Genomic DNA, 71350 nt, shown 5'->3' with positions numbered 1-71350 from the left:
TAGTCTAAGTGCCATATTTCTCATTAAAAAATCCAATGTTTCATGAGAGATCAAAGTACATAGCTATCAAGTTCCATTTTATCAGAGAAGTTGTAGCGTCTGGTAAGATTAAAGTGGAGAAGATAGCCACTGAAGAGAATTCTGCAGATGCTTTGACTAAAGCATTGCCAATTACTAAGTTTCAACATTGTTTGAACTTAGTGCAAGTTCAAGACTTGGATGAGGAGAACTAAATCAGGAATTTATCCTGGTTGCATGCTTTCAAGAGCATGGTGGAGTAGTACAAGGTGTTGTAGATTGAACCAAGGTGGAGATTTGTTAAATTATGGTTTCAATCTACTGTTGACACCTAATCCACTTGAGATTATGCATGTGAGTTGCACATGCTCTTGGTCACGTGAGCTGCACATGAAGATGGTAGGTGGAGCTGATTCTTGGAGGAAAAGAAAGAGCTCCCATTGGCTGATATAAGAGGAAGGCACATGGGATTAGACACGGCCACGGGCCGGTTTTGGGCCCGGAACCGGCCCGTTGACGGCCCAAACCGGCCCGTTGACCGAGTGAACCGGCCCGTCCTACCCGGGACGGGCCCGGTTCTGAGAAATGGTGAACCGTGAACCGTCGGGCCGGCCCGGCGGTTCACCCGGATTAAAAAAAAAAAAAAAAAAAAAAATCAAAAAAATTCAAAAAAAAAAAAGCAAATAACGGCTAGTGAACCGGCCCGGGTGAACCGGCCGTTATTTACTTTTTTTTGAATTTTTTCCCCCCCAAGTTTTCCTATAAATACCCTCACACCCCAAATTTGCTTTTTTTGAATTTTTTTTGCCCCCCCCCCCCCAATTTTCCCTATAAATAATTAAATACCCTCACACCCCAATTTTTCCTATAATTTACTTATTCATCAAATATTTCAAACTTGTGCTTCTAAATTGACTTTTCATTTATTTCCTTTTAATTTTTCCATTTAAAAGTACTTCTTTTAATTTACTTATTCATCAAATATTTCAAAAAAAAAAAAATTCAAAATTTTCAGGCCGACCCGGAACCGGCCCGGATAGGCCCGGAACCGGCCCGAACCGGCGGGCCGACCCGGCCCGCTGAACCGTCCATACTACGGGCTGGTTCCGGTTCCAGAAAATGTGAACCGTGAACCGGTTTGAACCGGCCCGTGGCCGTGTCTACATGGGATCATGTGCCTCGGTTTGTCTATATATAGCATCATATCTGTTGTGTACGTGTAATTGTGTAATCTCTGGATATAGTGTGAGCAACACTAGAGAGAGAGAGAGAGAGAGAGAGAGAGCAATACACTGGAAAACACGAGAGTAAGAGAGAGAGTGAAACTTCTTCGGGTTTGGGTAGAGTTTCTGTTAGATATGAGCTGGTTTGAGCTCACGATCTGATCTTATTGATGTGTACGTGTAATTGTGTAATCTCTGGATATAGTGGATTGGAGTGTGCTGCTCCCGGGGATGTAGAACTCACACCAAGTTCGAACCTCGTAAAATTGCTTGTGTTCATCTTTCTTCTTTGATTACTGTGTGTGTGTGATCTGTGTACATGAGTGTGTGTGTGTGTGTGTTGATAGTATAACTACAAAATCACTCATTTGATCACCTTATATTCATAACAGAAAACTCGTCTAGTGACTTGCAATTCACATGGAATTACTCTGTAAAATGCTCCGGAATCAGCTCTCACGAACTGCTATTTTTCGTCAATCATGTTTAAAATAAATGTTTTCCTAAGGTCTACTACAGGAAATGCACAATAAAAATAAAAAAATTAAAAATCAGACAACATTTGAACAGTGTTCAGGGTTGCCGTAGTTGACGTAGCCATAACCAAGCGAGCGTTGAGTAGGTAATCGGTGAAAATTCAAAACGATACCACATTGCCCACCACCTGGCTGAACAAATCGTGCAGCTCGAAAACGGTGACGCTTGCCTCGAGATCGCCGATATATATCGAAGGAATCACTAACTGCCGACGAACTGATGACGTGGTCTGCTCCTGCGGCGGCGTCTCCATCGGCACATGCCTCACCACCTGCTCGTGATGCGGCACCTCCGTGTGCACACACCATCTTCAATTCAAAGAACTGTAAAACAGTAGACGTATAGGAGAAATAGAGTTGGAGAAAGAGAGAATTATGTCTCTCACGTATATTAATCATATATGTAGTTACATGTAGGAAACCCTAACCTATTACACAAGGTAACCTATTATACAAGGTAACTATAATAAAAAAAAAATAATAATAATAATAATAATAATAATAATAATAATAATAATAATAATAATAATAATAATAATAATAATAATAATAATAATAATAATAATAATAATAATAATAATAATAATAATAATAATAATAATAATAATAATAATAATAATAATAATAATAATAATAATAATAATAATAATAATAATAATAAATAATAATAATAATAATAATAATAATAATAATAATAATAATAATAATAATAATAATAATAATAATAATAATAATAATAATAATAATAATAATAATAATAATAATAATAATAATAATAATAATTATAATAATAATGATAATAATAATAATAATAATAATAATAATAATAATAATAATAATAATAATAATAATAATAATAATAATAATAATAATAATAATAATAATAATAATAATAATAATAATAATAATAATAATAATAATAATAATAATAATAATAATAATAATAATAATAATAATAATAATAATAATAATAATAATAATAATAATAATAATAATAATAATAATAATAATAATAATAATAATAATAATAATAATAATAATAATAATAATAATAATAATAATAATAATAATAATAATAATAATAATAATAATAATAATAATAATAATAATAATAATAATAATAATAATAATAATAATAATAATAATAATAATAATATATACGTAATATATACGCTAATACACCCCCGCAGTCGAAACGGGAAAGGACAGGACGTGGAGACTAGAGACAAATTGTTGAAACAGTTGAGTAGGGAGTCCTTTCGTAAAGATATCGGCAAACTGGTAGGCGGATGGGACGTGAAGAACTCGAACGTGTCCCAAAGCAACCTTGTCTCGGACAAAATGGATATCAATCTCCACATGTTTCGTACGAGAGTGTTGAATAGGATTGCTGGATAGGTAAACGGCACTGACGTTGTTGCAGTAGACAATGGTGGCTTTCGAAAGTGGGCAGAGCAACTCAGAAAGTAGGTTGCTTAACCAAGTCGATTCGGCGACGGCGTTTGCGATAGCCCGATATTCAGCCTCCGCACTAGATCGAGAAGTAGTGACCTGTCGTTTGGAGGACCAAGAGATGAGGTTGTTGCCGAGAAAAATGCAATAGCCCAATGTCGAACGACGAGTGTCAGGACAGCCACCCCAATCGGCGTCGGAATAAGCGATAAGAGAGAGATCCGGATTGGGGGAGAGGAGAAGGTCGTGGTCTAGAGTGCCACGAATGTAGCGAAGGATACGCTTGAGAACAGCCATATGAGGTTCCCTCGGATCATGCATGAACAAACATATTTGTTGCACAACATAGCAAATGTCGGGACGAGTAAATGTGAGGTATTGCAGTGCACCGGCAATGCTGCGATAGAGAGTAGAGTCAGCAACGGGGGGTCCAGTGGTCGAAGACAACTTACAGAAAGCCATGTGTGCACGCTCTAGTATCTCGTCGGCGTACTTGCGTTGAGAGAGAAATAGCCCATTTGACGAGCGAGTAACAGAGATGCCGAGAAAGTAGTGAAAATCGCCAAGATCCTTCATTGCGAACTCCTGATTAAGTGCAGCGATGATAGAGCGGAGCAATTCAGGTGTAGAGGTCGTAAGTACACTGTCATCGACATACAATAGAAGGTAGGCGCATGAACTGTTGCGACAGTCGCGTGAACCGTTGCGACAATCGCGTGAACTGTTGCGACAGTACACAAAGAGTGAAGTGTCGGACTTTCATTCTCTGAACCCCATGGTAGTAATGTGAGAGTCAAAATGCTTATACCAAGCATGAGGTGCCTACTTGAGACCGTAGAGTGCTTTGTTGAGACGACACACGTGAGTGGGACGAGATGGATCGACAAATCCGAGAGATTGCTCGCAGTAGACAGTTTCAGAGAGATTGCCATGTAAGAAAGCATTTTTCACATCAAGTTGGTGGATTGGCCATGATCGTAAGAGAGCAATACTGAGAACTGTTCGAACAGTGGCTGGTTTGACTACTGGGCTAAAAGTTTCATCAAAATCGATGTCGGGATGCTGGTGAAAACCGCGAACAACCCACCGTGCTTTGCATTGCTCAAGGGAGCCATCAGACTTGAGTTTCTGTTTGTATATTCACTTACCACAAATAACATTCGTGAACAGGGGGGGAGGGGGCGCAGAACATTCCAAGTATTATTTTTAATTAAAGCAGTATATTCCTCAATCATGGCGTTGCGCCAATTTTGGTCAAGAAGAGTTTGGCGATAGTTGGTGGGAATGGAAGAGGTAGAGGACGCAACTAGAGAGAAGGGGACTTTGGGTTTGTGGATGCCCGCTTTACTGCGAGTCACCATAGGATGAGCAGGGGGAGGTGGGGGATGTGTGGGAGTATGAGAAGGAGATGTGGGAAGAGGAGAAGGAGATGTGGGAGTAGGAGAAAGGGTTGTGAGTTGGTCGTGGTTGAGAGGTGGTGCTGCAGGTGAAACAGGTGTTGGTTGTGTTGTAGGACTGTTGGACGAACTGTTGGAACATGGTGGTTCACTGTTGGAACAGTTAGATGAACAGTTGCAACAGTTAGACAAAGTCTGAGGGAGGAGGACCATGGAGGGTGTGTTTTCGTCCAAGGCAGAGGTAAGAAGTGTGTTTGTGGGGGAGTTGACTCATCAAAAGGAAAGTGAGTTTCGTCGAAGGTAACATGACGAGAAATTATGATTCGGCTAGTGGATCTATCAAGGCAACGATAACCTTTGTGAGAGGAATGGTGACCTAGATATACACAAGGAGTGGAACGGGAGGCGAGTTTATGTAGTGTGGTGGCGGTGAGGTTGGGATAACAGAGACAGCCGAATACTCGAAGATGAGAGTATGTAGGTTTGGTGAGGTAAAGAGCTTCGTGAGGGGTCTGATTTTGTGTGGTTTTGGTAGGTAAGATATTGAGTAAGTGGGTGGCCATATGAAGAGCTTCGACCCAATAAGTAGGAGGAAGATGAGCTTGAAAGATGATAGATCGAATCATGTTGGTTATAGTGCGGATCATTCGTTCTACGTGTCCGTTTTGAGAGGAGGTGTGGGGACACGAAAAACGATTTAGGATGTCGTGTTTAGTAAAATAGTTTTGAAAATCCGCATTTTTTAATTCACGGTCACTATCACTTTGTAAGGCTTTGAGGGGATGTTGGAATTGAGTTTTTAGAAGTGTATGAAAATTGACAAATGTTGTAAAAACATCAGATTTATTGCGAAGAGGAAAAGTCCATAAATAATGGGTAAAATCATCAACTAATACAAGATAGTATTTGAAACCCGTAAGACTAGAGACAGGAGAAGTCCATAAATCAGCATGAATAATTTAAAATGGAGCAACAGTAGTAGATTTTTGAGAATAAAATGGTAGACGAAAATGTTTACCTAATTGACAGGCATTACAAATAGACTCCCTAGGGTCTTTATTATGAGAAAGAAAAGTGTTAGAAAATAAACGGGACATGACGTGTTTGCCGGGATGGCCTAGACGCCGATGCCAAAGAGTTTGAGACGAAGGTGTTGAGACAGTGAAGAAATCAGCGGGAGGTGAGGTGGGAGGAGGGACGCCAAATGGATATAGGTCACCAGAGCTATTGCCCCTGAAAATCTCGACTCGACTCTGAAGATCCTTCACAGGAAAACCAAAAGGGTCAAATTCAACCAAACATGAGTTATCGCGGGTGAACTATCAAACAGAGATAAGGTGTTTGATGGCATTGGGTGTGACATAGACATTTGTGAGGCGAAAATGAGTGGTGGGAAGAATTGTGTGGCCTATGTGGGTGATGGGAATGGTGGAACCATTACCGACGACGACATGTTTGGGGAAATTACTACTAGAATTAAAAACAAAATTGAAATTACCTGAGTGTGGTGCCATATGAGAGGTCGCCCCGCTGTCCATGAACCACTGTGACTCGGTAGGCTGCTGAAGTGTCACCGTATTCAAATAATTTGCTAGATCCACCACGTTGGCACTGTTGCATGAACTGTTGCAACAGTTGATGGAACTGTTAGAGCTGTGGCATGACTGCTGGTGCGGATGAACCTTAGTAGGGGCCGAGTGGCTGGTGTAGGTTTCAGGTAGTCCAGTAAAGTAGGCTTGAGCCGCTGGAGTGGATGGGTGGCCCGATGTATTTGGAGCGGGTCCTAGAATTGACGGGAACGACTGTTGTCGGTAAGGTGCGCGCCAGAGTTTAGATGCGCTATGAGCACTATGGTTGAGCACTATGGTAGCTGTTACAGGGGTTAATTTATCACCGAAATTTTCCCTTGTACGGCCTGATTTGCCCACCAAACCAGTCAGCCTTCCTCACGATTTTCTTCGCACAAACACGCACAAACACAAGTCTTTTCAGCCACGTAAACGAAAACAAGAGTATGCAGCGGAAATCAAACACACAAGCACGTTTACGGGCAATGCCCAACCTTTATATTAATAACGAATACAAAGGAGACTAAGGTGCACACACAAAATCCTCACTCAGAATTGCCCAACAATTGCAATCTGAACTCTCATATGCTAGATGATACTAGATGCCTCGGATTTGTGCACTCATAGCCAAATAAATACAAGGAAATGGTAGTTTTCACACAAAACTACCTAAGGACACATGGCAGCATACAAACATGACACTTGGCTAACTATTACAAGTAATAAGGGGCAGTTTTCTTGCATTTTCAGGCCTCAACCGCTCCGTAACTTCCTCAAATCCGCCCACAAGGCTGATTTCCGAAGCCCAACTTGAACGAGCCCGCGAACGCGCGCCAAACGGCCCAAACAGCCCGGCCGGTTGCTAGGCAGCCCATCTGCCTTGCCTTTTCCGCACTTTTGCTTCCATTTACCGATTACTTGCCAGTTCTTTGCCCACACGGTCATCGGCACGCCCGCTCATCGGACTGCCTTGCTTGCCTTGCCAATTTTGCCCACACTTGTCAAGTCGTGGTCGATTTCCCTCGAACGTTCGTTTGCCCACGTTATCGGCCGCATGCCGATTACTGCCCACGCTTGTCCGACTTTGCTGCCGAGCAACGCCCGTGCCAGCCACAAGTAATATCGATCACCGTTCCCACTTGAATCAAGTCGATCCTTGCTTTCTCGGTCAAACACCCCGAATGCTTGCCGATCACTCGACCACTCATTGGCCGAACGCCCGACCACTCATTGGCCGGTTGTGTGGCTGCCTTGTGCCAATCCCCACTTGGCACCATTTATCGGTCATGACTCGGCCACACTCGAGTCATTACCGATATCACCGATTATGGGGGTAACAGTAGCCGTAGTGCTGCATGGGGTGACGGCTAGTGCCGCGATCTCCGCGACGGTTGGATCGGCCACCCCCGCGCTGATAGAGCTAAGAACCACCTCCGCGGGAACTGTTGCAACTGTTGGATGGACAGTTCGCGTTGGAGGCGTAGAAAACATCAGCAGTCTGCTTAGGTTCAGCATGTCTTGTTTCTTCCATCTGAAGAAGCGATCGTCTGTAGAAAAGTAGGAAGGGAATTCTGAAAGGAGATGAGATTGGCGACGGTCCCGTAATTTTTCGGAAGGCCGTGTAGGGTTTGTAGGACGAGTTGTTTGTCGGAAATTGGATTTCCAACATCGACCAAACTGTCCGCCGTGGTTTTGATTATTTGGCAATTATCGTGAATGGAGAGAGTGCCTTTCTTGAGGGACTTGAATTTTTCTTCAAGTAGAATGGCCCGATAATCTATTATCGGGTGAAGAGAGAAGAGATGGCGGTCCAGAGATCATTGGCGGTGGATGTTTTGGAGAGAACCATGCTGGACAAATCATCGGAGATGGTGTCGTAGATCCAAGATTGGAGGAGATAGTCGGCGCGTTGCCATTCATCGGCGGAAATTGAGTCGGGTCGGGGTTTTCCATGGAGAAGATCTGAGAGGCAGAAACGACCGACGGTAATTGTGAAAAAATGGCTCCATTTTTTATAGTTGGGATTTTTCAGATCTAGGATGACGGGATGAGAGATTTGATATTGGAGATGACTTGAGCAAGGTGGAAAGGATTGAGAGGGGCGGTGGAGGGAGAAGATGCGTCGCCGGCCATGGAGAAGGAGAGAGGCGACGACTAGGTTAACCTAGTGTCTCATACCATATAGGAGAAATAGAGTTGGAGAAAGAGAAAATTATGTCCCTCACGTATATTTTAATCATATATATATATATAGTTACATATAGGAAACCCTAACCTATTAGACAAGGTAACCTATTATACAAGTAACTATAATAATAATAATAATAATAATAATAATAATAATAATAATAATAATAATAATAATAATAATAATAATAATAATAATAATAATAATAATAATAATAATAATAATAATAATAATAATAATAATAATAATAATAATAATAATAATAATAATAATAATAATAATAATAATAATAATAATAATAATAATAATAATAATAATAATAATAATAATATATACGTAATATGTACGCTAATTAGACGAAACCAAACCCTAAGTTTTGTTTTTTTGGGGGTAATTTTGTAATTACTTCAGGGATTGAAATCGATTCAGAAATTCCCGACGGAAAAGGGCGAAGGAATTTTGTTGATTTGGGGTTTTAATTGTTTCTATTATTAAATTGTTCAGTGGGTAAAAAAAAAAAACCAAAAAAGAAAAAAAAAATGAGCAAATTGCTTGTATAGGAGCTCTACTCTTTGTGATATTTCGAAATTTTCAAACTTGTTATTTTCATGATCCTCCGTCGCCATTTCTCTATAGGTTGCAAAAAGTTACGGAGTGTTTTATTTGGTGCGGTGGGGTACAGATTAAGTTGGGCCCACTACAACCGTAGATAATATTTAGATTAAACATCCACCGTCCCTATACATTTTCTTTCCTTGTAAAATAATAGGCCGCCGATTATTTTATAAGATGTTTCTTGTGAAATTTTAATTTTTTTCTCTCCCTGTTATACATCAGTTTTTTTCTTCTTATTTTAAATTTTTTTATCTTTTTATCTTTTTCGATTTATTTAAAAAGAAATTTCGAATTTTGTTTTCTTCAGTGTTTCCGATTTTTTTTAATCTTTTTCGGTTTTTGTTAATAACTTTTGTTAAACAAGTCATAAATAAAAGAAAATATCTGAAATTGTGTAAAGTCTATTCCTCCGAATAAATACAAAAAATCCGTGAAAAGTCTATTCCCCGGAATAAATAAATAAAAAATCCATGTAAATCTATTACACTGTAAGGGGTTGGTGTAAGACGGAAACAAACTTCTGAGATTTTTTGGTAATTACGAGTGAGTCAAAAGACGGGACGAGCATCCAACCCGAATAACGTCTGCATCATCAGCAACCCGTCCGAACCGGAGCAGCTATTCCTCTTCATCAACCCGAACAACCCGAATAATGTCTGCATCATCTCCAAACCGGTTCTTCCAGCGACCATCAAGTTCACACCGCGGGGGTCACAACCCCCCTTCTCCAAACAACTCCTCATCAACCCAAAAAACGCATGCATCGTCAGCAAGCTATCGGAGCCTGCCTGGTGTCTTTTTCCGACGACCCTCTTCACGTTCAAACTCCGAGCTACCTTTTCCAAACCCCCGTGAAGTCCGACGAACGGAATCATGCTCTTCAAATCGTACACATTCCCTTTGAAATACTTCCACACGTGCCTCATAAACTCATCTAAATCATCCGGCAACAATTCCCCGCCATTCAGAATCTTTGTCAAGTACGCGAAATCGTACAGCCCGTGGAAGGTGATCCAAACCACCCTGCCATAATACGACCGCCGCCCTAGCTCCGAGCACTTGAACTGCATGGCGAACTCGCGAGGGTCGATCCCGTATTTCTTGTTCCGTGACAAATCGATCCCTTGTTTTTCGAGTAGGGATACGGATTCCTTGTTATGGGGGTCGACGGCGGAATCAAACTGAAAGTTGAATTCCCAAATTTGCTCCAGACCGGTTTCCGCCGAACGGGGTAGATTCCCGTACCTGTCAAATATTGTGAGGCCCAACTGGATGAGCTTCAGCGCGTCCACATTTTGCTTGATGTTGGAATAGAACTCCTCTGGGGCGCGCATGTATGGTGGCACCCCTTCGGGATTGTAAATTGTCCCCGGAAATTCGGTGTCCATCGAAACGAAGGTGAACTGGCGGCAATTGGGATGCAGACACTTGTCGATGTGACGAAACTCCTCCTCCAGGTTTGCAGCCCAAACATGGCATACATGTACGTGAGACGAAGAAGAAGACGACATTGTTTTTTTCTTTTCTTTTTTTGTTATTGTTTTGGGTTGTATTGTTTTAGATTTGTAGAACGTAAGTAGGGTATATATAAAGTATATATAGGTAACTTGGAAGGCAAATATTTGCGTTTTGATGCCAAATATTATGGTAACAAAATCCTGCTAAGAGTTTAACTCATTCAATTTGATTAATAACCAATCAGTATCGAATAAGGATTTTCCTTTTTGGTATTTGCATCAAATTGATTAAGAGCCAATCACTATTAAATAAGGATATCTTCTCGTATTGATTTTTATTTGGGTAAATTACGGTCAACACCTTGAGATAAGATCAAATTACGAAACCCCTCTCATGTTTTGGTAATTACAATCACCCCTCATCAATATATATATGGGTTAATCTAAAAAAGGCCAATGACAAAGGCACATAACTAAAAGAAGGACATCCAACTTTTTTTGTCTTTCAAATAAATCCAGTTCATTCAAACTTATTTGCAAATAAGGAAAATTCTTTTATATATACCAAAATTACCCTCAATTCATTGAAACCTAATTCAACTCCAATTTCATTATATACACCCAAATTTAGCTCAATTTCACCAATTAACCAATTTTAACCATAATTTCAATTTTAACCCCAATTTTGACCCGCCACCACCGGAGACCGCTGGTCATTGAGCGCCGATCTCCGGCGTTGACTTTTATTTCTTTTTTTTTCTTTTTTTTTGAAAACTTTTTTTTTCTAAAATTTTGTTTGGTAGGTCGACCGTTGTTGACAGCCGGGTTTCCGGCGTTGACTTTTTTTTTATAATTTTTTTTTTCATAAAAAAATATTTTAATTAATATTACTGTCTTGGCTGCTAAATTACTGTTTCCAGCAGTTATTTAACTGTCGGAGACAGTAATTTAACTGTTAATTGACTTTTTTTTTTCTTAAAAAAATATTTTAATTAATATTACTGTCTTGGCTGCTAAATTACTGTCTACAACAGTTATTTAACTGTCGGAGACAGTAATTTAACTGTTAATTGACTTTTTTTTCTTAAAAAAACATTTTAATTAACATTATTGTCTTGACTGCTAAATTACTGTCTCTAACAGTTATTTAACTGTCGGAGACAGTAATTTAACCGTTAATTGATATTTTTTTTTTAAAGTTATTTTAATTAATATTATTGTATTCGTTGCTAAATTACTGTCTTCAGCAGTTATTTAACTGTTGGAGACAGTAATTTAACTGTTAATTGACTTTTTTTTTGAAATTTTATTTTTTTCTTAAAAAAAATTATTTTAATTAATATTACTGTCTTAGCTGCTAAATTACTGTCTCAGACAGTAATATTACTGTTTGGGACAATAATATTAGTAATATTACTGTTCAGAAAAAGTCAATGCTGGAGACCAGCGGTTGACCGGCCGGAAAAAAAATTTAGAAAAAAAAGTTTTCAAAAAAAAAAAAAGTCTACGCCGGAATCTGGCCGGGAAAAAAAAGAATTTCAGAAAAAAAATTATTATTTGGAAGTTAATGTGATATATTTGTTTAAATCAGGGGTCAATGTGTAATATTAAGGAAGTTAGAGCATAATGGATGGAATTGATAAGAATTATATTATGGAGGGTATTTTAGACTAAAGACATGGGGATGGGTTTATTTGGAGACTATTTTTTTTTGTGGACCAATGTGCATTTCAGTCCCTTGTGATGGACCTTTTTGCCATTCGCCATATATATATATATATATATATATATATATATATATATATATATATATATATATATATATCAAGGTTCTAAATATCGGTTATCGGATCCGAGGCGGTTAGGGACCGCCACACGATAAATCGGCGCGACGGTGATTAATCGGAGATATATCGTAAATCGGTCTTTATACTTAGTGTAATATATTTCTAAATTTTATTTGTAAATACTTAAAACATGTAAAACAATTTGAACATGATTCTCTCCTCATCGTTTATATATTCTAATCACATAACAAAAGTTTAACAATAGTGTGATAGAGAATACGGCCGCGGTGTGTAGATTGTTGTGTATTTTCTTTCTTTTTAGGACAAGTTCTTCTTACGGGGTCGAGTTTAACTCATTCAATTTGATTAAGAACCAATCACTATCGAATAAGGATTTTCCTTTTTGATATTTGCATCAAAGTGATTAAAAGCCAATCACAATTGAATAAGGATTTCTTCTCTTCTTGATTTTATTTTGGTAAATTACGTCAACACCCTGAGGTAAGGTCAAATTGCGAAACCTCCCTCATGTTTTGGTAATTACAATCACCCCTCATCAATATATATATATATATATATATATATATATATATATATATATATATATATATATATATATATATATGGGTTTAATCCCACTTTGCACACACCCTCAAAAGACAATAAATCATTCAGAATGCACCCGTAATTGAATAATAAAGTATAATTCATTTTTTATTGGTTTTTTTTCCTGAGTGCAAAATAACAAATTAAATTATTATTTTTTTCAACCGCCAACTTAATTGCAAGCGCAAAAAGTGCGAAATAATAATAATCACATTGGACAATTGTGAAAAAATATATATACTTACAAAATAAAATCAAATAAACGGATATCATGAAATTATTTGATTGATAGATATTTTACTGTAATTGGTGGAATTTTAGGAAGAAAATTTGATTTTAAAATAACTTGACAACGAAATAGATGAAGGATTTTTTTTCGTAAAATATTTTTTTGTGATAAAAAACATAATTTTTAAATACCACTAAAAATATTAAATTACTTTTATTAGCTTTAAAAACTCACGTGGGGTGCACTATGCATCATATATTGTGTTTCAATGGTGCAAAATGCCAAAGTGGTATATTTCAGGGGTGCAAAGTGGGATTAAGTCATATATATATATATATATATATATATATATATATATATATATATATATATATATATATATATATATATATATATATATATATATATAAAATAGCCTCACATTGTCATAAAAGATAACAAGAAAAACGAATGCACCAACTAAACCTTGATCAACAAACACATCCATAGCACCACACTCATAAACGGAATATACTCGGTCTCCGTAAATTCAGCAATCACCTCGTTACTTACTATATATAGACAAAAGGGTGTTTAGTTATACGCTAAGGCACTCGAATTTAAAACGAGTCCCGAGTAATAAAAATCCCTCGGTAGCTAGATTTCAAGGCTCTGACAGCTAAGCAGCTCTACAGATCCACCGCTCCTCGACCCAACAACTTGCCAAACACTCTCCGAAGAAGAAACCGGAATATTCCCAAAATATTCCTTCAAAGATTCACCCAAATCAGCCAATGATTGAGTCGGAATCGAAGAATCACATCCACTTTCCTTATTTGCCCTCATAACAGATATCTTCTTACTATCCACATCTTTCGCAACCACATGCAAATTTCCAAGAAAACCCGCGAGCAAATACTTACACTCCGGATCCGCCACATCACCAATCGGCACATCTTCTTTTACCACTTTCCAAGAATCGTTTCCACAGTCGTACATCTTGATCCGACCGCTGTCGGGAGAGCTCGAAGAAGGATCCAACGCGTACAAATCACCGTCAACAACCACACTCATCTTATTCCCCGCCTGCCTCGCGGGCCACCCCTCGCCCATGCCAGCTGGCATCTCCGCCCAAGAATTCGTTTCGGGGTCGTACACCTCCCCCCCAACATCGACGTAAAACGGCCAGCAGTACAAGCTCTGCGGCACGTAAATCTTCCCTCTGTACGAAACCATTCCAGTAGCAATTGGCTTGAGCATTTCGGCAAGAAAAGCCGTAGGCAAAACCCGACCTTTCGAGAAGGGCATGTTCGGTAATTCCGACCATTTCCCCGTAAGAGGATCGAAAGCCTCGGCCGATTGAAGAGGTGTAAGTCCTCCGTTCGCCCGCGTGACGCCTCCAACAACGTAGAGTTTGTCGTCTAGGACAGCTGTCTTGGAATATGCTCTGGAGTTAGCCATGGGAGTTGCTTCAGACCAGGCGTTTAAAATCGGATCGTACCGAAAAACGGTGCTCGTCGCCCGGGCCCACGAGAACCCGCCAATGACGTACAGAGAGCTGCCGATTGCTCCGATCGAGCATCCGCAAAACGGGATTTGTTCGAGCGGCTTCTTCTTCTTACAGAGCCAGTTTCTTACAGCAGCACCCGTAATAACGGTCGAACGAGCGATACTACTCCAGATTCTTCTCATTCCATCTTCGGTGGAGGCAATGTTTGGCATTGGAGGCAATCTTTGCCACATACCGGATATTGGATCGAGGGCGTACCAAACGAGCTTATCAGTTTCGGTTTTCTTGGTTAAAACGTAGAGCCACTCCTCTGTTTTGTTGAGTTCTTTTCTTAATTTGAAGAGTTGATCGCTAGTTAGAGCGGATTTCCAGGTCGTGGAGACGCGTTTCGCGTTGAGGTGATAGATTCTCGGGAGTCTGGCGAGAATCTGGATCGAGATTTCATCGGGGAGGTCAGGAAACAGCCGCTCATTTTCGTCGCTAAAGTTGGTAGTCGACGTTCTTTGTCTCTTACTTGCCTCCGTTTGAGAGGCATCGGAAAGTTCGTCGCTGTTCGGTTGGTGATTGCTCGAACTCAATTTAGCTCCCATCGAACGAGTTCTTCACCGTTTTGCAAGTAAAAAACGAAGAGGGTTATCCGCCGACTTTACTTTCGATCGGCTATCTCGTGTGTCGAACACCCATTTCTTGATAGTTCAACAAACCAAACAAGAAGTCAATTACCATAGGATACAACAAAACAAGATAATTACAAAAATAAATTAATTACGTAAATAGAAATTAGCTTCTTCTCGATAAACCCTAACATAAAACATCACACATAATTTAGAATTCTCACTCCAATTCAAAGGAAAAAACAGAAGATCATAACCCTAAAATTCCCACTCAAATTCTAAATTAAAACACACACACACACACACACACACACACACACACACACACACACACAAAAACAAGGAGAACCCAGATAAATTAATGGAATTAAAAAGTGACCCAGCAGAACAAATCAAAATTATTAGTGCTAAAACAAGAAACCCAATCGAATTTAGAATTACAAATTACCAGAAAGAAAAAAGAATTATTGAGGAAATTGTTTACCAGTGGAGAGAAGAAAGTGAAGAGGGGAGTTGAGAAGTAGAGGGCAAGTCTGCAGATCAACGTGATTTTCAACTGGGCAAATTAGCTGACTTTTGCTTCTATTTAATTATTATTATATTTTTATTTATATGTATATTTGTTTTAAAGGAAAAAAATTAATTCATTTATTAAATGAGCTACAGTAAAATCTCAATAGATTAATTATTCGCTAAATTAATAATTTTGTAGAAATAATACTTTATTTCGGTCCCAATTGGGTAAGAATATGCTAAATTAATAGTTTGATAATTTAATACTTTTCTAAATTACTATAATTTTGTTAGTGTCGACTGTATTGATTTATAGAGATTTATCTGTACAACTATATATAAATGGGTTCTACCCTTTGCCGATATAAAGTTATGAAATAGTTGTTGAAATAGATAGTATTTAATTTTAACTATATTAAAAATCAACAAAAAAAAAAAGATCGTAGATAAGTTAAAATTTTAAAATTAAAGATAATAACTTTAAAGAAACGAAAAAAAATGTAAGGGTCGAGATTGTTTATTACAAGTTTGTTTGATCTTCAATTTATTAAAATAACGATTCTAACTTGATCACATGTTTTCATTCGATAAGTTAGGATATTCATCTCGAACTTGAGTAAAAAAGATAAAGATAAAATATGTAAACAAAATCAAACGACTTGAACTCGATTCGTGAACGACTCGATTAATGGAGATGATTACAAGAATAAAACTTAGCCTATAATTTTTAAGAAAACAAATAAAATTGTTTGACCACTTATCGTTACACTAAACAAAGATGTTCCGTCGATCACATGAAGAACAGCAAATTACACAAAAACAACTGAATTAAAGAACGAAAAATATGATTTAATTTTACATATAATAAATTAATAACAAAAAATTTGCAGCCCTCATAATTCATATATTTACAAAATGGATAATGATATACGCAGGCCAAATTAAACATTCAGACATTTTTTTACCATGATTTTTTACCTTTTTACCATAACTATTTACCTTTTGTACTATTCTTACCCAATAAAAAAAAAAAAAATTAAATTGTTGTGCTCGTGCAAAAACATGCGAGCATTTCAACAGTGCTCATCTGATTTCACACGAGCACTGTTGAAATGCTCGCATGTTTTTGCACGAGCATCTTATAAATCAAAAAAAAATAAAAAAAAATTAATCTGCTCGTGTAAAAACACACGAGCGCTTGAAAAGCGTTCGTGTGAAATCACACGAGCACTTTGCAACCGCTCGTGTGTTTTTACACGAGCAATTAAAAAAAATAATAATAAAAATGCCTGCTCGTGTGGATTTACACGAGCACAGTGGATGCGCTCGTGTAAATTCACACGAGCAGGCCAATGTGTGATTTTTTTCGTTTTTTTTTCCAGATTCGTAATCTACATAACAAGAGGATCGTAAAAACGTAAAAATTACCTCCGATCTGTTGACGATTTGCACGGGCTTTGCGAAAGAAAATCGAAAGTTTGAGAGAGTTTTGAGTTTTTTTACTTTTTGTTTTTTGAAGAATGGTAAAAAATGTGCCTGAATGTTTAATTTTGGCCTGCACAAATCATTTCAAGTTACAAAAGGTAATACATATCGAGTAACAACAAAATCAGAAGTCCCACTAAATAATTCTTCTACTCCTAAAATACATGCCACGTCATATATTTTTATTGGAATTTCTTGTTATGATTTACTTTTAAGAGAAAAAAAATATGTTTTTCTATAAAATAAAACCAAAACAATAGTTAATAGAAATTATAAAAAAAAAGTATGTAAAAATAATGGAAGTTGAATAAAATTATTGTTGAAAATAAAAGTGGGGATATATATTTGATTCGGTAAAATCAGTATCTTGGCCCGTTCAAAAGAGGATGGCCCAACAAGGGCCCAATAGGAAGACTCCCGCAGGGCCCAGCATGGAGGCGAGAGGAGGACGGCCCCTCGCTAGCTGAGGAGGAAGGGATTGTCTTTTCGCAGGCTAGAGGTCCGACATAGCCGCCTCACATTTAATGCATGTCTCCTCATGTGTCATGAATATGAGGGAATATGCAGTTTTGGGAATATGTAGCACACAACACTTTTCCTTGAAGAGACAAGTTAAGCTCAACTGAATCTTTATTTGGAGTCCGGAATAATTTGATTAGACGGGTTAAATTGGAGTAAAATCCAGATTGATATCCAAATTTTTCTATAAATAGTAAAATGTCAGATAAGCACACACACGCCTCTATAATTCAAAAATAACTCATTAGTTAGCGAGAGCATCCTATATTAAAGGAACCTACTAATTTCGTCGTCGGAGTGCTAACTCCGGCATCAGCCCGGTTTTTCTTTTTCTGGTCTTATTCTGCAGAACCCGGTATGAAGGAAGAATTCGGTGTAAACAACATCAACGGATTCGGCTAAATCAATATTTACCTTAAAGAAGGGTATAATACGTAAAATATATAATTCAGAGGGGGTAAGTGAAAATTTTGATTGTATAAGGGAGGTAAATGAAAGCAGCCCTTAAATTAACTAAAACTTATAGATTAATGTTTAATTAAAAATCTCATTAGTTATACTTGAATTAAAATCTGACGGAAACAAACAAATTAATAAGAAAAACTTATACTTTAAATGTATTTGAAAACAATTGTATGTATTCGAATGAAACGGCACTACTAAATAATAATCATATACAATTAGGACTAGGAATCCTAGTACTTCAAAGATATTAATAATGTTATATATACAGCAAACGAAGAGAGAACTCTACGTGTTCCTTCTTAATATAACTGACTTTCTTGTCAAAAAAAAAAAAGAAAAAAAAAGAAAACAAAGACGAACGATGTTGTCGCCGGAGATAATTAATGTCTGGCCCCACAATCTCATGTCGGAATTTATTCGCATCAACAACTGTGCATCACTGTTTCCGTACGTCTCCATTGACACGGAATTTCCAGGGACCGTATACCACCAGACCAATATACCCAGACACTCGCTAGAGACTCTCTCCCCGACGGAATTCTACGCCGTGATGAAGAGGAATGTGGATGCGTTGAAGCTCATCCAACTCGGCCTCACCCTCTCCAGTTCCGACGGCAGGTCCCACTGCTCGTGGGAATTCAACTTCCGAGATTTCGATTCCGATCGCGATCTCCAAAACCCCGAATCTGTATCCTTCCTGAAGCGTCAGGGGATCGATTTCTTGAAGAACAAGCAACAAGGAATCGAATCATGGGTATTTGCTTTACTGTTCAGGCGATACATCGCCGGGAAAGAGTTGAAGTGGGCCACGTTTCACGGGCCGTACGATTTACGGTTCCTGATCAAGATTCTGATGCGATCTCTTGGTAAGATCAATAGTTTCTCACGGAAGCGTAAGATTTATTGAAAGAGAAATTAACTTTATTCTGCATAACGATAGAAAAGACTCTACTGACTCTTATATAGACTCTCCTAACTAGACTCATCCTACCACACAACTCTTCTTCCACAAGAAAAGAGATAACTATTACGAATAATTAATACCTAGGACTCCTAAATACTTATAAATAATAATATTCAAATAATATAATAAAATAAGACTCCTAGCAACTTAAACATCTGGGTTGGGTGTTTATCCGATCGTATCATTCCCGTCCTCTTCGAGACAAACCTTGTCCTCAAGGTTTAGTTTTGGAGAATTCTTCACCTGAACCTTGCCTCTCTCACCCCAGCGCTCGATTTTTAGTGCAGCCACTAAATTGATTTCCCTCGTTCTTCCCCGAATTTGGTATTCTCGACCTCCGACATTGAATTTCATTGTTCTCGCTCGGTAATCAATCCACATCGGTCCAAGACTCTCAAGCCAAGGCATACCGAGTACCACATCCACCCCGTTTATTGGTAATGCAAATAGATCGGTTTGGAATTCATATCCTTGCAACATCATCACATTCAACCCAAATTTTCCCCGACACTCTATTTTGTCCCCGTTCGCCACCCGAACCGAGAATGGTTTAATTGGAGTAGCGTGCATGTGCAGTTGACAAGCCAAGCCAGGGTTAATAAAATTTAGACTCGACCCACTGTCGATTAATACCTCGATTGGTTCATTCTTAAGTGTGCCCGTCAAACGCATAGTCGACACTCCGTCCTCGCCTCCCACTGCATTTAGAGATATATGGGGCTCTTCGTCAAAGTTCTCATCATCTCGAACCCTCCCTTCGATCTCAATTAGCAAAGCTTGAGCCCTTTTACATTGATGGCCTCGGACAAACTTTTCATCACAATTAAAACATAAATTTTTTTCACGCCTTTGTTGCATCTCTTCCCATGTCAGCTTTCGTGCCTCCTTTGGGGGTGATCGCTCGACCGGTCCCAAGTTATCGATAGGTAATGTCATGTGCCCTGGCATCACTCCTTTTCCATAGTGTAGTTGTTCCTCTTTTCTCTTGGCCAACTCAATCGCAGTTTGAAGATTCTTCGGTTTGAACAACCTTACAGCGCTTGCGATTTCCTCTTTAAGTCCCGCCATGAAAGCTCCCATTAAAGCCACCTCTGGCCACTCTGGTAAGCAATTCATAAGCCTTTCAAATTCTCCTAAATATTCACTGAACCCTCTCTTTTGACGTAGACGACACATGGATTCATTGGCATCTTCGTAATCCCCATGGCCAAAGCGAAGAAGTAGCCCCCTTTCGAATTGATTCCACGAAATTCGGCGATCTCGATTTGTGCGTTCAAACCATTGCCACCATTGGTTCGCGTCCCCCTCCAGATTGTATGATGCTAACATGATTTTTTTATGCCCGTGAATGTCGTTGGCAAGAAAAAACTGTTTCGCTCTGTTGAGCCATACTCTCGGCTCTTCACCAGTGAATTTCGGAAAATCCATCCGAAACTGGTGGCGTCGCCTTTCCCGTTCACCGTGAGCTGACGCCCGACTCCGAATCGAAGCGTTGGACCCTCGGCTTCCATCGCTATCACCACCAGAAGATTCGTCTGTTGGCGTCTGCGATCCGTTCCTTCTTCGGCGATCCTGACCACGTGCGAGGAGCTGTTGCATTGACGCCTGGATTTCTTGCACCGAATCTTCCAGCCGCTCAAATCGCTCTCGATTTGTAGCCATCGAATCAACGGAGCTTTGATATTATCTCAGCCTCGCTCTGATACCAATTGATGCGATCTCTTGGTAAGATCAATAGTTTCTCACGGAAGCGTAAGATTTATTGAAAGAGAAATTAACTTTATTCTGCATAACGATAGAAAAGACTCTACTGACTCTTATATAGACTCTCCTAACTAGACTCATCCTACCACACAACTCTTCTTCCACAAGAAAAGAGATAACTATTACGAATAATTAATACCTAGGACTCCTAAATACTTATAAATAATAATATTCAAATAATATAATAAAATAAGACTCCTAGCAACTTAAACATCTGGGTTGGGTGTTTATCCGATCGTATCAGATTCTAACCGGGATGGAACTGCCGGAGAGTTTGGATGGATTTATGATGCTCGTGAGGGGTTTCCTCGGTTACGAGGTCTATGATTTGAAGAACGTGGTTCGAGTTTTTGGGCTAGGTGGGGGGCTTGAGGGGGTGGCTAGAAGTTTGAATTTGGAGAGGGTGACGGGGAAAAGGCATCAAGCAGGTTCGGATAGTTTAATGATCATCAGGGTGTTTTTCGAGCTGAAGGGAAAGTGTTCCGAAGAAGAGATGAATCGAGTTTTGCAGAGGTTCAAGTATAAGTTGTATGGTTTGTCTTGAGTTGGTTTTATGCATGCATGCATACAAAACCCTTGCTAGTTGATGAATGGTTTTTGTTGTTAAATTGTGTTCTTCGTTAATTTGTTATCTATGTTTATTTTTGTACTTATGTTTTTTCCCCTCTGCTGTTGGAGCGTAGAAATAGTTGAGTGGGAGATTTATATTATTGATTAATTTAAATTGAATTTCGTATTTGGCTTACAGGGGAAATGAATTTGTAGTTAATTTTTTTTTTTTAATCAGAATTTGTAGTTAATTATGAAGGTTCATGTTTTATTTTTTTTGTTTTTTTGGGGGTCAAAATTTAAATATTCAAAGTAGGATTATAAAGTCTGAAGGGCCAGTTGAAACAATTTACCTTTTCAGGGGGCATGTTTTTTAATTACAAGATTAACTTATGGGGTAATGGCAAATAGGCCCATGACAAGGGCACTTAATTAAAAGAGGGACATCCAACTTTTTTGTCTTTCAAATAAATCGACCACATTCAAACTTATTTGCAAATTAGGAAAATCTCTTTATATATACCAAAATTACCCCCAATTCAATGAAACTCAGTTCAACTTCAATTTCATAATTTACCACCAATTTAGCTCAATTTCATCAATTAACCAATTTTAACCCTAATTTCAATTTTGACCCACCACCACCGAAGACCGCCGGTCGCCGCCGTTGACCGCCGACGATCTGGCGGTCTCCGGCGTTGACTTTTTTTTTTATTTTTTTTTTTGAAAAACATTTTTTTTCCGGCCGGTCAACTGCCGTTGACCGCCGGGTCTCCGGCGTTGACTTTTTTTTTTTTTTTTTTTTGTTGTTTCTTAAAAAATATTTTAATTAATATTACTGTCTTGGCTGCTAAATTACTGTCTCCGGCAGTTATTTAACTGTCGGAGACAGTAATTTAACTGTTAATTGACTTTTTTTTTCTTCAAAAATATTATAATTAATATTAATGTATTCGTTGTTAAATTACTGTCTCCAGCAGTTATTTAACTGTTGGAGACAGTAATTTAACTGTTAATTGACTTTTTTATTCTTAAAAAAGATATTTTTAATTAATATTACTGTATTCGTTGCTAAATTACTGTCTCCAGCAGTTATTTTACTGTCGGAGACAGTAATTTAACTGTTAATTGACTTTTTGTTTTTTTTTTTTTTTCTTAAAAAAAATATTTTTATTAATATTACTGCCTTGGATGCTAAATTACTGTCTCCAACAGTAATTTAACTGTCTTAGACAATAATATTAATAATATTACTGTTCGGGAAAATAATATTCATAATATTACTATCCCAAACAGTAATATATAATATTACTGTCTGAGACAGTAATTTAGTAGCCAAAACAATAATATTAATTAACATATTTTTTTTTCTAAGAAAAAAAAAATTGAAAAAAAAAAAGTGAACGCCGGAGACCGGCGGTCAACGGTGGTTGACCGGCCGGAAAAAAATTTCAGGAAAAAAAAAAAGTTTTCAAACAAATATAAAAAAAAAAAAAAAAAAAAAAGTCAGCGCCGGAATCTGGCCGGAAAAAAATATTTCAGAAAAAAAAAATTTCTGAAAAAAAAAAGTTTTGGGGGTTAATGTGATATATTTGTTTACATCTGGGGTCAATGTGTAATATTAAGGAAGTTAGAGCATAATGGATGGAATTGATAAGAATTATATTATTGAAGGTATTTTAGACTAAAGACATGGGGATGGGTTTAATTGAGAGACTGTTTTTTTTTTTTGTGGACCAAAATGCATTTAAGTCCCATGTGATGGGCCTTTTTGCCATTCGCCCTTAATTTGTATACTAATAGTGCAATTAATAAAAGTTAAAGAGCGGACTTGGCTTCCATCTCTACTGCATTTCAATATAAAAAAAAAAAAAAAACAAAATAATTCCATATATGTGAATTTTAAATTGACTAAAATTACTCCAAATTAAGATGATATAAATAAGGGTAAATTACAAACACCCCCCTGAGGTATGGTTAAATTACAAAAACCCCCCTCTTGTTTGGATAATTACATCTACCCCCCTCAACTATGATTTTTTCTTACCTTTATGGTGCCAAATTCAACATAGTCATCTAGATTCCGTGAAATGTGCTCTAGTTTGTACTATTTGTGTAAAAAATACAGTTTCCGATGCACCACAAACTGATATATACAAGCTAAAAATCACATATTATGGTCATCTTGCTTCATAATGTAGAGTTTGAATGGGATAAAACGGGTACAAAAGTGATAATATTCCATATAATCTCGAAGATTCCACTAAATTTGATGAGTTGAGGGGGGTGGTTGTAATTATCCAAACAAGAGGGGAGTTTTTGTAATTTGGTCATACCTCAGGGGGGTGTTTGTAATTTACCCTATAAATAATGAGAAACACCTTCCACGGGCTGTACGATTTCGCGTACTTGACAAAGATTCTGAACGGCGGGCAATTGTTGCCGAATGATTTAGATGAGTTTATGAGGCACGTGTGGAAGTATTTCAAAACGAATGATTCCGTTTGTTGGATTGCATGGGGATTTGGAGAAGGGGGGTCGTGACCCCCGCGGTGTGAACTTAATGGTCGCCGGAAGAACCGGTTTGGAGATGATGCAAACATTATTCGGGTTGTTAGAGTTGATGAAGAGGAATAGTTGTTCGGGTTTTTCGGACGGGTTGCTGATGATGCAGACGTTATTCGGGTTGGATGCTCGCCCCGTCTTTTGAGTTGATGCGGGAATTGTTTAGATAAATATCATTATCTAAATAATGTTATTGTTATGTTATAACCCTATAAGTTGGTGAACAAATACATTCTATAAATTGTGAATAATATATACGATTTTTGCTTTTTCCTTTTTACTATAATCCACTTAGGCCCCGTTTGGTTGGTAAGATAAAATTAGTCAAGATAAGATTAAAAAATTTAATGAGCTTCAATTATTTTATTGGAGCTTGAAACGTCAAAAAAAACACATTAAAAGGCAAGATAAGTTAAAATAAATCAAGATAAGCCATGATTATATAATTTTGACAGGTCGACCCGGCAAGTTATTGACGATACCAAACATCAGATTAAGTCCAACTATTTAGTTAATCATGACTTATCTTGTCAATTAAACGGGGCCTTAATTAGTAAATTATATAAATTTGATGGATTGTTAAATTCTTGAAGACCTACCCATAAACCTTGTTACAAAATAATCTTAAGCTCATTTAAAAAATCAAAAAATAAAATAAATAAAATAAATAAATAAAGAGAAAAAGACCTCATGATAAGCGGCTGGACCATCATCCAGCATATGACTCCCTTCATTCCATCTGTCCTGACAATTTAACCGTATGATCATACCACTTTAAAGCCTTTTTAGGTGTCTGAAAAATATTAATTTAATGATAGTTTTAGTTAAACCTTAATATATTAATTTAAGTTGATTTATGAAGGTTAATTTTTACATTTAAAAAAAAGGAAAATTACGAAAACCCCTTAAACTTAGGTGAAATAATAAAAAATACCCCCACTTACTCGTAATTACCACAAAACCCCAAAAGTTTGTTTCCTTCTTACACCAACCCCTCACAATGTGACTTTTCACGGATTTTGTTTACTTATTCCAGGGAATAGACTTTACGCAATTTCAGATATTTTCTTTTATTTATGACTTATTTAACAAAAGGTATAACAAAAATCGAAAAGGATTAAAAAAAAATCGAAAAATATTTTTTTAACGAAAAAAAAAGGGAAAGCCTGAAGAAAACAAAATTCGAAAAAAAGTTAAATAAATTGAAAAGGATAAAAAAAATTAAAAATTTAAAAATTTAAAAATAAGAAGATGAAAACTATGTATAATAAGAAAGCTTAATTCGGTTATTTTTAATTGATTGAGTTAATGTTAAGGAAACCAAATATAAAACACTATTAAACAATAGGGAGATAAAAAATTTAAGATTTCATAAGAAACATCCTATAGGTCTATCTATATCTTATAAAATAATAGGCCTATTAATTTATAAAGAAAAATATCTTATTTTATTTTCTATAGCGCAACCTCATTTTTCTTTTTGACCTTTTTTAGAATGGAAATACCTAACCTATAGAGTGGAAAAAAAAAAGAATGAACGAAAAAAAGTGAAATGACGTGAGATTTATGAGGAGTTATTATGGAGAGAGTGTGACATGGGCATTTCGGGTAATTTGAGTCAAATGGACTTATGTCAAGTATTAATTAATAAAATAGATTTATCATGAAGTTAAAATTCAATAAAGGGTGTTTGTCAAAATAGTTCATTATTTAATTGCAAACAACAAGCTACGAAATGCAAAAAACAAACAAAAAAAGAATGTGCATCATTATATTGCAAAATTGTTTTTTCTAATTTACATTCATTTTGGTGTTTGCTATTTACTGAAGTAATAACTAATTTGATGTTGAAATATTATTTTACTATTACAATTTGCATTTTGCAATTATAAATTTATTTCACAATTTTAATACCGAAAACGAATGTAAAATATCAAAATTGAATTTGAAATAACAAAATTGAATTAAAACTTGCATTATGTTGTTGAAAATTTTAATTTGCATTATGTTGTTTAATTTATAATTTGCATCATGAGAGAGACAAGAGAAAGAGATTGAGATAAAGGTAAGAGGAGAAAGATAGAGACTAATATATGTTGGATTTGTTTCATTATTTTACATAAATAATAATTTTTATATAAATATTATTCGAGGGTATTTATGTCGTTATACTAATAATTAAATTTATGGTAAATTTCACTATCCCCTTGTACTTTGGCTCGATATCACTGTACCCGCTTCTACTCTCGATTGTATTGGAAACGGTTATAAAATATTATTATTGAGAGGTGGTTGTAATTACTCATATAAGAAGGGGGTTTTCGTAATTTAATCATACCTCATATGTGGTTGCAATTTACCCTAGTTAATATATATTTGGGCCTACCCTATTTTTGGTAATATTTATTTCTAATTCCTGTATAAAAAGCCTGAAACAAATATTATAAAATAAAAGTTGGAACCGACAAAAAAAAAAATTCAATACGTGAAGAAATCCTTAGTTCGATAGTGGTTGGGTCTTAATCAATTTGATGCAAATACCAAAAAGGAAAATCCTAATTCGATAGTGATTGGTTGTTAATCAAATTGAATGAGTTAAACAAACTCTTCCTAAAGATTTAGTTACCATAATTAATATTTGGCATAAAAACCCAAATACTTGCCTTACAAGTTACCCATATTCTTTATATATACCCTACTTCCGCACTACAGATCTACAATACAACCAAAGAAAAATAAAACAGAAAAAAAAAAATCACTATTGCACAAAACAATGTCGCCTTCTTCTTCTTCGTCTCACGTACAAGTACGCCATGTTTGGGCTTCAAATCTGGAGGAAGAGTTTCGTTACATCGATATGTGTCTGCCGCCCGATCGCCGCCAGTTCATCTTCGTCTCGATGGACACCGAATTTCCGGGGACAATTTACAACCCCGACGGGGTGCCATCACACATGCGCCCCCCGGTGGAATTCTACTCCAACATCAAAAGAAACGTCGATGCGCTAAAACTGATCCAACTCGGCCTGACAATATTCGACAGGTACGGCAATCTACCCCGCTCGGCGGAAACCCGTCTGGAGCAAATTTGGGAATTCAACTTTCAGTTTGATTCTGCCGTCGACCCCCATAACACGGAATCCGTATCCTTACTCGAGAAACAAGGGATCGATTTGTCGCGGAACAAGAAATACGGGATCGACTCACGCGAGTTCGCCCTGCAGTTCAAGTGCTCGGAGCTGGGGATGCGGTCGTGTTCCGGCAGGCTGGTCTGGCTCACCTTCCACGGGCCGTACGATTTCGCGTACTTGACAAAGATTCTGAACGACGGGGAATTGTTGCCGGATGATTTAGATGGTTTTATGAGGCAAGTGTGGAAGTATTTCAAAGGGAATGTCTACGATTTGAAGAGTATGATTCCGTTCGTCGGACTTCACGGGGGTTTGGAAAAGGTAGCTCGGAGTTTGAACTTGAAGAGGGCCGTCGGAAAAAGTCACCAGGCGGGCTCCGACAGCTTGCTGACGATGCATGCGTTTTTTGGGTTGATGAAGAATTGCTTGGAGATGGGGGGTCGCGACCCCCGGGCGAGTAGTTTGAACTTGATGATCACCGGAAATACCGGTTTGGAGAGGATGCAGACATTATTCGGGTTGTTCGGGTTGATGAAGAGGAATAGTTGTTCGGGTTTGAACTTGATGATCACCGGAAATACCGGTTTGGAGAGGATGCAGACATTATTCGGGTTGTTCGGGTTGATGAAGAGGAATAGTTGTTCGGGTTTGGACGGGTTGCTGACGATGCAGACACTATTCGGGTTGAATGCTCGTGCCGTCTTTTGAGTTGCTGCGGGAATTTTCATTACTTAAATACACTTTAAGTAGCAAATGTAACATTTACCCCTTATTAACAGATTTAGTAATTAAAGTTTAACTTTAATGACATGTCAACGCTCTTTTGTCTATATATAGTAAGTAACGAGGCGATTGCTGAATTTACGGAGATCGAGTATATTCGGTTTTTGACAATGTGAGGCTATAGCATCTATGATTATATATATTAATGCAATTTTATTAAAGAAATTTCAAACTAGTTACAGGATACAATGCTGAAACTTTGCTCTTTTCAGTCTTTTATTATTAAAAGAAAACAATAATAATAAAAAAATGCTCGATTTTTGCTAGTATAAAAACCGAAATATGCTAAATTAACTACGAAGTTCCACGACGAAAATAGCAATATTCCGATTTTTTCTTGAATATATAGAGCATTTTACGTATGCGTTAGAGAAAGCTCCTTAGCCTCCTCGAAGCTTCAAGTATGTTTTCTCTTTGACCGAATGCAGTAACCCTTATAAACTCTTTCCCAGCTGGACCAAATCCACTCCCCGGAACTGTAATTATGTGCGTTTTCTCGAGAATTTCACCAAACACGTCCCAAGAATTCGAACCGGGAAAATGCACCCAAAGATACGGCGCGTTTACGCCTCCGTAAACTCTCAACCCCATCGACTTAAAAGTCTCCAACAGAATCTCGGCATTCTCCTTGTAGTAGTCGATAAGTGAGATTACAGCCTGAAATAAAGTTTCGATATTAACCATTTTGCCCAAAAAAAAAAAACAAGTTTAGAATCACTTATTGCAAACTTAACTTGTGATGTAAGAAACTGACCTTAAAACCCTCTTTGGATAAGCTAGCTAGCCCACCTGCTTGAGCTATTCTCGAAGCTCCATTAAAGCATGTACATACAATTCGATTGAAGTCGTTTATTACAGGAAATCCATTCGAGTACAAGAGTTCTTTTGGCACTACGGTCCAGCCTAAGCGGACCCCGGTGAATCCAGCAATCTTGGAGAAGGATGAGACTTCTATAGCAACCTGTGGCAAAGAATAGAGTCGAAATTAACATGTGAATTTTATCATTTTTATTTATGGTAACAAATAGAGTTTCAAACGGATTTTATAAACGATCACTTTTTTTTTATAAGTTTACCTTTTCAGCCCCGGGAATTTCGTATATCGAACGAGGACTTTCATCGGAAATATAAACAGCATATGCCGAGTCGTATACGATGATGGATCCATTCTCTTGTGCGAATCGAACGACTTGTTCTAATTGCTGACGAGATGCTGCATGGCCAGTGGGGTTGTTTGGAGAGCAGAAGAAGATAACATCTGTTCTACCGGTTTTCGAGAGATCGGGGAAGAAACTATTCTCGGGTTCACATTTCATGTACTGGATATTTTTATACGACCCCGATTCTTTCTCGACATCGCCAGCCTGTCCGATTATCACGCTTGAATCTATATAGGCCTGTCTTGATTCATGTATTGTAAGAAAACATCAAAAGTAACATAAATCTGTAAAGAACACACGTCGTAATGCATGATGGAATGATCGGTACATAAATACTTTCAAGCCATTTCTGAGAAGCGGAGAAACAATACAGTAGAACCTCGATAACTTAATACTCAATAAATTAATAACCTTGATTAAATAATAGTTTCTCACTGTCCCGACTCCGTGAAAACGTGTTAAATTATCAACTCGATAATTTAATAAATCGCTAAATTAATAGAATTTCCCTAGTCCCGACTGCATTAATTTATAGAGGTTATTTATAGAGGTTAACTGTACATGTAAAAGAAAGATGAGTAAATGATCACAATTTCAAACAATGATAATTGAGCAAATCTGAGTTATATATACTATTGAAATCTGAGAATATATCTGAAATTAAACGAGAACGGAATCACGGGAATTTACTATATAGTTTCCTGAATTAATGATGTGGGGAGTCTCATATCATGATTTCTTGTTTTTCGTAGTTTATTTATTAGTTTCCTCTATTTATTTTCCGGGTTTTCATTATTCAGATCAGAGAATTAACCATTTTCTCAATCTCGTTTCTTTCTTTTTTTTAGATACACTATTACTTACAAAATTTAATATCAAAGTAACGAAAGTTTCGAACTATCACCGGAAAAATTGGATCTTGAACCGCAATGGACATTTTAGATCCAAAGAGAAGCTGCAAGGAAACAAAGCAAATTGTTAAATCACTTCCCAAAATCCCAGCTGAGCCAGCATAGGGCTATGGGGGCCATGGCCCCCCACCCCTTTTCAAGAATCTAGTTTTGTTATAAAGTTTTTTTTTAATTTTGAATGTATATGCGGTCACAAAATTCTGACCCCGCCACTGCAGAAGCCTAATGCCACATCTCAGTTATTACGTACATTTTTTTCTGGACGAACGGGATAAAAATAATACCTGCAAACGAGATATATCGCACTGTGCACCGTCTGATACAAATACTTCCGTGTCTTTTATGCCCATATCTTTGTAGAATGTCTCTGCTATTGCTTTCCTTAGTTCCTGCAACACCGGGGACTTGAGTTTTTGCCTTGGAGAAAACGAACTTCACAACATCTTATACACGATTACAATATCTTCTTATAAATTAATTTTTCAGTAGACGAACATAAAATAAAGGCTTGGATCTAGTTAACACGCACGACCAAGTTATAAAAGAAGAAGAAGACAGATGGCGATCAAGCATTGCTTTACCTTGCTACCTTGTTCAGCTCCATACCCCCTGTAACCCGTACGTGTTGAGAGGCTGTGTGCATACTGGAAAAATAGAATGTCAGCAAACATAAAACAATGCATTGATATAAACGAGGAGGCATGAGCATGCAATTTTGTGACCAAGTACACCAAGAAAGCAAAACATTTATTCACACGGTAAAAAAAAACCACAATTTTCGAGGTCGTATTAAAAATAACTATTATTCTTCAAGAAAACCAGGCGAAATCCTGCCTTCATAAGATAACAAATCATCAACACCACAAACATTAGAGTTCGCTCGAAACTTACGTTAGCCATGCTCGAAGCCACAACATCTGGTAATGGCTCCGTAGTATCACCAATCCCAAGGCTGATCACTTTTGCATTAGGATATTTCTTAATGTGCTCGAGTTCACGTGCAGAAATCTGTAATATATAGCAAGCCATTACATTCACAATAGCAGGTGATTAAAAGTTTCATTTTCCATCAAAAAGATTAAAAAAAATTAATAAAAAAAAGGAAAAAATAGGTAATCGGGCTGTCCTGCAGCAAAGAATACAAGGATAGATACGAACGAACTACCAACCTCAGGGAACAAATAGTTATATTGCAGCCTCTCCAATGTTGGATTACGAGCAACTTTTGTACGATAACTTGTAACTGCATGAATTATAAATATTGTTCAACAATGATATATACTGATGAAAAATCTCGATTCGTCTTACAATAAAGGTGATCACATACCGTTTCCATTGTCTTGTGATGTGAAGCTGCATGAAAACCAAATGACACAATGCATTATTGAAGAGGCAAGTATAGATATAATAAACAGATTACGAAGAAAAACAAAGCTCAATCTAATGCATTACCTAGCTCTAGTTCGATAAATGGTTTTGCAAGGCATGAAACTGAAAGATAAACTCTTATACATTTTCGGAGCTAACTTATAAATGTCAAAATAGTAGATAATAGATAAAGTATGAATGAGCACATTTTACGAATGGAGGGGCGACCGAGTTTTATACTCGTGCTAATAGCAAAAGAAAAGGTTGTGTCGCTCTCAGGTTGCATCCTCGTCTGATGTCAAAGTAGGAATGCCTTGAATAAGTCCTGTAATTTTTGGTCCTTTAAACTTTACGTGTTCACACGTGCGAAAAAAATCTAGTGGTTCAGAAACATAGATCATATTCCATGGTCTCTTTTCTCCATTCGTAGTTGTTGGATTATGGCATCCGCGTAATTTACAAAACATAGACCAGAACAAGATTACCTTTTTAAAAGCTCCTACTTGTGATTTCTTCCCTTAGTTAATTGTTCTATACACCAAAAACAATCAACGGAAAACCAAAACTTTGTGCTATGGCTTTGATAGTCGTGCACTTCAGTAAAGGAAACTTATAAAGTATAGAGTTTGACCAAATACTCCCTCGAGAACATAGCAATACTTTAATGTACCGCCAGATAATCGCAAACCAATTCGGAAGATATATAACACAACGAGATTATAAGTGTGGTTGAGTTGTTATATGTGCAATTTGATCCAATTTTTTTTACTGTGCATTAGATTCAAGTTGTACTGAAGAGAAATCGATCCAACAGTTAATATGGATGCCTATGCATTAAACCATAGCCATGCAGCAAGAAATCGAAGTCATATGACTAATCTTAAATGCACATGACAAATATTATCTTCCATCTTTGAAATGTCAATAGGAAAATGTCCTCGTCTTCCATTTCCATGCAGCAAAGAAAAACATTCAAAACTACGATTTTGACTTTACAAGTGGTTAAAAAGACATAGAGACAAATAAAAGTAATCGGGGCTTTTTTTTCCACACTTTACTTTCACATTAGTAAAGATTCTATACAACGTTGGAGGCTTATACATTCACCGTATTTTCTAGTCCAGCTGTGCATAATTGATAATTATGGTTGAATTCGCAGACTCAGAGTACGGTTTTTTCCATCCAATTGCAAAAAAAAAAAAAAAAACAAGCATGCTTCCACATTTATATATACTTCATATTCTAACTACATGTTATCTCACCTAACTTCCACAAAACTTCATATGAAATTTACGATTATTTAATCAGAGTTCGGCACCAAATTGACAAATATTAGAGGCGTTTGATCTTTTCGAAAAACCATCATTACTAATGAGCAAAAACATTGTATCTTGATAAAGTAAAAGTAACATTTTTTTCCACAAGAAGCCCACATTTGGTGATGCAAAGCCTCGTTGGAACCGAGAAGAAAAAAGGGCAGAGAAAACGAAAGGTCCACCAAACTATACAGCTCCATGCATGTGTGTAAAATGGAATTGACCTTTCGAAAAAGAAATAAAAAATTGAATCATATTTTATACCAAGAATGCACATTCTTTCCATACCAAAACACCTATAACAAAAGCATCCACTATCCATCCATAATAAGTTATAACTTAATTCTGTTGAACAATTCTTGACATAAAAATAAAGGGTAGATTCCGGTCAACCCCTGAGGTAAGTCAAATTACGTAAAAGCCCCTCATGTTTAGGTAATTACAACCACCCACGAACTATGAATTTTCTTACACGTCCACCCTTGCGGTGTCGAATTTAGTAGAATCTTCTAGATTATGTGGAATATTCTCCTGTTTCTACCTGTTTTACCCCATTCGAGCTCCACATTTTAAAACAAGATGAACATAAGATGTGTCTCTTGGTTTGTCAATATCAGATTGCGGTGCATAAGAAACTGCATTTTCGCAAAAAAACGAGTACAAACTAGAGAATATTTCACGGAATCTATAAGATTCCGTTGAATTTGACACCATAAGGGTGAACATGTAAGAAAATTCATAGTTGAGAAATGGAAGAGGGCTTTTCGTAATTTGACATTACCTCGGGGATTAGGCCGTAATTAACACAAAAAAATAAAGAAACAAAGAAGCCAACTGCAATAGGAACACATAAGCAAGCACTCTTGCTCCAAAATTACGTAAACCCATAAACAAATTTCAGAAGGAAGACTCTCGCGATTGACCTTTCGATCGAAATTCATATAAAAAGACCACATTTTTATAGTCTGTTTATAACTACGCAGCAAATTACCCCACCAAATCAACTGCATGTATACGACATTGCAGAGTCAAACTAGGGAGATTTCATAAAGAATGCAGAAAATCTGTTTGAGAAAAAAACAAAAAATATTCAATTGACCTAATTGAGTCGTGAATTTGGGCCACGTACCTTTGGAATTTGACTGAGGCGGAAATTCCCCCATTGTTTTACAGCTCTGTAAAAATCTGATGAGACGTTTGAGAGAAAAAAAGGGAAAGAGGAGATTCCGCCATTGTTTCGCAGCTCAATAAGCTGCGGCAATGGTTCGATGCCTTTTTCTACTCCCCAATTGTAGATTTCTTCTGCTTGATAGATAAACATTTGCTACCAATGAAGAACTGATTCTGGAATCATTTCAAATCATCATAACCTAAATAATCCTGGCATTCTGGAATTCGAATTCCTAATCTACACTGATAGTGTATTTTTTATTTGGGTAAATTTCACTTTCACCCATGTACTTTTTGGCTCGATATCTATTCACCCCTGCTACTTTCGATTGTATCGATTTGCCCCATGCACTTGAAAATTTATCCCAGTGTAGCCCTCACCGTTAATTTTTCACACTTTGACCTTAACACCGTTTGGTCAAAGGTCTGAAATCTACAAAAAAAACTACTCCTTCAAGTTTAAATAATTATAGAAAAAGTTGAAAAATAATTTTTGGTTTTTCTTTTTGTTTTTTTTAATGGTTATTTAAACTGGTGGTGGTATTTTCGTAATTTCAGAGAGCTTAGATTAAACAGAGTTAAAGTCAAATGTCTAACAACTAACAGCGAAGCCACATTGAGACATTTTTTTAAAAGCATAGGGCAAGTCGATGCAATCGAGAATAGGAGGGGGCAAGTGATACCAAGACAGTAGAATGGAGAAAAGTGGAATCCACCCTTTTTATTTATTAAATGTCATATTTGTAATTCATCAATATTATTATAATAACTATACTTTCGTAATTAAAAATAAAATAAATAAAATCTAAAATATGAGAACAAGAAATTGCTAAACCATCTTGTTTCTTATATATATTGACTAAAAATGGACCTAGCTAATAAAGTTGCAATTTGGGAAATTTTATATTCTCTTACAACATAGTCAAACTCAAGAGTGATTTTAATGGTGATTTATCAATGAAACAGTAAAGTAATGAACAAGAAAGGTAAGATAGGGGGAGAGAGAGAGATTAGGAGAGAGAGAATGAGGTGAGAAAAAAATAGAATAAACTCTGCATAATAATTTCTCACTGCTAGTTCGGGTACATATATTAACGGTGCATAAAATGAAAATATTCTGGTACTAGCTACTAATAAAAAGCTGACAGTTGTCCTCCTATTAATCTGCAAATATCAGTAATCTGTTTTGCCTGTCCCCTTACGCGCGTGGGAAATAACACGCGCCCCTTTGTAAAATGCTTAAACTAGCCCAACTCCATTTTGCAGCCCATTACCTTTCGGCCCACTGATATTGACTCCCAGCCCATCCGTGATAATGCCTTCACCGGTTTCAAGCCCAATTTCCATAGAATGCTGAACGATGTCGTTTCGAAAACAACACAATATCCCCAATTCATTCGGTTCTATCTCCTCAGCCCTAATTTGATTTCGAAAAGTACGTTTCCCCTTTTTCCCCCAAATCCATTTCTTCAATTCAGCATCGGCCATGACATTACCCCCGCCTGAAGATGATCCTTGTCCCCAAGGATCGAAAGTGGGAAACTTTCTGCGAACGGCCGTGAGGTCCTCCCAAGTGGCGTCATCGGGGAACGAAGGGTCCCACTGAACAAGTAACTGCTGAACGGGAATGGAAGCGCGTTCAACAGTGCGGAAATTAAGGGCTTTTACTGGTGCAACCACTAATGCACCCTCCTTGTCAGTAAAATGTAAGACCGGGCTGGGTAAAGTTTTCGAGCTCAGCTTTTTCTTGAGTAGGGAAACATGGAACACATTATGAATCTTGGCACCGTCTGGTAGTTGTAAACGATAAGCAACTGGTCCAGTTTTCTCTATAATAGTATAGGGACCATAATACTTATTTGATAGCTTATGGTTCTTGCGGAGTGCTACTGAAGTTTGTCTGAATGGCTGTAGTTTTAGGTACACTTCATCCCCAACTTCAAAACTTCGTTCAACCCTCTTTCTGTCTGCATACACTTTCATACGATTCTGTGCTTCCAGTAGATTGTCCTTGACCAATCTCACCACCTGGTTCCTCTGTTGAACCAAATCTGCCACAGCTTGATTTGGGCAATCTAGGTAGGAGCTCAAGGAAAGTTGTGGGGGATTGTACCCATATAGTGCCATAAAAGGAGACATATTTAGGCTAGAATGATAGCTGGTGTTATACCAGAATTCAGCTAGTGCTAACCATTTGATCCACCTATGAGGGTGTTGATTAGTGAAACACCTGAGGTATGTCTCCAAGCATTGGTTCACCCTCTCTGTCTGGCCATCACTTTGGGGGTGGTAAGCTGAAGTCATATCCAACCTAGAGCCCAATAATTTGAACAGCTCTGCCCAAAAAGAGCTTGTAAAAACTCTATCCCTATCAGTAACTATGCTGATAGGCTGACCATGTAATTTAAAAATGTTATCCAAAAATAATTTGGCCACAGTAGAAGCACAGTAGGGATGAGACAAGGCTAAGAAATGAGCATATTTAGTAAACCTGTCCACCACTACTAAAATAACATTCTTCCCTTCAGATTTAGGTAACCCCTCAATAAAATCCATAGAAATGTGTGTCCAAGCCCCCTGTGGGATTTCCAATGGTTGAAGCAGACCAGGGTAGGGATTGGTCTCATGTTTGGCCAATTTACAGATATCACAACTCTGAACTAACTGAATCACATCCCTCTTTAGTCTAGGCCAATGAAAGATACTTCTGACCATCTGATAAGTGGCATGCATCCCTGAGTGACCCCCTATGGCAGAAGTATATAAACTGTGCAGGATTTTGTCCCTCAAAACTCTATTATGCCCTACACAAATTCTGCCCTTGTGCCTCAGCACCCCCCCAATAACTGAATACTCTGGAAAAACAGCAGAATCAATGGCTTTGGCAGCCAGGATTTTGTTTAATTCATCATCCCCCTCATAACTGCTTATTATCTCAGTCACCCACAAGGGTATAACAGTAGTGAAAGCAGAAACCTGTACACCATAATCCTGCCTAGATAGGGCATCAGCCACCTTGTTTTCAACACCCTTCTTGTATTGAATTTCATAATCCAACCCCAACAATTTAGTGATCCATCTCTGCTGCAAGGCAATGGTAATTTTTTGTTCCATAATATACTTGATACTCTGCTGATCTGTCCTCAAAATAAAATGGTGCCCTTGCAAGTAGTGTTTCCACCTCTGTATGGCCATTAATACTGCCATAAATTCCCTTTCATAAATAGAGAGGTTTTGATGTCTGGGGTTGAGAGCTTTGCTGAGAAAAGCAATAGGTTTTCCCTCATGCATCAGCACAGCTCCTAAACCTTTGGAACTAGCATCAGTCTCCACCACAAAAGGTTTGGTAAAATCTGGCAACACTAGAACAAGTGAGGTCACCATTGCACTTTTCAACTGTTCAAATGCAGCTTCAGATGTAGAAGTCCAATAAAATCCACCCTTCCTTAGCATATCAGTCAGTGGTTTACTGATAATGCCATAGCCTCTAATGAACTTTCTGTAATACCCAGTAAGACCCAAAAATCCTCTAAGTCCCTTTAAGTGTAGAGGGTTTAGGCCAATCCACCATGCATCTGATCTTCTCAGGGTCAGTAGCCACTCCCTCACAACTGATAATGTGCCCCAAGTACTCTATAGATTTCTGCCCAAACTGGCATTTGCTCCTTTTAGCAAAAAGGGTATGCTGCCTTAGGAGGTCCAGTGTAACTTCAAGGTGTAGCAGGTGTTCTTCCAAACTCCTACTATAAACCAGAATATTATCAAAAAACACCAATATAAACTTTCTAAGTTGCTTTTGAAACACTTGATTCATTAGTGACTGAAAGGTGGCTGGTGCATTGCACAATCCAAATGGCATAACCAAAAACTCAAAATGACCATTATGAGTCTTGAAAGCTGTCTTGTATACATCTTCTTCCCTTATCCTTATTTGAAAACAATCAGACCTCAAATCCATCTTTGTGAACCACTGTGCCCCATGTAACTCATCCAACAACTCCTCAATCACAGATATTGGATAGTCATGCTTAACAATCATGGTATTCAAATACCTGTAATCTATACACATCCTCCAAGTAGAATCCTTCTTCTTGACCAACAATACTGGGGAGCCAAAAGGACTTTGACTGTGCCTAATGGTCCCATTTGTGAGAAGTTCATGTACAGTTTTCTCAATTTCTGCCTTCGAAGCATGAGAATACCTGTAAGGGTGCAAATGTTTAGGTATAGCATCCTTTTTCAGTATAATGTGATGCTCTACCCCCCTCATTGGTGGTAACCCTTCAGGTTCAGCAAAAACATCCTTGTACTTCTCAAGGAGCATCTCCACTTCATACTCCAGTGGCAGTTCAGTAATTAAGGGTTGCTTAACTTGATCAATCAACCCTTCTTCCTGAATCAGGCAACATTCAGCCACTGTGGAGACCAACTTCCAATCTACAGCCTGGGTCAAATCAGTTATCACAACTCTTTTGAGTCCAGCCTGAACTTCAATGCATCTGGTCTTGTAATCAAAAACCAGAGGACTGCAACTCAATAACCAATTGCATCCCAGTATCACATGATACCCTTCTAACTTCAACAATCTCAAAGGGAAAGTGAAGAATCCACCCTTCATCTCCCAACAGAAATCACTAACTACTTGGTCACTTGACAATTTTCCCCCATTAGCAGCAGTAACCTTCAACAATTTGCCAGTACTAAGGCTGCAACCAAACTCCTTAGCTAGACCTTCTGCAATAAAACTGTGAGTGGCACCAGTATCTACCAGTATACTGAAGTGGTGCCCATTCACAGAGCCCATCACCTTGATGGTGTTGACCCCAGCATCTCTCCTTAAAGCATTCACAGAAACTTGCCCTTCTTCACTGCTTTCACCCCCTTCTTCATTCATCTGATCCACTAGACCCTTATAATACTCACATTCCTCTTTCTCTGTCATAAGCATATACATGTGGCTATGTTTGCATTTATGACCAGGGTTATAGATCTCATCACAATTATAACATAATCATTTTTCCCTTCTGGCCCTCATCTCTGGAACAGTCAGTGTTTTCCTTTGGGGTAACAGGGTCAAAGGGTTGTGTTGTATTGGTTTAGGAACAGGATTTGGTGGTGGAGCAGGGTTCTGCCAAGTCTTCCTTGGGAAAACCGAGGGTATCATGGAGGGCTTGTAAGTGGAAATCCCCCTTCTGGCTAAAGCCTCTATGGTAGTTGCTTGCTTCCTTGCCAACTCCATAAGGTGAGACAGGTTTCTGATTTCCAGACATGAGAAGAACTTCTTGACTTCCTCTGGGAGGCCATTCAGAAACATTATTATGAAGTAAGTTTCATTATAAGTTCTGGTGTTCAGAGTCTGCATATAGCACCTCATTTCTTCAAATTTTTCAATATAATCCTCTACGGATCTAGTAACCTTCAAGTTATGAAAATCCTCCAACACATTGCCCTCTTGGAGGTCTTCAAACCTAGATGCCACCATTTCAACAAATTGGGCCCATCCCAATTGTCTATTACCTTGATAAACATGGCTATACCACACAGCTGTTTTCCCATCCAAGTGTAGTGAAGCCATAGTAACCTTGTGTTTATCAGGTATGTTAGGTATTAAATGAAAATACCCCTCACATCTCAACAGCCAATTCCTTGGGTTAGATCCATCAAACCTAGGAAACTCAATCTTAGGGCAGGGATTAAAACCAACAGATACCTCATGATTCCCTCCTCCTTCTGTGGTTTTATGTGCCCTAAGTTCAGTTGTTGGGGTTTTATAAAAATTTTCAGGGGTGGCTGTGACAGGGTTTTGATGATTACCTGAAGAGGATGAAGATCCACTTCCCATAATTGATTTTTCTTTGTTGTAATGCTCTTGCCTCTCAGCATATTTGGAGATCTGTAGTTGCAGATTTTCCATATTTTTTTGCATATGCGCCTGCAGCATCAACTGCCCTTCAGCTATGGATTTGGTGATGGTAGCTATCTGCTCTTGCATTCTATCATCCCCACTCTTCCTATTTTCTGTCTCTTCCTGAAATTTCTGTTCAAACAGTTTTTTAAATGCTTCCCATGCTTCTTTTGATCGTGTTGCGTCTGCCATGCTGTCCAGGATATTTTACAACCTTGCTCTTGGTACCAAATGTAAGATTTTGCTAGTTATAGAGTGATTTTAATGGTGATTTATCAATGAAACAGTAAAGTAATGAACAAGAAAGGTAAGATAGGGGGAGAGAGAGAGAGAGATTATGAGAGAGAGAATGAGGTGAGAAAAAAATAGAATAAACTCTGCATAATAATTTCTCACTGCTAGTTCGGGTACATATATTAACGGTGCATAAAATGAAAAATATTCTGGTACTAGCTACTAATAAAAAGCTGACAGTTGTCCTCCTATTAATCTGCAAATATCAGTAATCTGTTTTGCCTGTCCCCTCACGCGCGTGGGAAATAACACGCGCCCCTTTGTAAAATGCTGAAACTAGCCCAACTCCATTCTGCAGCCCATTACCTTTCGGCCCACTGATATTGACTCCCAGCCCATCCGTGATAATGCCTTCACCGGTTTCAAGCCCAATTTCCATAGAATGCTGAACGATGTCGTTTAGAATACAACACAATATCCCCAATTCATTCGGTTCTATCTCCTCAGCCCTAATTTGATTTCGAAAAGTACGTTTCCCCTTTTTCCCCCAAATCCATTTCTTCAATTCAGCATCGGCCATGACAATGCATTACTATAAAATAGAACTTTCCTAGCTTCTTTATTAGTGGGAAAATATTTTTTTACAAAATATAGAAAAATAATATAGTCTCTATTTTATTATTTTAATCTCATGAATTTATAGGAAAAAAATGTGTGCTTCCGTAAAAGTAGGTTATGCAATTGAGCGGGGCCTATTCGAAGCCCAATTGTTTGGCCCGATTTTATTTGATCAAACTTAACAAATTATGAGTCGAGCTGAATTTGAGTTATTTTATCAAACTCGAAAAGTTTATGAACTGAGTTTAAGTTTACTATTGCTCAACCCGAATAAAGCCCGAGCGAATAAGAAATTTTAATATTTATTAAATTTGTTATTTGCCATATTTTTATTAACATTTATTTTATACAATTAACATTAATTGACATAAATAGTTGGTGATAAAGAAAATTTGAATTTACATTCATCTATTATACTTGTTTTCAAGCTTATATTAAAACTAATTTAACGAATTCAAAAGTATTTTAGTAACAAATGTTTACCTTTCACATTAATTTGAATTATAATCTCTCTTATTTGTAAATATTAGAAAATAAAAACAAATCATTAGAAAAAAAAACCCATTTTTATGCAATTTTACGAATATTTGTACTATATAGAGTATATGCATGAAATTTTATAAAATGTAGAATTATAAGTTCAATTAGAACCCGATTTAAACGCGAAGTCCGAAATATTGTATGAACCGAGTTTGAGCGTATAACTACAAAGTCTGATAATATGTGAGTTTGAGCCTAGCTAGACTCAGCTCACATTGCTCGATTGTCACCCCTACGTAAAAGCTACTGTAAATTTGTGCGGACTGATTTTTAACCGATGATGATGACGTCATAAAATTAAGAGAGGGGACCATAAATAATGTAGTATATATGCTACATCGAGGAAATTATGTATGATGGGGAATGCCATTAATATCTAGGGAAAAAGAAGAAGAATGCACACATTTTCCCTAATTAATCATGTTGATCAAGAACTTCCAAGAATTTACCATTAGGGATCCATGAAATTTCCAAAGTGCATTTAATGAATGAATTTTTGAATTGTCTTTTTTAGGACTGCGATTTGCCTTATGTTAATTTGTACTAATTATAATTATTCCTTTAGTGGATGAAAAGAAAGTATGTATTTACTATTTAGGGTGGAAATCGGAATCTAACTCTCGAATTCCGCCAATTCTGATCCGAAAACAATTGACTTTGAAACTGTATTTTCAATTTTGATTTTCAATTTTTTCGAATTTATTAAACGGGATCGAAATCGTATATAAATTTACGAAATTTCCGGTTTTCAATCCGGATTTTAGTTCCGAATATTTCGATTGTTTTTCGAAATTTATGATATAATTTTATGATGTATTTTGTAATTCCATAATGCAACTTATGTTATATTTTATATGAAAACTGAAAAGTAAAAACACTGAAGGACTAAGTAAATTAAAACCTTAGAAAAGATTAATTGGTATTAAAAAAAATTTTGTTGCATTTTTCCTTATCAGAAAATCGTTGTATCAATTTGTTGTTCCTACATTTGGTTTTATTTATTACGTTTCGTCGAATTCGCTTTTAGATTTTCTTACATTTTACTGCAAAATTTCCACTATATATCCGAATTTGGAACAAGAGATTATAAATTAATGTAATTTCCGAATTTCCGCTAATTCCAAGGCATTCGGAAATCAGAATGAATTTTGCATTTCGATTTTTTTGTAAAATGAAATTGGAACACATTTTTTTCTTACGAAAAAATTGGAAATTTATCGAAAATGCCATTACCGATCCATTCTGTCCGATTTCTACCCCTAATCCCACCCACCCAAATTTTAAGATCAATTAGTATGCTATATATTCTTGTTTTGAATTTTTTATTATATTATCTATGTATAGTTCAAGAAAAAAAATTGAGGACGCAACCCCTGAACCCCGATAATTTTTTAGCTCACCATGTTATGAAATCGTAGTTCCGCCACCCGGTGTAATATAGTTTAAAACACAAAACATTCTCAAAATAAAACTGAAAAACCATTATAAAGTTTCCTTTTATATTTTCAACTTAATTTGTACTATGTAATTTATTGATGTATAAAATTGCAATTTTATGATATCAATATTACAATTGGGAAACTATGTAATAATATTACAATTGGAAAAAGCCCATATTAATGTCATACGATGGGCCCACTTAAGGCCGAATTTATAATAGGTGTACAAAAAAGCCCATTTATGAAACCGGAAGAAAGTAATATTTCAACAACTATTATAAATTATGAAATAGGTTGTGTTTGTACTTTTATGATATAATTATATAATATAACCTTCATACTTAATAATTCCCTATATATTACTATTTTAACTTATAAAATTGCAACATCTTCAATACTTTATACCATAGTTAATTTACGTTTCATTAAAGAACTCTGGTAACTAGTTTATTCTATGCTACACTCGATAAACTTTACATGTTTATGTCATAGCATGCACATATATAGACGCACGCATATTTTACACACATCCACGTGTACATATATATGAATGTGATTGTATGTATATTAAAGATAGAAAAAAATCAATAGGAAAAAATCGATAGAATTCACGGGTGCAACATTAAATAGACCCATTTAACCCTTTATCGCATATTCTCTCATTGTATGTAATGTATTTATATTTATATGTCTTCTATCTCTCAAACCACGAGCGTAGTTTTGGAAGACGAGTTCATAATTTTTGTTATTCTGAAATGACCATTACACCCTTAGAAGAGCTACGTGTATCAAATTCCGACGAAAGTGAAAATGGCTAATATATGACAATGCAGCACAAAATAACATGTTTAGACGATTTTTTTTTAAATTTTTTTGTTGTTGAAGGCACAATATGCAAAATGAAGTAAAATACATACAAGTTGTTATTTACTCTAAATTTTAAATATATAAGATAATTCCTTATACGCGAGAATCTGATTTTCAATCCGATTTTAATTTGTAGGGAATAATTTCAATTCATTTTCATTTTCCCGAAAATCATCTAGTATTATGTATTCAATATTAATAGATGAATAAAAAATTAGAATTTCGAATTTCTGCCGATTTCGTAACAAAAAATTTCGTTCCAATTTCCAAAATTCTAAATTGTTTCCGGAATGTAATTCAAAGTTATTCTTTTTTTATAATAAAATAAAAATTTCTTAAAATTGATAATTTCCATTCGATTCGTCCGATTTTCATTAAAATATTATGGGTAAATTACAACCACCTCCCTGAGGTATGGTCAATTTACGAAAACCCTCCTTTTGTTTGGATAATTACAACCATCCCCTTAACTCCTCAAATTTAGTGGAATCTTCGAGATTATATGAAATATTATCACTTTTGTACCCATTTTATCCCATTTGAACTCTACATTTTGAAGCAAGATGATCATAATGTGTGTTTTTTGGCTTGTATATATCAGATTGTGGTGCATCAGAAACTGTATTTTTACACAAAACGAGTACAAACTAGAGCACATTCCACGAAATTTAGATGATTATGTTGAATTTGACACCATAAGGGTGGAGGTGTAAGAAAAAAAAAACATAGTTGAGGGGTAGACGTAATTATCCAAACAAGAGATGTTTTTTTGTAAATTGACCATACCTCGGGGGGTTTGTAATTTACCCTTAAATAAAATACAGTCGCCGCTAATGATCTGGACACTCCGGAGTGTCTTCTTCTCATTCTATTAGGCTATAAGTAGCTTTTTACGAACGCTATGGTATTTACAGTGTAGCGTTGCTTTCACGCGCGCTCTCTCTCTATATATATATTCATCCTACGCATTGAGAATTTCGAAGTCATCTCTCTCTCTCTCTGTGAGAATCTCTGAATATTCTGCAAACAGTTTTCAGATTTTCCCTCCACCACTTCAATACAAAGCTAAAAAGAGTTAGGGTTTAGCGATATCTTCAAATGTCTACATTCGGCGCTGCCGCGAACAACGTGAATCCCAACCGCTCCGCTGAGGTAATCCTAATTTTTGTTTTTGTGCATCGAGAATTCAGCGGTTTTTTTCCACAATAATTGCTTTCTCGTTGTGTTTCTTAGTGTTCGTTTACGTTTACGCGGCTGAAAATGTGTGTGTGTGTGTTTATTGAGATTTTCCCCAATTTTCTTAAATTAAATTTTGTTATTTCAATTCATTTTTTTTGGGGGGGAATGGCGATAGTTGGTACAACCTCCAAGTGATTCAGTATCAAGCTTGAGTTTCAGTCCTAAAGGAAATTTCTTGATCGCTTCTTCGTGGGATAATCAGGTACATTTCTTTCCATAAGTGTACTAATTGTTTATTTTGGGGTTCTTATTATTTTTTTTGTTTTCCCGATGTGGCTTTCTAATATGTAAATTGGGGTTTATTCCATTGGGGCGAGGTTTTAGTTTTGTTTGAGGCCATACGTAACACGTTGTCACACTCAATTATGCATGTATTATGCCAGTTCGTTGTAAAATTCATTGAATTGCAGATATTAGGAATGTGTAGTTTTTTTGTTTTGATGGCTTTTCTCCTGGCTTCTTATGGGGAGTGGGGGTGGAAAGGGAAGTTTCCACTATAAGTTTCCAATGGCTTCTTATGTAATTTCCAAAGAGCTGACTCTGTGTATCTTTTTGCTTTCATAGGTACGATGCTGGGAGGTATCGAAATCGGGAACTACTATCAACAGTGTTGCTAAGGCAGCAATCTCACATGAGCAACCGGTAATATTCATTCAACATTATCCTCTGATTGTTATTCTGATAATCGTGAAATATATGTTTCCTTTGTTATTTACTCTGTGAAATTGCTGTCAGGTTCTGTGCTCAGCATGGAAGGATGACGGGACAACTGTCTTCTCTGGAGGATGCGATAAGCAAGTTAAGATGTGGCCGCTATTATCCGGTGGCCAGCCAGTTACGGTGGCCATGCACGATGCTCCGGTTAAAGATCTTGCATGGATCCCAGAAATGAATCTTTTAGTCACAGGAAGTTGGGACAAGACACTAAGGTTAACCCTCCGATGTCTTTCCTAGTTACTATGAAATGCCATGCATGTTTAAAGTTCTTTATATTATGTGTATGTTCCTGTGCGTATCAACTATCAACTCCTTTTGAATTACGATCATGCTTTTGTTAGTAATTCAAAATAAGAGCTGCTTACCACTTATATCTAATTTGGATGCACAAAGATGAGTATATACACGACTTCAAGAAATTGCCAGCTGAGGCACTTTGTTTGTCTTGCGATTCTATCGTGATATTGAGTTAGATTTCCATTTCTTTTGGTTTATTTAGCATCAGATCTATTACCCTTGGTACTTAAACAATCCCGAGGTATCAAAAATTTATACATCCAACTTAAGTTTGTTTCTAGCTAATGGTCTAAGTAAGCATATCATCAAATATCCCCCATTCCTTGACAACGATAGTTGGCAATACAAGCGTTTTATATAAAAAAAAAAAAAGAGACGAAAAGAAATTGTATCCTGTTTTGCTGCAGTCTGGATTTTATCATCTCCGCTATGTTATTATATTATGTTATAAAGCGAGGTTTATTTGAAGTAAAGCTGCTGTTTCTTTTCAGGTATTGGGATCTGAGACAGCAAAATCCAACTTGGGTGCAACAACTTCCCGACCGCTGCTATGCACTTTCTGTTAAACATCCTCTTATGGTTGTTGGTACCGCTGATAGGAATATTGTGATTTTCAACTTGCAGAACCCTCAGGTTTTCTTCTTCTTTCTGAATTTTCAAGATTATTCTGCCCTGTTTCTTGAAGCACATGATATTTGGATGTAAATAGAATGATCTATATTATATCTTACCACATATAGTGATGAAAATAAACAATCAAACATAAAATTTGATTTTCTTTACGTTCCTGTCTTTTGGAGTTCAAAACCTTAGGTCTTACTGACATTACTATTTTGCTTGCTGTTCTGTTGTTGACATAATACTGTTTACATCTGTTGAATGAAAGATTAATATTATTTACCCCCCTTAGATTTACTGATGTGCATTTTTTTCCAAAAAAAAAAACACTGAAAGAAAACAAAATTAACATAGAAGGAAGAATTTTTGGATTCAAAATGATAAAGGCAATCATATACAACGTAGGGCCAAGTCTCAGCAGGTGTAGAAAAGAGAAAAAAATATTATGCACTATCTGTAAAGTCACTGAAAAAGGAATCATTCTTTGATGGTAGATTATGTATGTATACGTGTGTGTGTGCACCCTCTCTCTGAAGTTTTCATGAGGCACTTGGGCAGGAAACGGGTGTAATATGTAGCGAACAGATTGTTGATATAGTAAACATGATTTAACTGGATAGTGGGCAAATAATACTTGTTTTTAGTGTGGCATACTTCTTGTAATATCTTTCACTTTCCTCTCTGTCTGAACGACAGAGGAACAAGTTTAACTGTATGTGTATTTTGAGCTTAACCATGTGTATTTTGAGCTTAACCTTTCTTTGATAGAAAATCATACTAAATGCAATGTGAGATGTACTGTACAAACGTGATCAATTGCTTATCGAATATGGCAGGCTGAGTTCAAGAGGGTTATGTCACCCCTGAAATACCAGACAAGATGTGTGGCTGCTTTCCCTGATCAGCAGGGATTCTTAGTAAGTTTCCCTGTCCTTTGTCATGTCAATTTTATACCTAACTGAGTGCATTTGCAGTTTTCTTTTTTCCATGGTTGACACTCAAGAATCATGAATAATACTCGTCTCAGTTACGGTGTACCACGACTCGAGATGTCAACTACGTACTTTTAATACATGTTCAATCTGTATGCACAAAGCAATTGATTGAATATTCATTCGCAAGTTTGAATTATAACTTTCCTGTTCTAAAAAATGATAATCTCGTTCATTCTATTCCGGATTTGGATGGCATCTCCTTTCCAAACAAATTGGGGACTTGATTTGTCGCTCTTTACATTTTGCTTCTTTCATTTTTAACTTCCCTCTGTTCCTTTCATGTTTTTGAATACTGAACTGAAATTTCTTAACTTTTGTTCTTTTGTCTGTTTGTGCTGAGTTAACCTTGACGTGCTATTTGAATATAATTGGTTAAGATGTATGAGCTCAAAGTATATCCTCTTGAATTGTACTAATGAAAAATCCCTCTTTGATAACTGATTTAGCTCATTATAATATCCTGGATTTGACATTGTTTTTCTAGGTTGGATCAATTGAAGGAAGAGTTGGTGTACATCATCTTGATGAATCACTAGCAAGTAAAAACTTTACTTTCAAATGCCACAGGGATGGCAATGACATTTACTCCGTCAACTCACTGAATTTTCACCCTGTAAGTTTTTTCTTCGCGGCTTCACCTTTTTGGCTTAAATTTTGGCTTGTGAGTTGTAATGTTGCAACATTGTCTGTGGCATAGAATTTTCCCTGTTCTTATAATTTATGTATGCTGACTGTACCATGGAGAGCTATTAGCATTTTAACGAACTCTGAGCCTTTTATGAACAAACAGCCAATGATCTATATTGTGTCTTGTGGAAGAAGTGTATTTACATATTTCCCCTAATTTATTTACATTTTAAATTTTAAATTCATGACAAACACACGAGAGCACGTACATTCACTCAGAAAAAAAAGGCATCAAATTCGTGTCTGCATTTTTGGTTTCTCATTATAATGAATGTTACGACTAAGCACGCTTATCTACACTCAGAACTATACGTTCACTCTCCGTGTTGCATATATAAAGTGCTTCGGATTTGATTCTCTTTATGTTTTTTCTACTTGTGTTTTATGAAATTATAGCAGTTCAAAGCTTCTGGGTATTAACTTTATATTGCAAAAGCTTATTGTTTTTCTTTTCGCCGCATTTCAGGTACATGGAACATTTGCCACTGCTGGATCTGACGGTGCATTCAATTTTTGGGACAAGGACAGTAAACAGCGGCTTAAGGTACACCATACTTACTCCTTAAAAGTTATCATTTTGGTCTTAAGATGCACAAAGTGTTTAATATAGTTCTCGTCTGACCATTCTTCATTTTTTTTTTAAATTCTATTTATACAGGCTATGTCGAGATGCAATCAGCCCATAACTAGCAGTGGTTTCAACAATGACGGTTCGATCTTTGCATACTCGGTATACTTTCTCTCGTAAAGAATTTCACATTGTCTTTTAACCATATCTTCGGAATGATTATTAAATGTCCTGAATAAAATTTAGGTATGTTACGATTGGAGCAAGGGTGCTGAACATCATAATCCATCGACAGCAAAGACCAACATATACCTACATGCGCCACAGGTACACGCACACTTTAAATATCGCATCGAAATTTACGATTGGCATTGTAATTCTCTCTCCCGAACTATCTTTGCTGCTTGTATTGCTTTGCAGGATATTGAGGTCAAAGGAAAACCTCGTGCTGGAACGGGCAGTAGAAAGTGAAAGTCTGAGTTACTTTTCTATTACAAGACAATGTACATGAATTTCTGTACTCGTATTTTCGCATTAGGCTGAGTAGATATAGAAATCTGAAAGTATGTTTTTTTCTTCTTCGTGTTCTCATAGTCGAAACACCAATTGCACTGTGTAAATGAACTTCGTTTGATCGACTTTCGTACAAGTGTCCTTAAGATGTGTGCACTTGTTTTTACCTAGTTTTATCGGTACATTTGGTTTCTATTTTTGGTATCTTCCGAGCACATTTTGAATCTGCTAATTGTTATTTTTTTGGGGTGAATTACGGTCAGCCCCTTAAGGTAAACCCAAATTACGAAAAAAAACCCCTCATTCATTATGTAAATTTAACACCGTAAGGGTGGACATGTAGGATAATAAATAGTTGAAGGATGGCTGTAATTACCCAAACAAGAGGGTTTTTTCGTAATTTGAGGATGCCGTAACTTGCCCGTCTTTTTATCTTCCCTGAGGCTACATTTTGTAACTTAAAAATACAATAAAAATCCTGAATATTATTATTCAACAATATTGGGCAATTCCAATACATAAAAAAATAAGTAGATTACATTGGTGCTTTTACATAGCTAATCCTGCACCTTAAAATACAACTGGTATGGCCTATTGAAATGTCTACACATTCTTAAAATTATCAAAATTCTGAGAAACAATACAACAGCCGGAAAATCGACAAAATATGGAGAGAAAAAAAATTAAAAAAGAAAAAGAAAACACATATACAAACCTGAAAAAAGAAAAAGAAAAAAAGATAGAACAATAAAATACAGAAAGCCCTCGAGTTTTCATCTGGGGCCCGACAGTTCGTCGGGCCGAATGTTAGAAGTGGAATCCGCAATTATCCAATCAGTGCTAGGATGATGAGTGTAACTGAATTCTTGTCTGAACATTTCTTCCTTCTGCCACTCGTCCCACCTTTCGGCCAATCCATCTCCTTCGAGCATTCTGACGACTTCTGACATCTTAGGACGTTCGGTCGGTGAGCCCTGTGTGCAGAGTAGAGCTACTTGGATGAGCTGCTCCACCTCTTCGTCGATGTAATTACCTTGAAGATCTGCGTCAACTAACGTTTCCAACTTTTTCTCCTTTAGAAGTCCCTTCACCTGCGATTATAATAGTTGTATGTATGGATTAAAATTAAATCAAGATTCGAGATCGATCTGTTAAAAGCTTGTTGGAGTTCTATTTATTGCCCAACGAACCAAGTTTGACGGCATTTTTTTGTTTGATAACTCGATTAGGATGTAAATGATGATAGAATGCGTGTACTAGAATAAATTAGGCTCTGTTTGGTTCGCGGATTTTGAAATGAGGAAAATGAAAATGCAAAAGTAAATGAAAACAAATAATTTGAAAATGTGAAATACTTCCATAATTGAGAGTTTTACGGGACGAAGGGGAATTGGAATTGAAGAAGATAAAAATATGCTCGCGCTTTACATGTAGTTTTTCTCACTTCTTTCGTTTTAGTCGCAAAATATTTTCACCATAATATTTCCAAACAGAGCCTTAAACTACTTCAAAACCAGGTTCAAAAACAATTTCTAAAAGCTCGATAAAATTCCAAACAAATTTAAAGAGATATGTGTTCGACTCTACTCTAATCATTCATATCTCTACACAGTAGAGCCATGATTATGACTTCGTGTAGCTAAATGAACATAATTTAACAAGATATAAGAAGCTTCTAGATAACGAACAAAACTTTAAAAAGTACGAAAAAAAGCATATAAGTGAAGCAAAGTGGAGCTCACCCAGTCGAGCAACATGACATCATCATCGTTAGCAAGCCGAGCGAGATCGAAAGCTCTCTGCCCAGTGATAAGCTCAAGAAGCATCACTCCATAACCGAAAACATCGGTTTTCTCCGACGATTTTCCAGTCGAGAGATACTCAGGAGCTATATGACCAATTGTTCCTCGTACGGCTGTAGTAACATGTGTATCTTTGTAGTCCATTAGTTTGGCCAATCCAAAATCGCCGACAACTGCTTCGAAATCCTCGTCCAATAATATATTAGCAGCTTTAACATCACGATGGATAATTTTAGGGTCACAGTGGTCGTGCAAATAAGCAAGCCCTCTAGCGGACCCCAGCGCTATCCGTTTTCGTATCGGCCAATCAAGTGGCGGCTGTGATTCCGGCCTATCTGAGATCATGAATAAAAAAAAATCAATAACAATAATTATAATAATGTTAAATACAGGTCGAGCTCTAGCTGACAACTGCATGCAATCTTGCATATTAGATAAGCGAATTTATTATATATATCTCACTTACCTCTCAAGCAAGAAGCAACACTTCCATTAGCCATATAAGGATAAACGAGCACCCTTTCAGTGGGAGTCATACAAAAGCCTCGTAAACGAAGCAAATTCCGATGCACAGCCATACTTATCATTTCTACTTCCGTTTGGAACTGAAGCTCACCGCCTTGAGTCCGCTCTTCTTTCAGTCTTTTAACCGCCACTAGTGTACCATCGGCCAATCGGCCTTTATACACCTTACCAAAACCACCTCTGCCAAGAATATTTTTGTTGCTAAAATTATCCGATGCAACTTGGAGTTCGCGTAGAGAGAATCTTTTAAGCTGTCCTAAATGTACTTCTGGATCCTCCTCAGCTGCAATTAATTTTTCAACGAAATAATAATAATAAGTAAATAATAATAAGCTGTCCAAAGCCTGTTTTTCTTTTCGTTAATATTTGAATCTTTTGACCAATAAACTTTTATAAGATTAAATCAACAAATTTGTTGTTAAAATATCGGGATTTTTTCATCATATAGGTGAATATTAGATTTTAAAAAGTTATGATTAATATATCAAATTAGTTTTTTTTTTAAATTAAATTTAAATTAGATTAAGTAAAACTAGTTGAATTAAAAAATACTAGTGTATAGAATTTTTTTTTTAAAACTAATGAAATTTAAAAAGTTAATTCTTGTATAATTAGTTAAGATTAAAAATATCATTTAAAAAAATGGACCTTTAACCTATTTCTAACCCCAAATAACCTCTTAATTCTTTCGTTAGTCATAAATGGTCAACTAGATTGGACTAAAAGTGTTACAAATTGGTAAATCGAGAGTGAAATTAGTTCACCTCGGAACATGGGGGACGGAAAGTGAAATTCACGTAAAGTTGAGGGACCAAAAAAGTAGTTCTCCTGACATATGATGATATTTTTAGTTAATTATTTACTAACCAGGAACGTCGAAGAAATGATCTTGTGGCTTCTTTCTTCGATACCAAGCAAGAGCGATTGCAGGGGCAGCAAATAGAAGTGCGGCCCCCGCAGCTACCCCTCCTGCAATTGCTCCAGTAGCACTGTTTCCAACTGCAACGGAAATTTAATTTTGTAAGCATGCACTGCTTGTTTATGTTGGATACATTTCATTAATTAATTTAGAAATCTTGAGGATAAATCGAGATATCTTATATGGGAGTTAGGCGGTGTTTGCAAAAACTTTTTAAAAAACGGAAGTTGGTGATTATGAGTTAAGTTATTTATAAGTGCTTATTTTAAAATTTTGGGGGTGTTTGCAAACTCCATGAAAAAACAACTTTAAGCAACTTATTCTAATAGAAGTTGCTCCAGGGGTGCTTTTTATATTTTAGCTTAAAACAGCTAATTTTAAGAGAGGTGGAAGCAAAAGCTGGTATTGCAAACACTTCAAAAGTGATTCTGAGCCAAAAAAAAAAAAAGCTCATAATCACTTTTCAAAATCTTATTAGCCACGGGGAGCGGAGCTGTAGTCCAGTTCATACAGATTTCCTCAACAGTCATTCGTATTAAATTTATTAAACCAAACAACCAAATTTAAATTTTCGAACAAAAACGAAGAAAGACAAAACTCCGGAAAGTAATAGACACAAACCTTGAGAAGGAGATGGAGTTGTCGGTGAAATGGGAGGTGGTGGTGATACTGGAAGAGCTTCCAAAGGATTATTCGCAAAACTGAAAAAACACAGAAATTCATTAGCAGATTAAAAATACACACACACACAAACACACAAACACACACAGAGAGATACGTATATATACGAATAAATGATCTCCCATGCAATTATACATAAAAATAAGAAAAAATAATTACATTAAACCTGATAGGAGTGAAAAGCTGAAACGATCCAGTAACAGGAATAGGTCCCGTGAGCTGATTATTTGACAGATCACTGCATATATTAAACATGTAAATTAATATCGGCACACAAAAAAGACGAAAGAAAATCAAAATCACTAGAAAAATATGATTTATCAAATTCATTCTTACAGGACTTGAAGGGTATTGATGGTTGTCAGAGTCAGGGGAATTCGTCCACTCAACGTGTTATTATTAAGCCGCCTACATAGTTCAAGAATCATTGTTTTATAGTAAAATAAATAAATAGGAAAATACAGTATTAGAGAAAGTTGTTAAAATAGAAACCCGTACAAGAAACGTAATTTTTGAAGCCTGCCCAATGTGTCGGGGATCGGACCGCTTAGGTTGTTCAGATAAAGATCCAAACTAACCAAGCTGGTCAAGTTTCCGAGTTCGTTCGGAATTCTTCCACTAATATTATTACTGTAAAGTTCCCTGCCAAAAGAGACGGAAAAAACGAGAAGGTAATAAATTTGAATCAAGAACGATATATATGAAAAGCACTTGAACAAAGCCGTACCGATACAATCAAGAAACACGGTATACAAATTGAAACGAAAACGATCGTCAACTTATATGAACATAGAAACGTACAACAAAATACATAAATATAGCACGACTTACAAGTACTGTAAATTCGTGAGTTGACCGAGCTGCGAAACGAGTTGACCAGACAAATTTGCATTTCCTAGATCACTGTGTAATAACAGTTCACATATAAATATATATATTCCCATAATCTGATAATACTTACAATACAGAGAGATAGAGATGAAAACGAGGCTTACACTCGAGTAACACTATTGTCATTGTTGCATGTAACATGAAACCACGTGCAGGGATTGACAAGTGTCGGATCCCAACTCTGTAGGACACTATTCGGATCGGCCAAATTGGTCTTTAATGCATTCAACGCGTCGCCTAGCACAAAGTACACACATATAAAATTTGTTATTACACTAAACTCCAATTTTTCAGACACTAGTTAAACTAACAATTTTCGTATATATTTTTTCACCGTTATACATACCGTTTTTCAACTTTCAGCTCAAAACAAAAAGCAAAATTAAAAAAAAAAAGAATTATATATAAAAACACTGTTCATGGTTGAGAGTTACTACAAGATATGCTTCAATTGCAATCATCAATTCAATTGATAAAGGCCACACATTCATTAAACAATCCCTAATCTTGAATTAACCTAGAAATTGACCAAAAAACTGAACTCAGCTGAAGTCAACGTGCAAATTCATTACAATAAAATTAACCAAACCGAGAAATCGAAAGAAAAAAAAGAAGAATAATAATAATAAATTATAAAACAATTAATTGAACAAGAAACAAACACACCTTCAGCATTTGCAGAAACCCTAAACAATCTCGCAAACACAATAATCAAACATAGAAAACCGGAGTGGAAGATCGTGGCCTTTGACCACCGATCCATGATAAACTTTTTGACCCGCCCCAAACACAAATTCAGCTAAAAACCCGGATTCTCCATCAAAATCCAGCCCTAATTTCCCAGATTCCAGGCCCGAATCAAACCACCCAGACTTGTTAGTACGTAGTCAACACGAACCAGTAAAAAAAAAAATATTTTTTTAAAAAAAAAAAATCGTAGAAGAATATCGCAATTTGATGATGCAAGAACTTCAAATCAGAAGCAGAGAAAAACAAAAATAAAAATAAAAAAGATGAACAGAAGAAACAAAAAGCAGCGAAATCAATTTGAGTAGATTTATTGGGGGAATGGAAGTAAGCAGCTGGAAAGAGAAGAAGAATTATGGAAGAGGGCTTTTCTTTTTTCTTTTTTAAGTTTTTTTAATATTTAATTTTATTTTTGTCAGTAAATTAATATTTGTGAATTGGGAATGGAAATTTGTTACAGAGGGGTAGAGAGAGAAAGAGGATGGGTTGACTCTGGTCAAAGTTTTTGTCTTTCTCTTTCTAAATCTATATATACACATTTATTATATATAGATATAAATATTGTACTTTTTCATTACACTGTCTGCATTAATATTTAGCTGTTTTGGGCATATTTAACATGTACTTTAAAACAATTTATACCCCTTGTCTTAATATCATTATTTTCAAATACGCTTGTAATTTCAAATATAATCTGGTCGAATCATCGGACTTCGGTTAGGCCTGACTGAATTATCGGTCCTAGTTGTAGGGGTGGAAAATGGAACAAAATTTTCCGATTCCGATAAAAGAAAATAATCTGGAAGATTTTTTTTCATTTTAAATTTCGAAAATTCCGATTTTTCAAGATTTTCAAACTTTTTCGGATCGTAATTGGATTATATATGAGACTTGAGATTGAAATTTTTCATCCAATTTTAATTTTTTGAAAACTCAATTTTTATTCCCAAAAAATTACAATTATAATATATATATATATATATATATATATATATATATATATATATATATATATATATATATTATCATTGGTGAACGAAAATTCGAATTTCTGCCTGGAACAACTTTTTTTATTCCGATTTCTGAATCCGATTTCCGTTTTTAGATATTAGAGCGACATTGAAATTAGTTTTTTATTTAAAAAATTAGTATTTTTCAAAAAACTTTAATTCTTCCCCCAAAAAAATTGTGTTCGGAATTTCAACTTTTTTTAACATGTATATTTTACTAGTATTGGATAAATATTTAAAAAAGAATTCAGAGAAAAAAAAAAGTATATTTAAAAAGGGTAAATTACAAATACCCCCCTGAGGTATGGTCAAATTACAAAAACCCCCCTCTTGTTTGGATAATTACATCTACCCCCCTCAACTATGATTTTTTCTTACACCTCCACCCTTATGGAGCCAAATTCAACACAATCATCTAGATTCCTTGAAATTTGCTCTAGTTTGTACTCGTTTTGTGTAAAAATACAGTTTCCGATGCACCAAAAACTGATATATACAAGCTAAAAATCACATATTATGATCATCTTGCTTCGTAATGTAGAGTTTGAATGAGATAAAATGGGTACAAAAGTGATAATATTCCATATAATCTCGAAGATTTCACTAAATTTGAGGAGTTGAGGGGGTGGTTGTAATTATCCAAACAAGAGGGGTATTTTTGTAATTTGACAATACCTCAGGGGGTGTTTGTAATTTACCCATTTAAAAATAATAAATGTATTAAAAAAAATAATAATAAATGATTGTACAACCACAAATACCAAGAAGGTTATAAAATCTGGTCAAAGTGTGAATGGGGCCCACAACGCAGCCGCCAAATAAGAAAGGAATGACACCGGATGGTGAAAGCTATTTTACATTTTTACCCTTTTGTTATTTACTAATTCTTTGAATTCCGTAATTCATCAAATTATATTTATTATTTATCGAATAATTTTGCACTAATAATTTTTCTACATAGTTCTATTTTATTTTATTTTGATAAATAAAAACATTATACATATTTCTGCTTGGTGACTGGATTTTTTCATCCACATGTATTTTCTAGCGATACATTTGTTATGGTAGCGATATATTAGGTTTAAATTCGTCGTTTGCTTTATCTTTGCGTTTTTGTGCTGATATGATAGGAACACAGTTCGTTTGTGTATGTTTTAGTCCGTTTCTTTGGATTTTTCTAAATTGTTCTGTGTTGTCGATACAGATTACGCCGATATTAATGCTAGGTTTTGAAAAATCGCCCAATTTTTTTAACACGAAGCACAACAATATTAAAATTATCAAACCACTTAATTTTTTTATCACAATTTTTCTTCCGAGAACAATTTCGTGGCAAAGACCACAACAATATAGAGCAAAACCGCAAGAATATGAAGTGAAATCATATAAAAAGATCTTGTAGATTGTTCGATGTTGGTTTCTAAAAGGAGAGAAAAAGTTGGGGAAGAGAGAAAATGGAGAAATAAAAAAGGCGTTTGATCTTTAAATCGAAGGTGGCTTGCAGCGTACCATGATAGTTATTTTGGTCCGATCACTAATGTTGGAATGCTTAGTGAACTATTAGTAAAATGCAATAAATGATTTTTGCCTTATTTGAAAGAAAATTGGTAGAGAGGTGTATAGCAATTTGTCTCTATATAAAAGTATTATTTTAGAGAATTGGGAATTATTATTTTTGAAATTTTAAATTATGATGTCCAAGAATTTTTGGCTTATGTTTTACTCAATAAAAGTTGGGTAAGATTTTCAAAGATCTATAATTAGTTAATCAAATATAACGGCTATAACAATATGACACGTCGTTTTATGAGTCAATTGAATTATAAAGTAACCAAACATCATTTTCTTTAAGAAGCTACTTTTATCAATTCAAAAGGTAATTATGGTTATTGGTAGGTACATTTATTTTTGTTAAGATTGCTTTCAAAAAAAAAAACAAAAATTAACATTATAGTTCAATTGAAAATTGTGATCATAAAATTTGGATAAAATGAATATAGGTAAATTACAGCTACCTCTGGAGTAATTCTAAATTACGAAAAACTCCTTATGTTTGGATAATTACAATTACCGATATAATTATTAAAATATAAATTGCAGACATATTCTTGAAATTTGATTTATTAAAAAAAAATATAAAAATCATAAATAACCACTTAAATTTATCTTGCAAATTGAACTTACATTTGTATGGCCATAAAACTATTAGATTAATGCCCATTGGGCTTATAATGGACATGATAAAGCCCAATTATACCCTTTCCGTTTCAGGCTTTTATCCTCCATGAATTGTTGATCCAAAGTCCAAACAAATACTAAATATCACATAATTAATAATTAAATTTGACGAACTTGACCAATGTTGACCGATTATTTTATTCTTTATGATAAAATCAAATCGGACCAGTCATCAATTTTTTTTTATTGAAATAGTTGAATGATTTATTTTGTGCAATATGGGGTGATGCGTATTGAATATGTTGGTTGGTGAAGATTGACAAAGAATTAATTTCATGCACTTGTTAGAAAACAATATATAGTTCGGTTATTTAAAAAAAAAATTACATCTCAACGTAAAGGCTTTTCACAGCGTAGGATAATAGTACGGGTTTCTTCTATCAGGTTATAAATAAAAATTGACGTTTAAAGAGAAGTGTTAAAAAGATCTCGAGAGGGGTTGATCCACCCGTCTGAAGGGATTTCAATATTGGAAATTAGGTTCAAGAGTGCGGATGTATGAAATGCTGTAAAGATCAACAAGTTCGAGTTGTGTGCAAGAACGACGTATAATAAAAATAGAGAAACTTTAGTGTTTTTATTAAGTTCAAGTATCGTAAACTTTGATCTAAACTAGTGAAATCTTGTTTACAAGTCATCGTGAATGTATCTCATATATGTATCCAAACCACCTTAAATATCGTATGTCTTTTATTATACCTTCACAAGTCAGATTTCATAGCAACATTGTAAATATTGTTGCCACATATAGTAATTATCGTAACAATTAATCTTTCTCAGCCGAACGAATAATTTTTTATAGGCATATAAATCAACGCAGGGTAAATTACGACCACTTCTCTAAGGTAATGTCAAATTACGAAAAAACTTCTCATGTTTGTGTAATTACAACCACCTCCACAACTATGAATCTCTTTAGTCGTCCACCACTGCGGTGTCAAATTTAGTGAAATTTTGTAGACTATGCAGGACATTATCCAGTTTGTTCCCGTTTGACCCCATTCACAATGTCGGATTGTGGTGCATAAGAAACTGTATTGCACAAAGCGATAATAAACTAAAAGATTATGTTGAATCTAACACCATACGAGTGAACATGTAAGAAATTTCATATATAGTTAAGAGATTGGTTGTAATTATTCAAACACGAGAACTTTTCGTAATTTAACCTTACCGCGGGAGTGTAGCCGTAATTTACCCATCAACATAATATATCATTATATCACAAATAAAAAAAAAACACTCATAAATGGTGTGTCCTTTGCGTGCATCTTATTAATGCATAATTTTGTACGAAAAATACTTCATGAATAAATGCATGACCACAATAATCAATATTCAATAGTACGTGACACGTGAAACCAACAAAATTATTATGTCACCTTTCATTCCAAGTTAGATAACGTAAATCTCAATATCCAATCATATTTAATAATTTATGTTCCCCCAAAAAGAAAAGTCCAATATATTATATTATATATAATACACATACAAATATATTTATAAAAAATACTAAATTTATGAGTTAATTATATTTTTTTTAGAAACAAGACAAGCGTATTGATACCAAGTACAAAACAAATTATTAAGAATATTGTTTTATGTGTTGGAGAGAATTAAAGAATATTAAGATTGACCGAAAAATTGGACCTATTTGAACATGACCAATCACATTCCGTGACCTTCACTTTGACAATCGATATTTACGAGTAATTATATGTTATATCTGATTATTTAGACTGAATGAATTTCAACTGTTGATGTACATCTAATCACCCACACTTATATGTATGTGTGGTTAGTGGGTGATTATTACTTAGATATACGGTTGATATCCACCCGGTGTAAGATATAACTCCCCGATGTTTATTGGCGTTTTGATTGTGCGAATTTCTTATTTCAAACAATTTGTTTTTTTGGGTGGGGGGTAAAATGGTAAATTCAATTCAATGATTTATTTACTAGATCTACATTGTTTCCATTGTTGGAGGGGACCACTATCATTTTCTTTGGTACTTCTTGATAGTGTGGCTTGTTGTTTCTTTCCCTAATGTCAATATCAAACTTTATTATTGCATCAAGAACAAGAAGTGATTTTATGATATTAGAAACTTTGTTATCAATCAATTAATTAATTAAATGATTAGATAATAATTAATCTATGAAATATTTTCAATGCAATAAATATACATTTAATCATTTTCTAATGAGAGGAAAATTTGGAGATTTCTAGTTCACTCTATTATGAAATCCTGATTCTGCTGCTGAATACGCGTAAACGTATTCGTAAAATAAGGACATATTCATATTGATATAACGTAGAAGAAAATTGTGATGTATAAATGTTTGTTAGCCAATCTCAATTTCGAAATAAAGCAATGTTTACCTTGAGAATGTTATATTTCTTGTATGATTTGTTTGATATATAACAATTTGAATTTTTACCGTAGTGAGATAAATAAAATTTGGATAAATAATATTATCCAAATAAGTAAGTGCTGTCCGCTTGAAGCTCATCATACTTAATTATTATACTACTCAAAAAAAAAAAAAAAAAAAAAAAAAGAGAGAATATAAAATATATGTAGGGTACTAGAGTGAATATTGTTATATAAATAAATATAGTGGTGTTGGGTGGACAAATCGGATTGGATTTCGCACTTTCTCAAAATTTTCAATTTTTTTTTGTTCAAAAGTAAAAAATTAATTCCAATTTCTATAAAACAAAATGGAATACTCGAAAATCAAAATTTCGATAATTAAGACGAAAAAATTTGTTCAAAAATTGAAAACTTTAGAATAGGAATCTGCGGAATTAGAAAGTCATCTAAAATACGAGACACATAATAATACAAGGGGCTTTAAGATATGCATCCCTAGTGGGAAAACTTATTAGATGATACACCCAAGCTTATAAAAACATTAGCATGACATCCTTTTGTAAAAAAGTGACTATAGTACCCTTACGGTCACATTAACGCCGTTTGTTTTACAATTTTGGAAAAATAAAATTAAATCCCATCAATTCAGCCATCAGTTATCTCTGAGATTTTATTTCCCCAAATCTCACATTAACCGTATCATAATCCAACCCACTATCCCCCCAGTTCGCCCCATCTTCGGCAGATTAGGGTTTTTTTTCCTTTCGTTCTCATCTGCAAATCAACGGCGAGCAACATCATAGAATCCAAAAAAAAAGGTTTTTTTTTCCTTTCATTCTCATCTGCAAATCGACGGCGAGCAACATCATAGAATCCAAAAAAAAAAAAAACAAATTGTCGGTGCCATTAACGTCTACGGATATCTACATCAAGAATCAGATCAAGTAAGTTTTGATTTTTGTTGATTTTGTTTTGAAATTTTTTATGGGGAATTTACAAAGTCGAATGAACAGGGGAGTTGCTATGAAGCGGCAGCAGGACATAACTGCACTAGACCCTGGTACGATTCAAAGCATGTATATTTTTTTGTTTGTTGTTTTATAATTCTGTGTGTATCTATGGATTCCACCGAAGAAATCTATTGATTCGACCGATTGAAAATATGCGCGTAAATATTTTCGTGACAAAAAATTGCAATCCGTTGTTGGTTAATCGAGAGTCTGTATTCCGCTATGTTTCATGACTTGTGAGTGTCGTCATATATTATGCTGAGGTTTAAATTTGTATGATTGTAGATAGTTGGTGTAAAAAGCCTGTATATTTCTATGATTAACTGTAAAAGCGCAGCTTGATTTCTATGGTAGTCTATGAAATGATATGTGTTTTTATAGTATTCTATAAAAATAACAACTGAAGAAACGTCATTAAAGTTATGTGCAAGAGTGATTCCCTCATGTTGTACTGTCTTTTCTGATGTTTAATTAACATTTGCTATTATATGATGTCTACGTAATTGATAGGATGGCCAATCTTACTTATGTGTAAGTTTGTTGCTAATGAATCGTGTATTTGACTTCTATATACATTTGTAACTATAAATTGATGATGTATTTCTATGGGTGTCTATGATTGGGTATTGTGTTGTCTCTCCTACTTTCTATGGCAGTATGTTGAGTTGATTTGGTACTACAGTAGTCTATGACGTGACAACAGTATAAATTTTGGTACAGTTATTTTGTTGTGATGTTATTTTTTTTTTTTTTTTTCTGCATATCTATGTTATAAACCTATGAAACATATGTTATTATGTGATTCTTTGTTTAACTGATAGCCTGACCTAAGTGGCATATTTAAAGATTATTGCTAATGAATTGTGTATGTTTAATTACATGTATACTAATTGTAGTACTGTGGTATACTATGGATACTGTGATGTTCTATGGTTTTCTGTCAATTGCAATATTCCCAATTTCTTAATATAAAGATACTGACTCCACAATTATATGGGATAGGTACTTTTTAATCTTCACCCAAACATGTAACTTTGATCACAACTAAATATGCTTTGTTATATTCGCAGGAGAAGCCATGAATGTTGCGCGAAAAACGAGAAATAGAAGTGTGTCGCAGAAATAAGAAAAGACATTATAGAACACCTTCTGAATTACAAAATCAATTAGCCATAGAGTAGTCTCATTTATTTTGTCTATTGTACGCAAACGAAAACATTTGTAGAAGTTAGGTTTTTCCGCTCTATTTTGTAGTTGTGTTGAAATATTCGAAACAAGCTGTTGTTTATTGACACAATATCTTATCTATATATGCCTTTTGGAAGGTAGCTTTGTTGATTTTGTATACTTTTGTATATTTGGGTATTGGAATACCATACATTATTGTGCAAATGCAGGTATTCAATGAGACAATGCCGAATCCGTAGTACTCACCATACTATAGTCTTCTTTGGCATACTATGAATTACTACATAAATGTTAGATGAGCTCATTAAATGTCAGTGCACCAAAACAAACTGTATTGTATCGTTCTAATGTGTGGCTATTGATGCAATGCTGTGATGATTAAGATTTTAATAATAACTAAACAGTGCAAATAGATTATCTGTAAAAACCATAAACATGCATCATATTTTTCACAAAAAACAAAACAATTTACAAACGAGAAAGAACAGACAAACTTGAGGAAGAATAAATCGTGCAAGGTGTTGAGATATAACTATTGAAAAAATAAATTTAAAAGGAAAACTAAGTAAACACATAAAAGTGCAACAAAACATACCCCGCCAAAAAAAGTTACAATACCGAGAATGAAACAGTTTTGCTGACCCATAAACCCATGAAATTCAGTTTGCTACATTTGTAGAGTTTTGTTCGTTCGGTGTTTGGAATAGTATGCGTAAGGTTGACTAACCACTTGAGGATAATTGTGTACAGATGGTATTGAATGTAAAAATACGGCCGCATATAATATTGCAACATACTACAGTTTTCTTTGGTATATTATAGATCACTACACAAACTTTAGATATGCGGACTTAGTGATAAAGTGCACCAACACTGGCTGGATTGCACCGTTTCTATCTTATGGTAATTGTTGCAATGCTGTCATTATTGTGATCCAAATATTAACCGTACAATGCAATGAGATTCTATGTAAAAATCATAAACATATATGATATTTTCCGGAAAATGTTTCGTCTGTGCACAAATTTATTGTATAGCAAACTCATTATGGAATTGTTCAAACATAAATCCTTAAAAGTAAAATTAAAACAGAAAAATAATTTAAATCAAAAGAATCCCTGAAAAGTACGAAAACAGTGGGGACAAAAACATAAATCCATGAAAGAAAGAACAAACATTCGTCACAAAAAAAAAATTCAATAATGAAATGACACAGGGCTGCCGAAAACATAAATCCATGAAAAGAAACAAAGAAAATACGAAGTCCTTAGATCAATGCAAACTTGACACATCTAAACAAAAACTCAAACACAAAAATACTGAATAGCCCTTGTGCATGTCTTTTTGTTGTGGGTTCCAACCTGGTTGCAGCGGCTACACCTCATCCTCCTCGCTACGCTCTCACCCCTCGAAGTAATTATTTCCTTCTTTGGTCTACCACGTTTCGGCTGGAACTCAGGTGGACCAATGACAGCCAACGGCGGATCCGTAATAGGCCTAGCAAATGGAAAACCATGTTGTGTATGTACAACTCATTCCATTTACCCCTCACATAACCGACAAGCATGTCGAAATACATATCATCAGACACATTCTTGATGCCAAAAAATTCACCAAACCTCATCACGATCTTAACAGTTGTCGACATTCTGAAAATAATGTGAAAATAAAAATCAAACATAAGTGAATCTGCAAATAAATATATTAATACAATAATTCACGTGAAATCTTTGTTTCACTGTACAGTTAAACTTTCAAATTTATAAGTGGATCTTGTGCGGAAAAAAAAAACAAAAAAAAAAGGTAAGAAAAAAAAAAAAAAAAAAAAACTGAACAGACATCAAACCAACAACGCGCGAAGAACCACAGATATGCGATGAGGAAGAAATACCTTCTTGAGGACGAAGATCAGACAAAGCTCGAATGACTACGCTCAAAGTTTAGCCAATTTGCACTGTGTATTATTATATATGGAATCTTCTTCAATTACGTGCATTATATATTAATGAGATTATATAAAGATACAGTTATATATTATCACGATATAAAGTGATTGATACGTGATCCCTATTTACAAGGGACGTGATTTATTAAAGAGACATAACTCTTTATAACGTCACACAAACGTCCTGTTAAAACTAAGGGTATTATTGGGATATTTAAAAAAAAAAAACCCTTATATCATATATTTTTTGAACTGAGGGATTTAGTTACGAAGAAAATATTGGGCCCGTATCCCACATCTAATAACGTTTCGTATGAGGGACCTCTAGCATATTAACCCATAATACAATTACGTCTGTAAGTGTAAACTTTGGACAAAAGTTGGAAATTTTGAAATTATTTTCAAAAATTGAAATCAAATCGAAAATCAAAATCTTGGTGTCTTGGTGAAGAATTATTCATAGTGTCTTGGTGAAGAATTTTTGTAAATTTAGTATTTAATTTGTTTTATAGTTACTTTGAATTGTTGAGACTTGAAAACATCGTAGTTAATATCGCGGGACAATACAATTTCTATGCAAACGATATAACTCGGCATATGTATTCAATATACTCAAATATCGGTAGATATTGCTCGATATCGTGATATAGTACAATACGGTATTTACAATATTTATTTTGGTGGTTCAGCATTTGGGGAGTTATTGTGCGATTATCAGCACATTTTGGGGTGATTTATGCGATTTTTTCAGTATAGTTGGGATGATTAGTGGAATTTTCAGCACATGGGGGCGAGTTGTATGATTTTCAGCATAGTTTTTTAAATAATAATTATATGTTTTTTCATTTTCATTTTTTATTCTTAATCAAAACAAAGCAATGATTCACAGAAATTTTACAGTTCTCCAAATCAAAACCAACAATGTGTATATGATATTATATCTATTCGCCATAGTCACATGTGTGGATACGTACAGTATTTGTATACCAAATTATTTGTATTTATTTTCTATTTTTTACTATTATTTATTTAATTTTTCATTTGTCAAATTAATGGGAAAAATACAGTTTTCTTCTCTTAAGTTTGCATCGATTTTACATTTGGTCTCCTATCCTATGTTCACAAAAAAACACATTTGATCCTTTATGTTTTAAAAGCTCAACACTTTTAGTCATTTCAGTCAAATTTCCAATAGCACTAACCGAATCAAGCGTGTTCCATTCACTGACGGACTAAGGGTAAATTGATCGGAACGACCAAAAGTGTTAAATTATTGAAATATAAGGGAGCAAATGTGTTTTTCCTAAACATTGATGACCGAATATGAAATCGATGCAAACTTGGGGGATGAAAAATACATTTTCCCCTCAAATTAATATATGCTCATACTATCATACACATTTAGAAAATGATTTCACAAGCAGTAGCAACATGTGAGTAATGAGTTCATCTCACTAGGCCGCATAGTTCTTCAAAAAACAAAAAAAAATAAAAAATAATAAATAAATAACTCCCATGGTCCAAATTCCATTAAAGAGTTTGATGCTTTTAGTAGGGGAAAAATAGAGTTTACACCCCTCAAGTTTAAACCAATTTCACATTTGGTCCTTCGTGTTCACAAAAAAAATACATTTTATCCCTTATATTTAAGAAAATCAACACTTTTAGTTATTTTCGTTAAAACATTCAAAATCAAACGTGTGCCCATCACTGCCTTAACTAACGGACTAACGGTAAATCGACGGGAATGAAATTATTGAAACCTGAGGGACAAAAATATATTTTTTATGAACACGAGGAACAAATGTGAAATTGGTGAAAACTTAGGGCGTAAAAACTGTAATTCTCCTTTTTTAAGTACTCATTAGCCTTTTGGCTTTAGCCCAATTTTATCTCAAATTAGATATTGCATTCAAAACCCTTACATTTATTCTAATTACTAAAAGCTCCCGTTTAATATTAATACCATAAAAAAAAGATTTCAATAACTCCATTTTTTAAGCAAACACCTCTTGAAAAGACTCACCATTTAGAGGTTGTGTCGTTAAAAAATACCATAATGTTTTTTTTTTCTTAATATTAATAATATATGAATATTTTTAATAGTTCAATATAACACAAATAATAAAAAATTATATTTATTTAAATGAAAATAAAAGGCCCGAAAATTCATATACTATGCATGATTCAACTGCCCCGTTTATAAAGCGGGCGCCCGGGCCCGAATGATTAATGGGATAGGGCAAAAAGAAGACAGCTGTGATAAAGCTGAGGTCACGGACCAATCACGAGCCTCTCAAATCCTTCCTCTTATGATTAGAGAGAGACGGTGAAAAAGTTCTGTTCCACTCAGAATTTTATACTTTCTAAATTTGTTGCGGCTTCAACTTTCCCGGCTCGGCTCGGCTCGGCTATTCATCCCACTAAAATATGATTAATGAAATATTTGCGTAATAGAAGTTATTCATTTTTTCCTATTGAAATTATTAAGATAAAATCCAAAAATTTTTGTGCTACATAAAGAGTATTATTAGTATTTCAATCTAAATTATAAAGACTCCCTTTGTTTCGTTTAATGTCATTTAAATATAAATACATTTCAATTATTAAATATTTTTCATTCTTATTTTAGGGAAACACAAATATTATTTGGCAAAATTACTTTTTATGTGAGTTTTTTTTTATCTTCTCTGACTTGGTTTATTAATTAGAATAAGGTTGGACAAAACTAATTTATTCTCTATTGAATTGTTAAACGGCACTTATTATGAATTTTTTTTTCTATTAAAATGACATTTCATAAGAAATTGAAAGAATAACGAGAGAGACTAATTAGAGATGTTCGAATTATGCTCGTCTCTTACTTTTCATCAATAATCGAATTTGAAAATGAAGAAAATAACAACGAAATTTGTTTTTTTTATTAAAAGAAAAAAGGTAGGAAGATGTCATTGGTATCTATATATAAAATACTATTTCTATTCTACATTAGAAGCTCGACAAGTTAATAATATTGCTTAAATACAATTTCTTTCGATCCCAACTCTGTAAAAATGTACTAATTATTAATTCAATAATTTAATATTTCGTTAAATTAATAGAATTTTATTGATCTCGATTTTCGATTGTATTAATTTAGAGGTTTTACTGTATATTTTTTAATTTCATTAATATTTGTTTTTTTTTTCTTACAGTTAAACTTTTATAAATTAATACAATCGAGATCAATAAAATTCTATTAATTTTATGAAATAATTTTATGCGCGTGTTATCATGAACTAGCTGATTAAAGATTAAGTCACATGACAAAATACTAAGACTTGAAAGTGAACAATTGAAAATTTCACAAAATTTTAATAAATTAGCCTATTTTATTTATTTATTATATTTTAGTATAAAAAAGAAAAAGGAAAATTAAATAATATTGGGGAAATTATAGTTTTCATTCCTCAATTTTGCACCGATTTCACATTTGGCCCCCCATGTTCACGAAAAGTACATTTGGTCCCTCATGTTCAAATAATTTAACACTTTTGGTCATTTCCATCAATTTACTAGTAGTCCGTTAGTTAAGGTAGTGATGGACACACGCTTGATTCCGTTATTATTAACGGGAAATTGACGGAAAGGATTAAAATTATTGAATTTTTTAAACATAAGGGACCAAAATGTATTTTTTATCAACGTGGGAACCAAATGTGAAATCGATGTAAACTTGAGGGATGAAATAAATTTATCAAACCAAACCACCAAATTTAAATTTTCAAAAAAAAAAACGGAGGAGAAAACTCCAGAAAGTAATGAACACAAACCTTGAGAAGGAGATGGAGTTGTCGGCGAAATCGGAGGTGGTGGTGATACTGGAAGAGCTTCCAAAGGATTATTTGCAAAACTGAAGGAAAAAAAAAACAGAAATTCATTAGCACATTAAAATATATATATATTACACACACACAGATACGTATACATACGAATAAATGATCTCCCATGCAATACATAAAAATAAGAAAAGTTAATTACATTAAACCTGATAGGAGTGAAAAGCTGAAACGATCCATTAACTGGAATAGGTCCCGTGAGCTGATTATTTGACAGATCACTGCATATATTAAACATGTAAATTAATATCGACACATAAAAAAGAAGAAAAGAAAAATATGATTTATCGAATTAATTCTTACAGGACTTGAAGGGTATTGATGGTTGTCAGAGTTAGGGGAATTCGTCCACTCAACGTGTTATTATTAAGCCGCCTACATAGTTCAAGAATCACTGTTTTATAGTAAAATAAATAAATATAAAAATACAGAATTTAGAATGTTGTTAAAATAGAAACCCGTACAAGAAACGTAATTTTTGAAGCCTGCCCAAGGTGTCGGGGATCGGACCGCTTAGGTTGTTCAGATAAAGATCCAAACTAACCAAGCTGGTCAAGTTTCCAAGTTCGTTCGGAATTCTTCCACTAATATTGTTACTGTGAAGTTCCCTGCCAAAATAGACGGAAAAAACGAGAAGGTAATAAATTTGAATCAAGAATGATATACGTGAAAAGCACTTGAACAAAATCGTATCGATACAATCAAGAAACACGGTATACAAATTGAAATGAAATCGATCGTAAACTTATGTGAACATAGAAACGTACAACGAAATAAGTAAATATAGCACGACTTACAAGTACTGTAAATTCGTGAGCTGACCGAGCTGCGAAACGAGTTGACCAGACAAATTTGCATTTTCCAGATCACTGTGTAATAACAACACAAATAAATATATATACATATTCCCATAATCCGATATTACTTACAATACAGAGAGATGGAGATAAAAACGAGGCTTACACTCGAGTAACAGTATTGTCGTTGTTGCATGTAACATGTAACCACGTGCAGGGATCGGCAAATGTCGGATCCCAACTCTGTAGGACACTATTCGGATCGGCCAAATTGGTCTTCAATGCATTCAACGCGTCGCCTAACACAAAGTACACACATATAAATTTGTTATTACACTAAACTCCAATTTTCAGACACTAGTTAAACTCAACTAGACAACACAAACCAACAATTTTTCGTATATATTTTTCACCGTTATATACATACCATTTTCCCAACTTTCAGCTCGAATCAAAAAAAAAAATTATACATAAAAAACACTGTTCATATGGTTGAGAGTTACTACAAGATATGCTTCAAATGCAATCATCAATCCAATTGATAAAGGCCACATATTCATTAAACAATCCCTAATCTTGAATTAACCTAGAAATTGACCAAACAACTGAACTCAGCTGAAGTCAACGTGCAAAATTCATTACAATAAAATTCACTAAACCGAGAAATCGAAAAAAAAAATAATAATAATCAAACACACCTTCAGCATTTGCAGAAACCCTCAACAATCTCGCAAACGCAATAATTAAAAACAGAAAACACGAGTAGAAGATCGTGGTCTTTGACCACCGATCCATGATAACTTTTTGACCCGCCCCGAACAAAATTCAGCTAATAACCCGGATTCTCCATCAAAATCCAACCCTAAATTCCCAGATTCCAGGCCCGAATCAACCCGCCCAGACTTGTTAGTACGCAGTCAACACGAACCAGTAAATAAAAAATAAAAATAAAAATAAAAAAAATCGGAGAAGAATATCTCAAATTGATTATGTAAGAACTTCAAATCAGAAGCAGAGAAAAACAAAAATAAATAAAAAAGATGAACAGAAGAAACAAAAAGCAGCAGCGAAATCAATTTGAGTAGATATTGGGGGAATGGAAGTAAGCAGCTGGAAAGAGAAGAAGAATTATGGAAGAGGGCTTTTCTTTTTTCTTTTCTTCTTTTTTTAATATTTAATTAATTAAAATTTTTGTCAGTAAATTAATATTTGTGAATAGGGAATGGGGGTTGAAAAATTGAAATAGTTTCACATAGGGGTAGAGAGAGAAAGAGGTTGCGTTGACTCTGGTCAAAGTTTTTGTCTTTCTCTTTCTAAATCTACATACACATTTATTAGATATAGATATAGATGTTGTACTTTTTTTCATTACACTGTCTGCATTAATATTTAGCTGTTTTGGGCATATTTAACATGTACTTTATAACAATTTATACCCCTTGTCTTAATATCATTATTTTTAAAAGGGTAATAATATACGCAGACCAAATTAAACATTCAGGCATTTTTTTACCATGTTTTTTTACTTTTTTACTATAACTATTTACCTTTTGTACTATTCCTACCCAATCCTATAAAATATAAAAAAATTAAATTGTTGTGCTCGTGCAAAAACATGCGAGCATTTCAACAGTGCTCGTGTGAAATCAGACGAGCACTGTTGAAATGCTCGCATGTTTTTGCACGAGCATCTTATAATTCAAAAAATAAATTTATATAAAAAAAAAAAAAATTAAAAATCCTCGTGTAAAAACACGCGAGCGGTTGAAAAGCGTTCGTGTGAAATCACACGAGCCCTTTTCAACCGCTCGTGTGTTTTTACACGAGCAATTAAAAGGAAAAATTAACTTTGGCCTGCTCGTGTGGATTTACACGAGCGCAGTGGATGCGCTCGTGTAAATTCACACGAGCAGGCCAAAGTCCGATTTTTTCCGGTTTTTTTTTCGGATTCGTAATCTACATAACAAGAGGATCGTAAAAACGTAAAAATTATCTCCGATCTGTTGACGATTTGCACGGGCTTTGCGAAAGAAAATCGAAAGGTTGAGAGAGTTTTTGAGTTTTTTCACTTTTTGTTTTTTGAAGAATGGTAAAAAATGTGCCTGACTGTTTAATATGTGCCTGCACAAATCATTTCAGTTTTCAAAAACGCCTGTAATTTCAAATATAATCTGGTCGAATCATCGGACTTCGGTTAGGTCTAGCTGAATTATCAATCGGTCCTAGTTGTAGGGGTAGAAAATAGAACAAAATTTTTTGA

The 71350-nt window shown here is 35.2% G+C and overlaps 8 protein-coding genes across 10 annotated transcripts; 3 read left to right on the top strand and 5 right to left on the bottom strand.

Moving 5' to 3' along the window:
• Positions 1-9545: 9545 nt before the first annotated feature.
• On the bottom strand, positions 9546-10508 carry LOC105962870 (putative CCR4-associated factor 1 homolog 11). The gene has a single exon (XM_012987204.2). The coding sequence runs from the start codon at positions 10506-10508 to the stop codon at positions 9546-9548; it is 963 nt and encodes a 320-aa protein (XP_012842658.2).
• Positions 10509-13506: 2998 nt separating this feature from the next.
• LOC105960144 (F-box/kelch-repeat protein At1g22040) lies at positions 13507-15777 on the bottom strand. Its single transcript, XM_012984315.2, has 2 exons — positions 15664-15777; positions 13507-15251 (listed from the first exon to the last, which is right to left on the bottom strand). The coding sequence occupies exon 2, from the start codon at positions 15153-15155 to the stop codon at positions 13713-13715; it is 1443 nt and encodes a 480-aa protein (XP_012839769.1). The 5' UTR covers positions 15156-15251; positions 15664-15777; the 3' UTR covers positions 13507-13712.
• A 2745-nt stretch (positions 15778-18522) lies between these two features.
• LOC105960122 (putative CCR4-associated factor 1 homolog 11) lies at positions 18523-19068 on the top strand. Its single transcript, XM_012984297.2, has one exon. It carries the CDS (start codon positions 18523-18525, stop codon positions 19066-19068), a length of 546 nt encoding a protein of 181 aa, XP_012839751.2.
• A 225-nt stretch (positions 19069-19293) lies between these two features.
• Positions 19294-20787, bottom strand: LOC148765045 (uncharacterized). Its single transcript, XM_088812655.1, has one exon. The coding sequence runs from the start codon at positions 20785-20787 to the stop codon at positions 19294-19296; it is 1494 nt and encodes a 497-aa protein (XP_088668781.1).
• Positions 20788-26692: 5905 nt separating this feature from the next.
• On the top strand, positions 26693-27941 carry LOC105960123 (putative CCR4-associated factor 1 homolog 11). The gene is made up of 2 exons (XM_088813706.1): positions 26693-27680; positions 27772-27941. Exons 1-2 carry the CDS (start codon positions 26777-26779, stop codon positions 27795-27797), a joined length of 930 nt encoding a protein of 309 aa, XP_088669832.1. The 5' UTR covers positions 26693-26776; the 3' UTR covers positions 27798-27941.
• A 105-nt stretch (positions 27942-28046) lies between these two features.
• LOC105960145 (putative LL-diaminopimelate aminotransferase, chloroplastic) lies at positions 28047-31777 on the bottom strand. Of its 2 annotated transcripts, none has more exons than XM_012984316.2 (10): positions 31562-31777; positions 31315-31340; positions 31157-31230; positions 30879-30995; positions 30569-30631; positions 30272-30376; positions 29981-30031; positions 28993-29313; positions 28671-28877; positions 28047-28573 (listed from the first exon to the last, which is right to left on the bottom strand). In XM_012984316.2, the coding sequence occupies exons 1-10, from the start codon at positions 31639-31641 to the stop codon at positions 28283-28285; spliced, it is 1335 nt and encodes a 444-aa protein (XP_012839770.1). In that variant the 5' UTR covers positions 31642-31777; the 3' UTR covers positions 28047-28282. The 2 variants fall into 2 exon arrangements, with proteins under 2 accessions (XP_012839770.1, XP_088669831.1); XM_088813705.1 differs by having other exon boundaries at positions 31440-31580.
• Positions 31778-44284: 12507 nt separating this feature from the next.
• Positions 44285-49273, top strand: LOC105960147 (protein RAE1). Its single transcript, XM_012984317.2, has 11 exons — positions 44285-44596; positions 44799-44885; positions 45248-45325; positions 45419-45612; positions 46189-46330; positions 47152-47232; positions 47795-47923; positions 48464-48541; positions 48656-48727; positions 48812-48892; positions 48986-49273. Exons 1-11 carry the CDS (start codon positions 44543-44545, stop codon positions 49034-49036), a joined length of 1047 nt encoding a protein of 348 aa, XP_012839771.2. The 5' UTR covers positions 44285-44542; the 3' UTR covers positions 49037-49273.
• A 270-nt stretch (positions 49274-49543) lies between these two features.
• Positions 49544-70266, bottom strand: LOC105960148 (BRASSINOSTEROID INSENSITIVE 1-associated receptor kinase 1). 2 transcript variants are annotated; one of them, XM_088814169.1, is made up of 11 exons: positions 69789-70266; positions 69257-69389; positions 69091-69162; positions 68758-68901; positions 68597-68668; positions 68443-68514; positions 68228-68307; positions 52273-52404; positions 51347-51688; positions 50821-51215; positions 49544-50169 (listed from the first exon to the last, which is right to left on the bottom strand). In XM_088814169.1, exons 1-11 carry the CDS (start codon positions 69883-69885, stop codon positions 49852-49854), a joined length of 1857 nt encoding a protein of 618 aa, XP_088670295.1. In that variant the 5' UTR covers positions 69886-70266; the 3' UTR covers positions 49544-49851. The 2 variants fall into 2 exon arrangements, with proteins under 2 accessions (XP_088670295.1, XP_012839772.1); XM_012984318.2 differs by lacking the exons at positions 68228-68307; positions 68443-68514; positions 68597-68668; ... (2 more) ...; positions 69257-69389; positions 69789-70266 and adding exons at positions 52946-53025; positions 53172-53243; positions 53342-53413; ... (2 more) ...; positions 54001-54133; positions 54563-55164.
• Between the last annotated feature and the right edge of the window lie 1084 nt (positions 70267-71350).

This window comes from Erythranthe guttata, chromosome 14 (genome assembly GCF_056151865.1).
Source record: "Erythranthe guttata isolate IM_541 chromosome 14, IM_541, whole genome shotgun sequence".
In the NCBI taxonomy this organism is placed as follows: domain Eukaryota; kingdom Viridiplantae; phylum Streptophyta; class Magnoliopsida; order Lamiales; family Phrymaceae; genus Erythranthe; species Erythranthe guttata.
Note: the sequence above shows the minus strand (reverse complement) of the source record. Positions and strands in the feature narration are given on the sequence as shown.

Bases quoted from the DNA above. Each gene is read 5' to 3' on its own strand.
- LOC105962870 (XM_012987204.2), bottom strand. From the start codon at position 10,508: ATGTCGTCTTCTTCTTCGTCTCACGTACATGTATGCCATGTTTGGGCT.
- LOC105960144 (XM_012984315.2), bottom strand. From the start codon at position 15,155: ATGGGAGCTAAATTGAGTTCGAGCAATCACCAACCGAACAGCGACGAA.
- LOC105960122 (XM_012984297.2), top strand. From the start codon at position 18,523: ATGTTGTCGCCGGAGATAATTAATGTCTGGCCCCACAATCTCATGTCG.
- LOC148765045 (XM_088812655.1), bottom strand. From the start codon at position 20,787: ATGGCTACAAATCGAGAGCGATTTGAGCGGCTGGAAGATTCGGTGCAA.
- LOC105960123 (XM_088813706.1), top strand. From the start codon at position 26,777: ATGTCGCCTTCTTCTTCTTCGTCTCACGTACAAGTACGCCATGTTTGG. The intron at 27,681-27,771 runs GTTCGGGTTTGA...GAAGAGGAATAG, and splicing joins GTTGATGAAGAGGAATAGTT to TTGTTCGGGTTTGGACGGGT.
- LOC105960145 (XM_012984316.2), bottom strand. From the start codon at position 31,641: ATGCAACCTGAGAGCGACACAACCTTTTCTTTTGCTATTAGCACGAGT. The intron at 30,996-31,156 runs GTTGGTAGTTCG...TATATATTACAG, and splicing joins ATAACTATTTGTTCCCTGAG to ATTTCTGCACGTGAACTCGA. The intron at 30,032-30,271 runs GTATTATTTTTA...GTTTCCTTGCAG, and splicing joins GCGATATATCTCGTTTGCAG to CTTCTCTTTGGATCTAAAAT.
- LOC105960147 (XM_012984317.2), top strand. From the start codon at position 44,543: ATGTCTACATTCGGCGCTGCCGCGAACAACGTGAATCCCAACCGCTCC. The intron at 45,326-45,418 runs GTAATATTCATT...AATTGCTGTCAG, and splicing joins CAATCTCACATGAGCAACCG to GTTCTGTGCTCAGCATGGAA. The intron at 47,233-47,794 runs GTAAGTTTCCCT...TTGTTTTTCTAG, and splicing joins CTGATCAGCAGGGATTCTTA to GTTGGATCAATTGAAGGAAG.
- LOC105960148 (XM_088814169.1), bottom strand. From the start codon at position 69,885: ATGGATCGGTGGTCAAAGACCACGATCTTCTACTCGTGTTTTCTGTTT. The intron at 68,669-68,757 runs GTACGGGTTTCT...TGAACTATGTAG, and splicing joins CTTCAAAAATTACGTTTCTT to GCGGCTTAATAATAACACGT. The intron at 52,405-68,227 runs GTTTGTGTTCAT...TTTCCGTTGCAG, and splicing joins AACTCCATCTCCTTCTCAAG to TTGGAAACAGTGCTACTGGA.